The 72,089-nt window shown below is 34.8% G+C and overlaps 2 protein-coding genes across 2 annotated transcripts; both read right to left on the bottom strand.

The window, feature by feature from the left end:
• Positions 1-4,949: 4,949 nt before the first annotated feature.
• Positions 4,950-36,685, bottom strand: LOC123554262 (uncharacterized). The gene is made up of 6 exons (XM_045344275.2): positions 36,380-36,685; positions 34,721-35,248; positions 29,545-29,740; positions 28,601-28,821; positions 8,749-8,853; positions 4,950-6,030 (listed from the first exon to the last, which is right to left on the bottom strand). Exons 1-6 carry the CDS (start codon positions 36,536-36,538, stop codon positions 5,494-5,496), a joined length of 1,746 nt encoding a protein of 581 aa, XP_045200210.2. The 5' UTR covers positions 36,539-36,685; the 3' UTR covers positions 4,950-5,493.
• Positions 36,686-47,063: 10,378 nt separating this feature from the next.
• Positions 47,064-55,855, bottom strand: LOC123555435 (caspase-3-like). The gene is made up of 7 exons (XM_045346058.2): positions 55,228-55,855; positions 54,744-54,800; positions 49,743-49,850; positions 49,186-49,379; positions 48,729-48,822; positions 48,166-48,336; positions 47,064-47,411 (listed from the first exon to the last, which is right to left on the bottom strand). The coding sequence occupies exons 1-7, from the start codon at positions 55,658-55,660 to the stop codon at positions 47,149-47,151; spliced, it is 1,320 nt and encodes a 439-aa protein (XP_045201993.2). The 5' UTR covers positions 55,661-55,855; the 3' UTR covers positions 47,064-47,148.
• Positions 55,856-72,089: the final 16,234 nt, after the last annotated feature.

Below are 72,089 nucleotides of genomic sequence, written 5' to 3' on the forward strand. Positions count from 1 at the left end.
GAAAAATCGTGTGCAAACAAGGCAGTTCACGTGCTTTTAATACATGATTTTTATTTTTGAAATGCTTTGTCAGGGATGTATATATGTATTTCTGCGCAGCCTGATTGACATCTGGTATCTGCGTCTTGATTCTTCCATAATATTCATTTCTTGTAGCATAAAAGATGCAATATAATCCATAGTATATTTTGCTGTATCAGTTAACAAAACCAAACGCATTACCCCCAAGAGTATACGTATTCGCTCCACCCTTGTTTATAAGAACTGCGTGTAACTTGCGCAATAGTTTTTTTTTTTTAGAAATCATTTTAATGATTTTTGTAAGTATCAGTCGGATTGTTTTTATCTAATTTTGCGAAAAATTTGGATAAAACATTTTGAAAGCTTGTCACTATGTTCGTACTCATCCGTACTCTAAATGTGTACGTACTCAAAATAAATTATTATTCTTAAATTTGTGTTCCTGTTAATCAAATGTTTAAATTGTATGCACAATTGTGGGTAATGTAACGTTTGTAATAACTAGAAATAGAAATAAGATCCTCAAAAACTCACGCTTTTTGGTAGTGTTGTTGATATGTGTACCCCGGTTATGGATATTTAAAACATGTTTACCGTTTCCAAGAACAACCGAATGGTAACAAAATATGTACCGGAATCGTAAAGTCATCACATATGAAAACAATGCATTCAGTCGTCGTGTAATGTTTTTTATGCAAGAATAGCGACAATACACGTTTCTTTTGTGTATTAACGCCTGCAGAAGCCCTTGGGATATGTTTGTGACCGAGACCGAAGTTCGAGGACTCCCGCGGACTTCTGCAGATGTTAATACACACAAAAAACGTGTATTATCCTTACAATAAAATTTAAAAAATACCCAAGAGAAATTCTAGCATGTATTAAGTAAACAGTAAACACAAATATGTGTAAATGATTATTTGTAAAACTTTCGACCAAATCCATTACTTGATCAACTTTGATCGCATGCCATTAGCACACGCGTTCTGTGGCGAACGATACTATAAGGCAGGTCTTTAAGGAAATGAACGCTAATCGGTATATATTATTATTTTATATTTTAGACGTTTATGCTAGAAAAATGTTAACGCATGTTTGTTTCCCGTTATTGCATCCACAGAATTCCCCAAGATACGTTGGTACTCTCGCCCGAACGGGTTTTGGCATCCGCCAGTCCTTCTATATTCTGATGATGTTATAACACAGTAGTCCCTACAAGATATACGGGACTTTCTGAATTACTTTTTAGAATTAATTTAGTAGTCAGTTTTCCTAAGGGTTATATTCTATGGCAGAAAATGATAACAAGCGTAAGATTTCTGAAAGTATAAAAAAAAAGCACGATAGATTTCCGATGACAAATCAATGGTGAGGATTCGGTTAGATATATACGACAACTGCATAGCCAACCGCTTTGCTCGCCCTTTATTCAAATCTTTTCTGAGGTAGAGATCTACTAGCGACGTAGGGATTTCCAGTGAAATATCAACCCTAAATCACAGTTTGTACGTTGTCTCCAAAAAATAAGTTAATTGCATTGCAATGTTTGCATAGTTTAAATATCACTCAGATGTTCCAGAATTTGAAAATTCATTGGTTAATAGTTCTAACACATTTTAAAGGGATAGGTAAGTACGTTTGTCATCTTTAATATTGCAGTTCTTTTTTTTTATAACGTTACCAAAGACCATACCCTACCAGTGTAATGTTCATCGAGCTTTTTCGTTACTAGTGCAAACAACTATTTAACTTTCTAGTAAATTCTGATTGTATTACATCTGTGAGTAGGTTAGCGTTTTACCATAAGAAAACAATATCTGTTTGGTATTATCCTTTTTATTTCTGGTAATTTACATTCTTGATAACCAAATATCAGTTCAGCGCCATTTAATGTAGTTTAGCATTTAGAATATATTTTGATACTATCCTTTGATTTTCCAGATCTGTTATTTTCTTTTATATACATGTATATGCAAATGTTTTTAGAGAACCATTTATTTATTTCAACAATTTATGATATATTTTCAATTATTACAATGTTTATTTTCCGGTAGTTTCCTCTTATAATATTCGAATATTCATTTAGCGTTATTTATCGTTTCTACTCTAATAATTTTCGAATATTCATTTAGTGCCATTTAGCTTCTTTAACCATAAAGAACGTAATTATTATTTAAAATCTATTCTATTTCCTTTTCATGATACGGTAGTTTTTTTGTTTTGTTTTTTTTTGACTGGGTTGATTTTAGAAACATATAACAGAGTGAGTGACAGATTCGTCAATTTCAAATTTCAACAAGCGTCGCATGAAGTTTAAAACTCACTAATCTGAATGATATGAGCTCCTACAGCACTTTGATTTGTATAATTGTCGCAAATATAATGTCTGATCATTTACTGTGCGACATTACTGTGTTAATATTTCAATTAATTAAGAAAACCATTAGGGCTTTCCATGAAATGTATTAACTTTGAAAACATTAATACACCGATGCAGCAATGTTCATACCAGATTGTGTTGAATGGGAAGTAACTGTTGACAACATGAGGAGAATCCTGTTGCCGATCGATGATACCCTTAACCTGCTAAATTTCTTAAATGGACTGGTCCATTCGATTTGGGCAATACCATTTATCATCCGAAGGGGCGTTCACCGGATATTTACTGACTGAATAGCGAATTGTGCAGACCATGATCAGACTGCATGGACGTGCAGGCTAATCTTGGTCTGCACTGGTCGCAAAGGCAAATCACTTCGCTAGCAGGTAATTGTCTGCTTGGTCGCAAAGGCAATATCACTTACCGCTAGAGCTAATCTTGGTCTGCATGTCGCAAAGGCAATCACTTACCGTGCAGCTAATCTTGGTCTGCACTGGTCGCAAAGGCAATATCACTTACCGCAGCAGGCTAATCTTGGTCTGCACTGGTCGCAAAGACAGAATCACTTACCGCTAGCAGGCTAATCTTGGTCTGCACTGGTCGCAAAGGCAATATCACTTACCGCCAGCAGGCTAATCTTGGTCTGCACTGGTCGCAAAGGCAGAATCACTTACCGCCAGCAGGCTAATCTTGGTCTGCACTGGTCGCAAAGACAGAATCACTTACCGCCAGCAGGCTAATCTTGGTCTGCATGTACAAGGCAAACACTTACGCTAGGCTAACGTCTCACTGGTCCAAAGGCAGAATCACTTACCGCCACAGGCTAATCTTGTCTGCGTAAAGGAATCTTACCGCCAGAGCTAATGTTAACAAAGTCGTTAATGTCATACATTTTCCATATAAGAATGGATGCAGTCTCTAATCGCAGTATATCTTATAAATGGTTTTGATTTTATGCCATGCGAATTTTAGTCGTGATTGTAAAGACTAACGCTACCTAACGTTCCAAATATAATTGACTGACATCTTGTCAGGTTATATTTTCTTTCTGACGTTCTGGTTTTGACCCATAGCCCGTAATAAAGTCATTATGTTAGAATTTAGATACACGCTGATTATATGCCATTCTCACGTCGTTTTGGTAAAGCTGTTGTATTGTCAAATTTGATATGGCGTAATAAGTTTTATTTAAGATATTTGATATTTTAATACCTCGTTTAGCATTTAATGTTCGTTTTATAGTAACTGTAATACAATATCTTGCCTGTTCTAACTGACAGAATATAACAAGTACATTGTTAGTGAATTTCTAACAATTGAAGGAACTGAAACTGAATAATTTGATTAAACGCCTATTTCTATACAATCACATATTCAATGGCGTTGTACATAATAATAATAATAACAATCATAACAGCCTTATTTAAACAAAATGTCATGGCCGCGCCCTTCCCCCTGAGGTTATTTTAACTCTAAGAAACATGCCTGTAGCCAGCTTAACGTACCATAGTGTTTGCACGCGCTGCCCTTACATACTAACTCCGTTCCATCTTCTTAAGTCCGTTTTGTACCTAAGATTAGATGCGGCGATGAACTGTACCGTCTGGCATCTCTCCACAAGTTCGTCTCGAATGAGATGTCTATAGGCCAAGCTTTCTGACGTGCTTCTTCCAGACTCAAACAGCTCTGCAGGATGTGGAATGGCCTCTGATCCGCACTGACACTTAGCTGTCTCTGCAAGACCCAGCTTCTTTATATGCTTTCCCAGGCCACAGTGTACAGTGCGCAGGCGGAAGATAGCTGTTTGGCTGTGACTGTTAGCTTGTGCAGGCTATCATGACTGGGCAGATAGCTCCGATTCAGCTCTTCCAGTCTGACACAAAGCAGTTCTTCAGCAGAGTCTTAGCTTCTCTGTATGAAGTTGGAAGTTGGGGCTCTATGCTTGGTTGCTTCCTTTGCAAGCTTGTCCTCAGCTTCATTTCCAGCTATGCCGACATGTGCAGGGCTCCACTGGATTGCTACATTGTTGTTCTTAGACAGGAGATTGATGTTTTCCAGCAGCAGTCTGGTTGTTCGATGGACCTGCTGAGAGAGCCTGAAGAGCTGGCTTGGAATCTGTAAGAAATACAATATTTTATCCCTTTTCTCCTCGCTCAAACAGTTGGAGTGTTGCTGATATGAGGTCTTGCATCTCGGCTCTGTAGTTAGAGCATCTCTCGCCGACTGGATGAGAGAACGTGAGAGTGGAGCTGTCTGGAAATTAGATGTAGGCACCACTCCCAGCATTTTAAACTACCTTTTCCGCTGATCCATTGGTTTATGCTTGGATCCAAGCGTATGCTAGATAGCGGTCTTGGATCATTCTAGCGTAAGAGGTTGTTGGTGAGCCTGATGTTGTTTTCCCTGCACTAAGAAGTATGGTTACTCTTAGTGATCCACGAAACGGCAAAGCGAGTGCGCTAGAAAAGAAACCAACAGAAAGTAGGCAAATATTTTATAGATATTTTCAAGGGTGAACTAAAAAATCTAATCGCATCTGAACTCCAGACAACGGCAAATCACAAAATGAGATATATTATTTCTTAAATAGCTATAATGTTAAATGAATGTAATTGCGATAACTTATTAAAAGCACACAGTTCATTCTTGCTTTGTATTACTGATATGCTGCATATGTTTTCTTATATATCCAAAGAAATTCAAGTACAATATATTTAATGGAACGATGCAATACCAAGACAATCTGACAGGCAGACAGCCAGCTAACGAAACTAGATATCCTCTGTGATGAAGACATGCATTTGAGCGACTAATAAGCATGTAAGTTGGTAAAAGTCCAGTTCTAATACAGTAGCAGCAAACTGGACACTTAACAGCATAATTGTGTCTCTTTAAGAAGTTTATTTTATGATACAACAATAGTTAGTCCTGCCGATGGAATTCTCTTAATCTCTTTTCAACTATCAGCAATAACATACTTATCTCATGCACGTCTTGGCACAAAGTATAATAATTTTGTAAGGAAAACTTTAAATTAACCAATTTATTTGATTTACCTAAAACTGCTTGTTATAAAAGTATTTGAATTTTCTTTACAGCTCTTTGTCTTTAATGTCTGTAGGATCTCGGCAAGTTTTCAGTTTTGGTCTATATGAGCTGTCGTAAGGTTTGAAATAGCTATTCCGTCTCGCATATCTAGACATATCAAAGTCAAACCAGTTTTTCAGCAGGATATTTAGAGCTGATTCATCGTATCTATGACAACCAGCTGGTTTTCTTCCGGTAAAATCAAACCTACATGCCCACTTGGCGCCTTCCGGAGCCAAACACGAATCTTCCATTGCACAAGCGGAAAAAACTTTCATAATGTTCTGATGCACTTCCGGTGTATTGTGTATCAAAATGGCACGTATTTCAAAGTGCGGTTCTCGAGATAATTTTTCTACATCTGTTTGAATAAACTTGAACATGTCTGGATGTGTTGCAGCGTATGTGGAATATGCAGCACTCTGGCCAATAGCTAGGACACCTTGATCGTGCGACTCGTGAATCAAGGGGGCAATCTCGTTAGAAGTTATGCGAAACTTTGGGTTTACCCATATCATATGACCGAACTCTGAAAGCGCTGTCTGAAAAATACAGGGAAGGTGTTGTACTTGAAAGTTACAGCAAAACAATACTCGAAAATTACAGCAAAACATGTTTGTAACAATGAAATAATGATCTGATATTAATAAATGTCAACCTCAAATTTGGCATATAATAATTCGAGGAAAGTTCTATAAATCGTAACATCGTACTATACAGAATAAAACAATAATTTCGGTGCTCCTCAAGGCTCAATGCTAGGTTTTCTTTTATTTCTGATATACGTTAATGGCATAGCCGACTCTTTAATGAGTACAACTGGACAATTCACCGAATACAACTCTCCCGCTGTATAATTAAAAAACAACAACTTTAAACAAAATTCACAGAATATCCTGATTTGGTCACAAAAATAACTGGTTAAATTCAATCCTGCGAAAACATTGGTTAAAATATTTCTCTCTGTTCACCTCCGATCGTCCGTTTTCAATTTTTGACAAAAAATGCAAACACCACAAATACTTAGGTGTTACATTCAGTCAAGACGGTTCTTGGCATGAACGAACATAAAATATCGTGTCTTTAGCCAACTTTTTTTGAATATGAATCGCTACTCTGGTATAATTGTAAGGACACCATAGAAAAAGTACAATACGAATGTGCCCAACTTGTTACTGGCTTATCACGCGATATATTTCTTTCGAAAGATTACTCAAAGAAATAGACTGGGCTTTCACATTGAAGAACTATTTAAAAATGCTGATATTTGCTAACAAAGAAAAATCATGGCTATTCGCCATCATGTTTTAACGAGATATTTCCACGCACGGTAAATGAAAATAGCCCATACAACTTGCACAATAGTAATGGTTTTACCACCCACTTAACTGTGCACCGTTATGAATTTATTCTAAATCTACAAAACAATCGTCTATGAAATTGTGTAAAGAACTCGATCAAGACAAGCGAGTAGCCAAATCTTTGTCAAGTTTAAAAAGCAAAGTAGAGTAAGTTTTATTATCCACCGAAAATTCCAAGTTAACTTAACCTGTGGAAGACAGCTTTCTGTAGTTCATGCGCGCTTCAGAAATAACCGCATACAAGTACCTATATAATAATCATTTAATGTTTGCTCTATGACTGTGTAACAGAAGCAGAAAACGCAGCGCATAACATTTTTAAATGCAAATGGTACAATATAGAGAGATACAGTTATTTAGGAGCACTCTAAGTTTCATTGGGTACAGAGAATAGAAATGATGAGTAAATATTATCTGAAAAGTAGATCCCTCGGAAGCACCGAGAACAATGCAAACAGTGAAAATTGCAGACTCGGTTTGATTGAGCCTGTTCATGAGCAGTAATGGAAAATGCAACACTGCCCACGCCCCCTAGCACCGGCTTAAGCAGTATTCAATCTTCAAATCTAAATGAGTTGAAATCAATGATCCCGAAGGACCAGAAAATATAACAACACTGAGATGAAGTCGGGGTGACTTTTACGGCCGCCACACAGCACTTAACACCCGCTGTTGTGAAGTAAATATTATCTGAAAAGTAGATCCCTCGGAAGCACCGAGAACAATGCAAACAGTGAAAATTGCAGACTCGGTTTGATTGAGTCTGTTCATGAGCAGTAATGGAAAATGCAACACTGCCCACGCCCCCTAGCATCGGCTTAAGCAGTATTCAATCTTCAAATCTAAATGAGTTGAAATCAATGATCCCGAAGGACCAGAAAATATAACAACACTGAGATGAAGTCGGGGTGACTTTTACGGCCGCCACACAGCACTTAACACCCGCTGTTGTGAAGTAAATATTATCTGAAAAGTAGATCCCTCGGAAGCACCGAGAACAATTCAAACAGTGAAAATTGCAGACTCGGTTTGATTGAGTCTGTTCATGAGCAGTAATGGAAAATGCAACACTGCCCACGCCCCCTAGCACCGGCTTAAGCAGTATTCAATCTTCAAATCTAAATGAGTTGAAATCAATGATCCCGAAGGACTAGAGAAAATATAACAACACTGAGATGAAGTCGAGGCGACTTCTTACTGCCGCCACACAGCACTTAACACCCGCTGTTGTGTAAAACCTCGAACTATTTAACGCTGTTCAAAAATACACTAAAAAGAGAAAACGATTAAAAAGCGTCTAAAAAGCCAACTTGTAAAACAAACTTAACAATATCGTCATTTTACCATAAGTGTCATTTTACACGTATCTCTTAAGTTCCACTGACGGCACTTTTAATATTAGGTTTTGTTGGGACGACGGCATTGGGCGGGAAATGCGATGGAGTCGGTGATTGGTGGAGGGATATGCATCATTTGATATTGTGTTTGATTTGTTTCTCCTTGTTTTTCACATTTCCACAACCCCGGCTTCTCTGCTTTTCTCTTCATTTTCTCTATACTCTGTACACAATCTTTCAATATTTCAAGTTTGTATATATATGAATATGCCGTAATCCGGACCGTTTACTGTTGTTTAAAATAACTCATGGTCCAATCCATTGTAAAGGTTATCTTATGTATTAGTATATGTTAATTGTGTATACATTTATTAATAATATAATATCAAACTAAGTAATACATTAAGATGCATTTATAGGAACTTAAAAGAATGGATGTAGTTCTTCAAGTAACTGAATAAAAAAGTAGAAATGACTTATATCATAGATTTCATTCATACAACAGTATCTGTTTATCCAAAATGTTTACGAAATAAACTTAATTCATATGAGAATGTCAAACCTGCATGACAAGTGGTTTCCAGTGGAGACTGTCAAGGTCTCTCACGTAACTCGGGAATATCTGTTTCATGAACAGGCGCATCTTTACTCCGCAGTATGCCATTAGCTGCAAAAGAAAGAAAAAGTATTACGCTATTCTGAATACATATTTGTTTTATAGTTGATTATGTATAAATTTTTTTATGAAAGTGACGACTACAATAGATCTCACAGAAAGCAAAAAACAAAAAATAAAATAAATAAATAGTAAAATGTCACGTCACAATTGGCGAAATTGTGCATCTTTACCCGTAGTAAAGCAAAAATGTATATTTCGCATGTCAAAACAAAACAAAAAAATGCAATAAACGATAGGTTAAACGAGTTGGTGGAAAAAGTCGTATATATGTCACATTTCTGATTTGTGATAATTTCTGCTGTAGAGAAACATTACCACGAATTCGTACTTGATTTCGTTTTGAAGTTATCATCAACTTTCAAGACATCTTTGTACAAGTAACAACATGCTCCTGTTAAATATGTGATGTATCCAGAAACTTTTACAAAAATATTCATGCGCGAAATAATGACACTTGGAAAATATATTTCTGTACCATTAAATAAATATTATAAAATATATCTTTAAAACTTAAAGGATTCTATGCATGATTTATTTTACGTGTACTTGGTATTGAGCAATAAACACATCTTTTAATAGATGTGTTTCTTGTTTCAATTGGGTCCAGAAGCATAATGTTTATGACATTAGCTCAAAAATGATGCACAAATGCAAAATAGTGCGGCAAGTGAAATGACACTAGCTACATGATAAGTTTTTGAAAGAAACCCTAGACGAGTATATTAAACTGCGCGGCAAGAATTAACGAAACAAGTTGCATATTCATTTCCCTAGAAATAGTGGCAATTATTTATAATGCACCTGCTCTTAGGATTCTATTACTCAAACAATCTTATGAAAACTGAAGGTTTTACTTTTTTAATTTAGAAGTGTATGCTTTATTGTTGAAATTAATTTCTTAATGTTGTATATGATGAAAATGTAACCAATCATATAAACTATTTGAAATGATACTTGTAAGTTTATACTGATCTCATATAGTCGTTTGCCCAACCTGTTTTACTAGTTGATTTATATTACTTATACACATAAATCGGATCAAGTGACATTTACTGGTTGCTGTGACAATTTATAAAGAGGGCTTAACCATAATTTAACATTAATATAACATGATTTTGATGCACTATTTAATTAGTGTTATAATTAAAAGTGATAATGTGATAGCTGCGTTATTTGAAAACATGTCTTACTTTTTAAAGACAAAAGTTTTAAATAAAATCTAACTTAGGAAAAGAGGGACCTTTCACTCCTGACAAACATTCTATCAGGTAGTTTGAATCTGAAATGTGGAAGTTATGAAAAAAGACATCTTGCATAGGAAAATTGCTTCTAATAAAAAACGCATTTACCATATACCGTCTTGATGATAAATGCACAATAGAAATAACATGCAAACAACAGACGGGGTTTAGGACATTTTCAGTTCATATGAAGTAAAGGTGATATTTCATTGTATAATGAATATCAGATGGTAAGTGTGTATAGACAAAAAGTTATTACCTCTGATTCGGAACATTTTGAACACTCCTCGTATGTCTGATTTATTCATTACACTAAAATTAATCTTTCATATTTTTATAGGTGATTTATAGGAAGAGACCGGCATGCGAAAGGTTTACCGCCGTTAGAAGAAAACAGATTGACTCATACTTTACCGTGATCTTACTGAACAAGACATTTATGACCAATGTTTGTGATAGTAGTATAATGTATTATGGCCGCTATGGGTTTTCAGCAAGAATTATTGTTCCGTACACAGAAGAACATAAAATTCAGTCTGAGCACTTCTGGCCAGATGGAATCACTGTTCGTAAATGGCTTAATAGAGCGGAATAGCAAAAACAGTACGGACGAAACACACATTATGGACGTAAATATCACGGACGAAATGACAGGATGGACACAAACTGGAATACAGGAGCATATAATGTGATCAGTTACGACAACAATGACGTAGCTTACAATTACGAAGACGAGGAATACGAATACGACAGAACTGGACCGCCTCTAACGTAACTGAGGACTGGAATGACAATGTAGAAGACAAAACGGCCAATACCGCCGTTCTTAAACCATTTTAAGATTCATTGAAATTTAACAAATTTATTTTCTGTTAAATGATGTCGAGTTTTGATATTTGAAATCAGATTGATAATGAACACATTTATTTAATTTTCGAATATTTGGATTCAATCATCCAACTCTTCCGAGTTTGCGTTGATAGTAATTATAAATTCGAGATTTGGCTTATAAGTGAGACAGTATTTATATTAAAATTTCGATCATGGATCAATCATCGACATATATACGCATGAAAACGCGTTGATAGTCATTGACATTTGACTACCGATTGCGTGGACAGTACTTCTTTCTGTTTGCCAGCAGATAATACTAACATAGAAACCTCACTGATTTACAAGCTATGAATTCCTTCTATAGTGCAAGAGATACAGTTATCTTAGCTGGCGATTTCAACAGTCTACTCACAGAAATCGCAACCGACCCGAGTCAGTACAACAAAAAGTCAATAGACTTTAGTGACTTTGTAAATGAAAACGACCTTAAGGATGCACTCGAACATGAATATTCAACGGGGCAACACAATACATATATCCACAATAAAACATCACTTGACCATATTCTTGTTGAAAAGAGTTTTATGAAGAGAAATCTTCATGTTATTAGTTTATCCCAAGTACTGTCTGGAATTCTATGTCATGCTAGTCACTATAAACCTGACGAACTAAATGAGAAAATAGAACAGTCAATATATGCTGCGCAAATACATTTACCCCAAAACAAGTTCAATCCACAACTGAAGGAGGTCAAAAAGGTGCACACTGAAGCTATGCGCCTTAGACGGTTTTGGATTTCAGAGGGGCGACCTCATGGTCATCAGCACGCACCCATCATACCATAACTATAAAACTGTAAACATAATATCAGTGAATTCAAAGACAGGAGTCCGAAAAGTACCTAATAAGACCCTTGGTGAAATTGACGAAGCGGCAGAAACTGATTACACGTTATTTTAGAAATTGCTTCGAAAATGAGGAAATAAGCCTAGCTACCTGTGCACTGAGTTACATGTAGATAATGAAATATTTACTAACGCAAATGTAGTATATTGATTTAGAAAGCATTTCTATAATATACATGTATGGGCAAGATCCGTAGACTTAACAGGAAACGTATGTGCCATTCGTTGATTATTCCTCTCACGTTATAAGAAAATGTTCAATATAGTTGTACGACGAGAAATATTTTTCGCTGAATTAGATACAATCCTTACAGATAATTACATTACATGTATCAAATTGCTTAATGAAAAAAATGTTTACTGTAAAATTGTTGAGAGGCATGTCTGAAAACGAGATAGAGTATTCGCATTACGGAAACATCGAATTCTTACGGCATTATAGACTTTTTGATGTTGATATCAGAGAATATAAATATTGAGCGAGTGTTAAAAAAAAGAAAGAAAAAACAATTGATATAGAACAGCAATAGAACACGGAACATGATTCTGGATATTTATCTTTAAATTCTACAGTTATATACATAAAGGCATTTCTGTTGATATGTCATCATAATTGTATATATTACCTTTGTACTTTGATATGCATGTATGTTTGATATTAATTATGATTGTAATATGCACCTGACAATCTCCCGAGTGGAGGAAATAAAGAATCCGAATCAGTCATTATTTAAAGACAAGTAAAGAAGAAGAATCCTTTTGTAATTTAATATCAATAAATCGTGCTCAAAGGTATCTGACGGCGTACAGCTTCAACAAAATATCTTAAATACATCATCTGAACATTCTACAATAAAAATATTATTGCTTTCTTCAACCATTTGAACAATAAATGCAATAAGGTAGAAGCTGTATTATTTATTTCATGACACAATTAGGTAACATACTGACATGGTACGTAATGAAATTATGAGTGGCATCAAAATACGCACATTTGTCAGTTTTATAAGAAAGAATGCGGCGGAAAGAGAATACAAGTTATTTATATCATACCCTAAACAACTTTAATATAACGTCAACCACACGCTCTGAATCTTTCAGTAAAAGAATTTTTACTACGAACAAATGATTTTTGTCATTTAAGATATGATACCACAAACCGAATTTCTTGAAACTTGATACAATTGATAGGATATTCAATAATACAATAATATCTTGAATAATTTAGAATTCTATTCCTTTTGTAATAGTTTTTCTAACACGTTTAATATCTAGCCTTTACCCTGCGAAATTTCTAAAATGAACTGGCCCATCATTCAATTTCAGCAGTTCAAAGAGGTGTTCACTGAAAATTTACTGACTGAATAGCGAGCAGTGCAGACCATGATCAGCCTGCACGGATGTGCAGGCTGATCATGGTCTGCACTGGTCGCAAAGGCAAAACCACTTGCTGCCGGCAGGCTAAAGGTTAAGGCAATATATTTGACTTTACTGGAGGAAATTTAATATAAAACATTTAAAGCAGTTGTTTTACGCAAGCTCCGTTTCAAAAAGGACTTGAGGGTTGGAGAGTTTTGTAGTGGTATGAATCACTTAGTTTATGTTGCGCTGTCCATGAGTCAATCCAGTAAAGTTTCAACAAATGTAAAATACTTCTTAATAAATAAATAAATAAATAAATATCTTGACCGATGGTAAAAACTATTGAAGATTATAACTGAATGTAAATGATGGCGAACATTTATACGGATGTGATTTTGTTGTTCTCCCGACGTTATCAACTTGAATAGTGTTTGATCATGATTTTGTTTTTTGAGGGTTTAGCGCCGTTTTTAATAGTTCTTAACCATATTCCAGTATTTACCCGTTTTCCGCAAGTAAAAGTCAATTTCCCTATATGAATCAGAGGTGGAGGACGAATGATTTCAGACACTGTATTTTTGTCGGGCTATTTCGATAACGACTGCAGGCACCACTATTAGCCAAGATTTATTTCAAGAAAAGAACTTTGTTTTCATTACAATAGCACGTATCAAAATTACGTGCGTAAAATATTTTCTACTGGAGAATGAAAAACATGTATAAAAACTTTCGACCACGTAAAACGAGTTTTCTTTAATGATTTTACCAATCCTCGCGGTGGAAAAACGGACTCCTAAAATTATAATTATGATAATTAAGAAGAAATAGTTGAAATAAAAAAAAACGAAAGAATGTAACAATAACTGTTAATGATCTAAAGACTGAAAATTTAGGTCAGATTAAAAACTAGGTTACTTAAGTTCAAAAATGAGGTCAAAAGGTTGAATTATAAATCCGTAACAATCTGGACTCCCAATTTTCTATTTGATCTTCATAAATCTTTGTCAGAACATCTGTCTCTACGAAATCTATGTCACATTAAAAAGTGATGTTCTATATTGAAAGATAGGCAATATAAACCATAAGTCGCCATAAGGTCCAAGAACATTCCTTGCGAAATAGTGACATCATTTGCTCCCGGAGGCAATTTTGTTCCATTTCCCTTTAAAAATACTTTTATCATTTTACAATAAATGGAAGCCAGTCTGATGTAAAATTTTTGTTTGAAAATGAAATCAGACGCTTCTATATTTTCAGTGACGTGACAACTCTTGTTAAGATAATTAAAGACAAGGAATTTTTTAAACTATCTTAATTAATTGCACATAATCATTTAATTTTCATTAGTTTCATTGCTGGACCAGCTATATGCTGCAAAATATGTTTACAAGTTAAATCGTAGATGAGCTCACAATTCAGATGCCTATATTTAAAAGATGTGCAAAGTGAGAGCCACAATCCCCAACTTCAGTAGGAAAATAACCCCTTCCGTACTTACCAAAGCTCAGTGCTACACCCTTCAACGATAACGCATTCGTCGTTTAATTGTATCCCTTATAAAAACTTCGGCATCAGTGCCTGCGAAATTTCATAATATTTCATGTGTTTTCACGGCTATTACAATTAAGCGATAAAGCCCGTTTAACGCCACCCGTAACATAGTTTCAACGCCACTTGATGATGCCAGCGCAACATTACAAGGTGAGCGTGTTCATGCATATTATTAAAACTGTGCCATTTTCTTTCAAAACGCATTTTTGCATTTCAATTCACAGAAAACCAGTCTTATCATTTTAGAAGAGTAGGCCTATAAATTTTTATTTAATCGAATGTCGTCATGAAACTATATGTAATGTAAACTGCGAAGTAGCAGTCCCGAAAGAAGAGAAATGTGAGTAGAAAACAACAACAGCAAAACGGTGCTTAACATGGTCAAACCTTGTGTATGTTTACTTTGACATACAAACGCGTACAGACGTATATAAACAAAAAATGAAAAGACAACAACAAAAACTGAAATGACGTCATTACGTTCCAAAGACGCATCTTTTGATGAAAGTTCCAATTTACATTTATCACTTTAACTTAAGTTGAGTTCTAATCTTATATTTTTTCTGGAATATACTTTAATTAAAACAACACATTCAATGCATGATTCTATTACATAAATATAGTTTATAAGTTGTCTAAATGACCAACATGAGAGCCACCTAGTACTCGTTTTGTGCTAGATGGTTAATATTACAGCACGAGAAAACCTTGTGCCAGGTGTCAGTATAATGTGTCTAGGCGGGGTATCATGTCCCGTGTCTACGGCGTAAAAGTCCAGTGGGGCAGCACTATAAAGTTGGGCATTGTGCTCACTGCTATAAATAGACACCGTCGTTTATATGAAACATGTTGAAAAAGATGTCAAACCCGAACACACACACACACACACACACACACACACGCAAGGTAAACCCTGTAAGACGTACAGACAAAACTGAACAGTACTTGGATCAGTTAAACCCAGACAGAGATGCCGCTTCTAATTTTCTCTTTGTCATTTCACGGGGAAAAGGACATGGCGATGAGGAAGACAACAGAAGCTGTGTGAAGAGGAATATTTTTTTTTATCACGGAAATACCGTATTCGATAATTCTACATGGCATCACAGCAACCAATAATTGTCTAATACAGTAGCAGTTAGCTGAGATCAGCTCGTTGCTTCCAGCGAAATAACCGTTAAAATTACAAATAGATACTGACTTGTTTTAAAGCAACAAAGACACGACCAAGGAGATTTTATCTAAATATTTTCTATGTTATTTGGGGTAGGTAAACCTTTCTACTTATTGTTTTTCCGGGACTGTTTTATGCGGTTTGAAGATATATATGCATGATGCAGATTTAATATCAATGGAAATTATTTCACATTAGTGTTTTAATGAGTTTTCATGATATATATATAGGGAATGCATTATGATTTAATATTAATGGAAATTATTAGATATTGGCGATTTTAAACTATCTTTGAAGGTATATTAAAGGGTGTAAAGAAAGTTCGTTCCAAATGGAATCGTAAATCAGCATATCAAAAAAATGTGAAGGAAGACATATATAGTTTTATAAATGCTGATTATGTTGACTTAATGCTGCTTTAGAAATTTGGCTAATTTCAGATTTTCTTACTGGAGAAAAAACATTTTATTCTATGTACTAAGTTAATAAATTTTCAACTTTTGAAAAGAAACAAACGCTTTTTCTTTCATCGATTTTGACACAAGCAATTTTAAGTCAGATCTGAATTATTATTTGTACAATACAAATTCATATACCATTACGTAAAAGAAAACAAATAACTTATAAAATATATTGCAATATCTGTGTACTTTTAAGTATGGAAGTGGCCTACCACATTAATATTTGGAGAACAATGCCATTTTCTACAACTAAAATATCAAATAAGAAAATATATTCACCGAATATCATATATTTTCATTTCAACGTACAATTTGTACGGGACATGTATAATATCAAAGTGAAACCTGTATACCGTTAGACCTGTGATTATTTTCAAATTGTAAAACCCAGAAAATGGTAATTGGTAGTCACTTAGTGAATGGTATGAAACTTTCCTGTTTTCGTTTACATCTCAGTAAAATAATATGGGCATTTGCTTAACCGGAACGAGCTTCTTTACACCCTTTAGATCCAAATGTCATATCTTAAACATGAACAATTACTTCATTTTAGTTTATGTACACATGAAGCTAAGAAGTTTAATATGTTTATTAACAGTGCTATTCATTAGATTTAAAATAGTATACACTGTATATATGTATAGGTAAACAGTATAAATGTGTACTACCAGAAAATAATGGCTTTAAAAACTCTCAGCTGTTTAACTTTATTGACATTTATACCGTGTTCACACTAGCAGATCTGTTTTATTTTTATCAGGCACTAATTGGATATAATTGGTATTTGACATTTAAAACCCATCAAAATATTATCTAGTTTGCATCCACACTAGGCAAAGAAATGTGGTTTAAATATATACATGCAATGTTGGAAGTTAACAAATATTTTGCAATAAGCAAAAAAAGGTAACAAAGAAGGAGGCTAACAGAAACAAGAAGGAGTCATCAATGTTTAAACTTCTGTGTTCATCTAAGAATTTGTGTTCATTCCATCTATAGTCCATTTTGAGCATCAGCATGACTCCATATCGCAATTTAATGTTTGTATTTCTTTAACACTCCAATTACTTTTGCCAGCCATAGCATCAATTGCTTGATACAAAAGAGTAACACATGGTATTCTTCTGCCAAAAGGTAAGATCTGTGGATTTGGGATTGTAAAACCAGTTATAACTCACATTTGCGTTCACACTTGTAAAATAATGTAGTATTACTTTTTAATATGGTATTAAAACCACCTCCCGAGGTAGTTTTAATGCTACATTACAGAAAACACTTGACCTTTACATAATTCACGGTTTAAACCACTTGTAGTGTGGACGCAAACGAGTTTAAAAAATAAACCCAAGTTAATATAGGATTAAAAACGTAGTCTGAACACTGTATTAATTATGAAGGCCTGCTATCATATTTTACTTGAAAGGAAAAAGAAGCTGTACTGTAGAACATAAATTTAGTAGTTTGAAGCGTAATTGTAAATAATGGTCAGTAATACCTTTTACCTAATACACTGTTTTACTTTGTTCTAAGGAGTAGCCGCTAATCAAATCACTTGTATCAGGATGTTACAGACAGGCGAAGTCTCAATAAAATAATTTCTTATTAGTGCGCAAGTTACATCATATGTGTTCCCTTTTGTTTTGTTTTAAGATGCATCCTTTTAATCTAATTATATGAGCGATTTGCGACCGTTCCTTAGTCTATGAGAGTAGATAGTAGCAAATGTGACAAGAATAATGTATTTTTATCCTTTGCCAAGTAAGCGTTAAAGCAGAATCATAGCCACGCACCTATATAAATATCCATCTAGAAGCAAATCGTCATTCACTCACGATACTCATTCACTCATTCATGTACACTTGCTCCCAAAAACCCGGCTTCTTTTTCAACCACCAATTTATTCTTTTAGTCTTAAAGTTTGCTTTTAATATTTCATAACCAAGTGTTTAGTTTGTATAGCCTCTGTGATATTCATGTATAATCTCTTATAGCTCATTAATAACTAGCATAATGTGTACAATGTTATGTATTGTGTGCATGATATGATGAGACTGATTTTTTTATCTTATCATATCTTAATTATCTAAGAATGTAGCTCTTTATGAAAACTTAATTTATATATCTAGCAAAATTAAAAACATTTGATCAGGATTTATACATTTGAAGTAATATATCTTGAGATAAAATATTTTAGTGGAAGATGGCCATTGGATATCTTCAATATGATCTTTCCAAAAATATATTCATTGTAGATTTTTCATGTTTATATAGTGCAGAAATGTGTTGACACGTAAATACTATCTGCTCGCAAGGCCGTTCCTGTGCCTAAAGTTTACGGTACATGAAACATCTGCTGATACAAGGACGGCAATCTAGCACAGGTTTCAGTTTTGAAACTAAATCATACATCGTTATTACGATGAGGCGATCATCTGGCAGCACAGAACGAAAAACAGTTGATTTGATTTGATTTGACTTAGTTTTTTTTCTTGAGCTATAATGATAGTGCATTACCCTTCAATTATTCTAATACAGGGTCAATCGAAACTCTAATGAATGTTGAATGACTTCCAAGATTCCAAATGTCCAGAGGGGACTTAGAAGGGAATTTATTCAAACATTATGACTGTGACAAAGAGCAGTTAAAGAAATTGCAGTGTGAACAAACTATCTGCTGTACCTTGTATACATGTATAATACAGTTGCGCTTAAACAACGACGCAATGGTCAGCTCCTCTTACTAATATGTGTGTGTATAATATGCAGTTACACAGACTTCCTCTTGTTGGCCGTCTTTTGAAGAAACATTCGACATGGGAAGGCCATGTTCAGGATGTCTATTGTTTTTACTCTGTATAAGTTCAGTAACATTATTTTCTTCATGAGGTTTGTGTCAGTAAGGGGGAGGGATATAAATGCGTAGGTTTTAACATTTGAAGATAAAATGAATGGACATTTTAATCAGTTGTTGTGATTAAAACAGATATACTGGCTTGTTACAATTTAAACAATTACCTTTTTTATTCAAGATGTGTGTACTTGGAAAATTTAAGACAGACTTTCCTCAAAATGTCGATTAAAATATCAGATAGAAACGCCAGTAAGATATTTCAAATCATAAATCAATACATATATAATGTTTTGAACTCTATATTTAAGAATTGCATTCAGATTGCGTGACTCGCACAATTGTTTGATAGACCGTGCTAATGTACGCCAAGAAGGGAACGTGACATCTGGTAATTTTGGTGATAAACATTTAAAGGCGTGTTGCTGTTGACGTGTTGCTGTTGGATGAATATAAACATTTCTCCAGTTTATCAAAGCCACGTCCTTCCTGCATAATGTTCCCCAGAATCAGTTCGAGCACTATCCATTACGTAGAAGCCCTTCCTACCAATTTGAATAAAATAAAGGCAGCCATTTTGTTTCCATTTGAACAAAAATCAAAATGGCGGATTTATCAAATTTATAGAAACATATTTGAACTGTATTTACTTATTTTTGTAAATTAATTTCTCTACTTTTTCCAGTTTTGAATAAAGGATTTACCGTGTTTTATATCTAACACTCAAGAAACATATGAAATTGATCTATTTAAAAGGTTATTTGCTGAATAAAGAAATCAGCAGTGTGTAAATGACGTCATAAACACATTAAAATGGCTGCCTCCATGATCAGCCATTTTCTTAAATTTCAAAATGCCATATCTTTTTCAATATTGGTCCGATTTTAAAAATTATTTCAACGTTATGAAAGTCTTAAGGGTGGCTTTCATACAAAGTCAACTTATTGTCGGGCATTCCTTGCCCTATAAATTATCTGTTTCTCGGTATTGTATGTAATAAATGCCTGATACACTGTAAGCAAACTGGTACACAGTAAGCTATGAATAAAGCAATTGAAGTAAATTAAGACCTTAATTGTATGCACTTGACTTCAGCTACACACATAACGTTTATTAATATAGCGTTTAAATAATGTTAACATGTTAACAGCATGATATTCCATAAAATTTCCAATTAGTTATTTCTCAATCCATTTTTTGCTAAATACGGAAAATATGTAAGAAGAGGGCATTAAAATTGGAGGAATTACAACACCAAAATGGTCTTCTATAATAGGCAAGGACTGAAAGGTATATTTTTGTCCTGCTGGTATCTAAGTTTCAGCCGTCGCAATGGAAAATTGCAATCATAATATAACGTCCCTTTGTAAAGTAATTAGTGATTGAAGGACGTGACAGACAATAGATAAATCAGCTTAAGTTTTAGTGCTCAAGAAAATTGCCCTTTTAGTTGATTGACAAAAAAGCCTGTGAGGAAATTATGATGAACGATTTTTAATTTACTTCAATTAATTGACACAGGCGTAACTTGCGGTGCAATAACTGAAATTCACACTTTTTATTCCCTTTAGTGCTAGATGTAATACATATCGCACATTTGATAACTTTGCCTTTTTTATTTTTATAATTCCAATATTGCCCCCTGTGTGAAACCAGATTGATATTCAGAATCATCTCTATAATGATAAAGCAATGTAAAATGACCCCTGAATATTGAATTTCCTCACTGGAAAAGTAAATGACATGTAACATCTACTCAGTTTGCAACTGAATGTCATAAGTTTTTAACATGTCAGGAAAATAATAGGATTAACATTGGCGGTGGTCTTTGATAATGTCTCAGCATTTAGTTTTGATAGTCTTTTAATTGATAATTAAAATCTGGAGTGGCAACGTCGAGATTATGAAAAATGAGCACGGTTAATGAATAAGGATATCCGTTTGTTTACTAAGAAAGGCGTGGTAAGAAACATATGAGCCGTGTCATGGGAAAACCAACATAGTGGGTATGCGACCAGCAACGTTCCAGACCAGCCTGTGCATCCGCGCAGTCTGGTCAGGATCCATGCTGTTCGCTTTCAAAGCCTATTACAATTAGAGAAACCGTTAGCGAACAGCATGGATCCTGACCAGACTGCGCGGATGCGCAGGCTGGTATGGATCCTTGCTGGTCGCATACCCACTATGTTGGTTTTCTCATGGCGCGGCTCATATAAAGGTGTTTAAAATGCAAAAGAAAAAAAAAAAACTGTGAGATGTCTATGATAAAATTGTTAGATTATGAGTCAAGACTTAATGCTAAACGAATGAAATAAATTATAAATAATCAAAGTTTATCACCTTATTTACTGAAGAATGAAATGCAGTGCCAATATACGCTGTTTTCTTAATTTTCTGCATATTTCCTTCAAACCGAACTTCCTGCTGACAAAAATTCTTTAAATGGACAAACCCTCTAAACCGTCTGAAGCGTTTCTCTTTGTAGGGGTTTCACTGTATTACCTTTTTTCGTCATTAGTATAAAATAGATGATGAGAACCTGAGTCTCATATCAAACTTCCTTGTATTTTCAGTATAACGATGATATTACGATCGTTTGGAATTACGACCATTTAGAAACAGCAAAAACGCAGTGATAGGGGAAGAATTTAAAAATTGTTGATGAGAACCTGAGTCTCATATCAAACGTTCTTGTTCTATTTTCTGTAACAATATAATTGTTCAATGTAACTTATGTTCATTTCACTTTTTCCATTTCAGGTTTGTCACTAAGGGATGATAGACTCATAACCGTGTAGAATTACAAGTAAGAATAAAAGACTACGAGGAAATACAACAATAGCGCAATTTGAAAAAATGCTGCGATTGTTAAAGTCGCACGGTTAACGTAACTGGAGAAATCCAATAAATTGTCGGAATTTAAGAGGACATGTACGTTGAAGTTGATATTTAAAACAGTTGCCCTTGCGTGACTAGCAGAAAAGCGAAAATGTATTTTGGAAACGCATAATTATCAACACAAAGTGAAGACCAAATTATTTCAAAGACATTTTTATGGAGAGTCCAAATTTGCTGATTTTCTAACTGGAAATGGAAATGAACGTTACAAGTTTGCAAAACAATACCGATTTGTATATAAATGTGAAAATTGGCCTAGTGGCGTTAGTACCTGAGTGGTGCCGGCAAATTCTTACAATTCTAATGATGATTGTTTTCTTTACGGGATTGCCTGGGAATGTTCTTGTAATAGTAGTACAAGCTGGAATCAAAAGAAAAACTTCTACCGACTGGTTTGTTACGTTTCTGGCGATATGTGATGTAATGTCACTAGTGTTGTGTGTTCCCATTTATGTCACAATAACAAAGCAATGGTGGCCTAGTATTGGCTCAAATTTCGGGTGTAGATTTCACAACTTTGTTTTACATATGATATTTTCGGCATCAACAGTAATTATAGCATTTATTGGGCTCGACAGGTTGCGGAAGACGAAGTTACAAAGTCAACAGTTCACTCCAACGCAAGCGTTAAAAAGTGCACTTATAACGTTCGGATTAACTGCGATTTTGGGTATAATGGCAGCTTTTTGTACAGGGAATAATAGTCTAGGGTACTGTATTTATGATCCCTCAAGAATGTTACTTCAAAAAATCTTGTATCTAATCATCATAACTCTTACCACTTTGTGCAGTTTTGTAATTTGTTACTCGTACATTCGAATAATGATTATCTTAAAATCTAGGATGAAAATAAGCCCAGCACCAATTACAACAATCGCTCCTACCGAAACTACAACTACTTCCTTCCAGATGGATCATTACGGAATGGCTGTGAGAACAACGAAATTAATGTTCCTTGTAACAGTGGTGTTTATTGTTTCGACAATCATTCCAGCCTTAGCAGTAATCATTTTAACAACAACAAATAACGCCAGAAACAATGCACATGGTAGAATTATGATATTTTTGTTGACAAGACTGTATTTAATCAACAACTGTACCAATCCATATTTTTATATCTGGCTAAATACCGCATTTCGAAGAAGAACTTTGACTATTTTACAGAGTATATCTTCAATGTGTTAAACATGGTAAGTTTATAAACGTATTGAGCGATACAGGATAAAAAATACATTATTTTATTAATTCTTTTTTTTTTGTTCAACAATATGCCCATGCATATAAACAATACTAAATTCGTTAACATTCCCTTCAATGACATATTATTAACGTATGACATTTTTATACATTAGGGATATGATATTTTGATGTATATTTCTTGTCATGCTCCTGTCATGCATCTCAGTCAATAACTTTTAATCAAGGTTATTGCCAGCATAATTGTGTTAATTTTATTTTTACAAGTTCTTCATTTTATCAAAGAATAAGCCATAACGTCGCCAACTAAATTACATATACAATGTATATAACCCCATTGTCTAAGATGACGCACATGCTGTAATTTATTAATGAATGCTAAAATTCATACGCTTTTTCCAAAAAAAATAGTGCATGAAAGAAACATTTCGTTTTATGTCATATTCTCTTCTTATTGATGAATATGGTATGCAAGAAAACGGTTCTACCACTGGTTGAAGGTGCAGGCGGAAATATCTGGCCGTCGGGTAACTGCTTTGCGGTAACACAGCAGAGTCTCGTTCCGTCTAAACAGTTACCCTCGAGTCAGGTATTCCCATCCGCAATTTCAACCTCCGCACTTTCAACCAGTAAAAGAGACATATGATATAAATACAGGCGGGCTCGACTGTATATGCCAGTCACCACAGGTACAGCGATTTGATTCAGTTTGCACTGATTCTCGTTTCGCGCACATGAATTCGGTACATCGACGGGATAAGCCGGATAACCTGCTATTAAACAGCACGGCAAATTTCGGGATATACATGAAAACGTTTAGTCAAAATTGAATGTTTTTGATGTAAAATAACGCTATTTTTTCACCGAAAATTAACGAAATTGACTGAAAAACGCATTGACAACAATGATAATTCCTAAAATCAGTTAGTTCAAATAATTGTACTTTAATCAATATTGAGTAGCAAAGGGTTCCATTACATATTTATGTTTGTGAATAATTGAAAACAATATTTCACACATAATTATTAAATATGTTTATATCAAATACATATCCATCTGCGTTTGTTACTGATATTGTGTATAGTTATGCTTAAAGCTGTGGTGATGTGTTCTCTTAAGGCTTGTGTCCACCTACTAAGTATAATAGACTGTTCGGAGTAGAATTTCAATACAAGCTGCCTGTCATATGTTTATGAGATAAATCTGGTTGATGCTGCTAATGCATGTGATTTATTATTCGTTTTGAAAAACTATAGTTGAATTATTTTTCAAAAAGCCCTTTTATAGTCAATCAGTGGCCGTCCCTGAAGTCACGTGACTGTTGTTCAGTATTCCGTTTTTAGCCGTTACAAGTTTTTGCTGTATATAGATTAGAAAGCTTTTAATGAGCGCATGTAGTATGTTATGTAAAACTATATGACGATGCTTGAAACACGTAGTAACTTTGCTTGCCTATATATGGATTGTCCAGTTCCATTTGTTTCAATTCTTATTTTGCTATTAAATTTTGACGGATGATATTTGTTCGAGTTTACGCCAATATTTGTGTAATTGTGTTCATTTGATATATTTTTCTTTCTAAGATTAAACATACTGTTTTTGATTATTACGCATGTATGTAAAAGTTTATACTGTATTTATAAGTGTTGCCATTACAAATTAACTGTTGATTATATTTGTTGAAGTCAGTCTTTTTGATTCTGTAACTGAAACATGCAGTTCTTAGAACTACCATTTGTCAAACGTAAGCAAGAGCTTTTTATGACCAAAATACATGATTTTGTTAATGCACGTACCTTACGGCAAAGCAGCTTTTTAATTAACTTAATTAATTTCCAATATAATATCTGTTAGGTTGTGTTGTTTCTTTTCAAAACATGAATCTAAATGATTAACTAAACTGTTGTATAAGAGACACTAGTTGCTAAAAATACAATACTGCTTTTTTTCTGAAATCTGGAAAGAAACGATAATAATAAGTTAATACAAAGTACAATATTCATCTGTATCATAATGAGGTACATAATTAGACATTTTCATTCGCTGATTTATCCAAATGAAACATAATTTTAAACGTTGGTAATTAAAATTTCATCTCGCCGTACGTTCCATTTTCAAATGAAAAGATATTGTTGCTAGAAAATCGCTTATTCAAATTTAGTGCAATTGTAAGGTACTACATAAAAGCAAAAGAGTTTTAAAAAAAAAACATTTTATTTCTGGTCGAAGAAAAAATAAAGGCAGATTTTCAACTTCAATCTCTCCCCTACCAAGAAAGCAACAACAACAAAAAAACACACACAAAAACCTCACTCTCAGGAAATTATACTGTTGTAACAATAACGCGGCGATCCATTTTCTGTATTTGTTCATAGCTCGGGCTAGAATCTACTGCCACCTTTCACACGCGAGGTGCGACAGAAGTGTTTCGTGACCGGTAACGCATTAATGTACAGTATTCACAGGGATATTCATTCAGTGATGATGTCGTTATTTATTAATCAAAATGCATCATTTCTGATGTTGATATATTGTTATTCGATGCTTAAAGATGACAGGTGAATGAATGTTTGTTTAAGAAATTAATCACATCTCTGTTGTTTTCATTTGGGCAAAAATGAAATTACGTGTTTGGATTGTGAGGATGAACAATATTGTATTATTCGTGTCCAAATGAAAATCACTAAAACCACGATTCATATCTCATATTTCCATATCATATAACCTTCATTGTTTTCTCTGTATTACTTTTTCCTGATACAGATTTGTACACTTTTAAAGCGTTTTACTTAAAACGACTAAATTATTATTTTACGGTAGATGTTGTATGACAGGAGATCCATGTTGGCTCTATATCGCTCATTAGAGTTTCACTGCTGAAACGTATAATTATTATATAACAAGAAACGTTTTGCCAAATTATTATGAAAATCTGCCAGCTGATTCAGAGGAGAATACTTTAGAACTAATATGTTAAAATTTGACCTGCCCAATTCAGCCACGACTTTTTTTGACAAATCAAAACGGCTTGTAGTAAGTTTAGTAAAGTTTCGCCCAATGAATTTGTCTGTCACAATATTATGGGATCAATGGTTTAAAAGGAGATGGGCCAGTTGTCTCTAACAAGATGATTTTTAAAGTTTCCATCATATGTATATTGAAAGGTAAAAGTGACAGCGCCCCCGACGATGTTTTCTGACGAATCAGAAAAATTCGAACAATCTCGGGGAGGGTCAACAAAGGATCATTTGTGAGAAATTTATTTTAAAACTTTGCAGCATTTTTCTGAGAAGAAGATGTTTAAAGTTTTCAGTATATCGTATAGGTGGCCAAGTTTTTAGACGAAACAAATTTATTAAACTACTGCTGAGATTTACAAAGAAAGTGTGAAAGTATTTCAAAATCGACATAAGATTAAGGATGTCATTTAGATATTTTTTTCTATACTTTCATCGCGTGGCATTAAACCCGACTTCATTTTGCAAAATGAGATGCCATAATTGTATCTCACCGGATTTTTTTGTTGTTGTAAATTTGACCAAGGATGGTTTCCTCCTATTAACTCACGGACAAATTAGGTCATTTTCAAGTAATAAAATACAAGGAGAATTTGAAAAGTATTGGCAACAGTGCAGTATTTTCAGCATTTGTAGGTGCACCCACAAGTGTGGCATATCAGTGGAACAGTATACCTAAAGACCGCTTCCAAAATGCTTTTTCTGAGTGGCTTTTGCAGCTGGATAAGTGTGTACAGTCAAGCGGACAGTACATTTTAGGTCTCACATGGTCATTTCTTGGAACATGACTGAGGTATGGTTAGCCCGCCACTGTTGCCACTACTTTTCAAAAGCTCCATATATACTGAAGCAGCTCATATTCTCGAATTTAATTTTTAACTTTAAACGTTAAAGCACTCGCACACGACCCTAGAAAAATAACATTTTGTTCTGAGTGTTTTATCTATTCAGAGGAGCAGCTGCTACTTAGTTCATCATTGATCTGATATAGTGTGAAAGCCGATCTTCTAAAACAATTTCTATAGTTTGGTTTCAATTTCAGCTAGCGACTTGATGTATGTGAGGCATGTGATGACTATCTGTGATAATAAGTCTCCTATACTTCAAAACCTGAGATGACATTGTACCTACACTGCATGTATTGCTGTTATGTATTATATATATATGTTATAGATTCGTCGTACAATGATGACACGTAAACAAAAAATAAGATAATATGAAAAACGTTTTAGTTTGGAAGGAGGAGCGGAGGATAGAAGATAATACCCTAAATTTGTCGACCATTATCAACAGACTGCAGATTTCTGTTTTTGTATATGTGAAGCGATACTTCTTCCAAAGTTAAATCAATGTATTTTATAAACAAGACTATATCTCAACATTTCAGATTTAACGAAAATTATTTGTATAAACTATTGTTCTTATCACTAATAAATATTGCATAAGCCTAGTAGTTTTGAATAATAAAAAAACTCCCACAATGTCTACAAAGATGCTAATATCCTCACTCAGTACTATATCAATTAAAATTAATTTGGAATTTCTAATATATTTAGATAATATATTTTCGTCACATGAATATGAAAACAAACTTAAAGGTATTCGATGATTCCATGTAAATACCTTATTCCTATTCTATAACTGACGAACTATCTTTTAAACTAAATCCTAATTTTCATAACATGTAAACTAAGCTATCAAAATTAAAATTCAGGGTCGAACTCAAATGAGTATTACCCAAAGCCAAATCCAACAGCATCTAAATTGATCAGCCATATCAAAACCCGGCTGTCGTCACCTTCAGGACGGTTCCGCATATTCCAGAATACGACTACTCCTTTTTGCCTTCAGGACAGTGTGGTTGTGTTTATTGACTTCGAATTAATTGTCCTTTGTTTAAGCTGGTTTGAAACACCACTTAGGATAAACATGATTTTGTGCTAACGTTAGGAAGGTCTTCTACCAAAGTACCAGCTCGTGTCTTAAACACTGTCCATCGGGGTACCACGGTTCTCATACTTCCACTATTCAAGGTGGAAAGTTGTTAAACATTTATATAAATGTGTCCTTAGAAACAACAAAACAAATCGACAAACATCCGAGTAAAAGAATACAGATGTAGTACATGTATATCAATTAACTTATGTTTACAGAATGCACGAAATAGAAGCAAAGAAACAAAGAGAATAAAAGAAGCAAGCCTGGACATACATCACATTTCAAATATGGGACATTTAGAAAACTCACCTGTCTCTTGGTATCTTTATTCAGGTCTAGATCGTATATATAAATTTTCCTCCCTGGAAAAAATTCTTGAACTGATGCAACAAGTTGTGTAACTTGTTTAACAGTTGTCTCCCTTACTGCTGTTACAAAGGGTGGGAACTCGTGATCATCGTCATGCCGAAGAGCATCACGGCGTGCGTTTTCATTCATCTGTCGAACTTGCATCGGATTTAACCTTTTGCCTGTAATATGCAATTATAAGACATACAAGGCTGGTGCTTACACTAACTTACTTTACTGCGATCGAATGCTCGAAGCTGAGCGGTTAAGACTTCTAATCACTTGCCCCTCACCGATGTGGGTTCGAGTCGCACTCGGGGCGTTGAATTCTTCATGTGAGGAAGCCATCCAGCTGGCTTACGGAAGGTCGGTGGCTCTCCTTAGGTGCTCGCCCGTGATGAAATAATGCACGGAGGGGCACCTGGGGTAGTCCTCCACTATCGAAGCTAGAAAGTCGCCATATGACCTATAATTTTGTCGGTGCGACTTTAAACCCAACAAAACAAAAAAAGATGTGTAGGTCAAATATAATTATTATGTATTCAGTCAGTAAAACAAAGTTTTTATCATTTTAAACTTTCGTTACTGGCTTACAGTGAGAAATGTAACAACGTAGACTGCCAAAGAAATAAAAAGATATTATATATTTAATTAAATAGGAAGATCCATTGAGCATGGAATGCAAAAATGATAGCACACTCAGCTCAATTGTCTCTGTAGCAAAAATGCATTTTAACATGTTTAAGAATCGTTGTTTTATTCATAGGATTATTTCCTAGGAAACATATTCATTTAAATATAAAAACAAAACCGTCTGCTTATTCATTAGGAGTAAATTTGATAGATTTCGTGGTTGCATGTAGGAGTCCGTTGCGAATACTAATGATTTAACAGTATTTACGTACCAACATTATTTACGGCAAACTTAAATTCTTCTTTCTTTTGAAACACTGGTTGTACTTCTGGAACTTTAATATTGCCAGCATTAATTGTGTCACCACCAGCAATGTTAGGTTGATGATTTTGCTGTATATTCATCATTTTATTGTCTTCTTCAACTTTTTTCTTTTCTACTTCTTCTGCAGCTTCGTGAATTGCTTCCTGAAAAAAATTGGTATTTAAAAATGAATCAATACATACTTAATATTATGCGTGTATGCAGGTGTTTTATTTCAAAAGTAGAATTATATTTTGTTGAAGTATTTTAGGTTATGCTTCATGAAACATTTCTTATAAAGAATCTGTCTACAGACGGACTAATCTTGAGTATGTAGATTGTTATTGCAGAAATGAATAAAGTACAAATTAAAAGCCATTATAAATAATTCAATATGTATGCGAAAAGATGAATCTTAGTTAAGGTAATCCTACACGTTTGATAAACCGGAAGTAATGGCGTAATGTCATTTATCCGGATAACGTAGAGTATAGCCTGGATTCATCGTCATTGTAAGAATTTATGGCAACCAGTGAATAAATATATTGCATAGGCAACGTTACTACCTTTATAAAGTTAAAACATATAGCACGTTAAATAATTCCAATAATGTCTTAGAATCAGCTTGAAATGTACGGATCACTTTAATCATGGGCAAATATCTCAAAAACAAGGACACGGACTTTATGTTACCATATAAATGGCCATATCTTTATCAACGAAGAAGTTTTATTTACAATCTGCGTTGAAGAAAAAAGAAATATGCCCGAAAATGTTATGAAAATTGTGGTTTCCCATAGACTTCCATTGTAAAAGCTTACACTGGACCAAACTAGCAAGTAATCAAGCACACGACCCTATCTTTTTTATTTGCTGAATGTTCTAAGTATATTGTGAAGTTTTGAACAATCAGGATTTAATCAAATTCTACATTGTAGAAAACATTTTGATCCGAATGTGCAGAACTACTTTAATGTGATTTAGAAATAATTGGTAAAAGTACTGAAAACGGTGCAAAAAAAAAACAGGGATAAATATCCAACAGGGAAAGCCACGTTCCAAAAACGCAGCCTCTCCAAACGTTAACCCAGCACGCGGTCGCTCACAAGACCAACACAAACACACACACACACACAAACACACTAGAACAAAACGAACAAATAAAGGAACACAATGGGGCACACAATAGAACAAAACGAACAAATAAAGGAACAAATGGGGCACTGCCTTGCAACGGTCAGTGGCAAAACCACCACTGGTGAGTTTAAACCAGTTTATGGTGCGCTTAACCTCACTCTTACCCCAACTATGTTTCAAAGTCACGGGAAAGTGTAAATACAAGTTATCCTCGCCAGGTGAAATCCTAACATACGCGATTGTAACAGAATGCATGTTATGTAAAACATATCTGAATGCTGTTTAAAATCATTCTTAATCTGTCTATAATAATGACAGTGAGAAGAGTATCACTTTTATTTACGAAAATAATAAACGACGAGCAAATAGCTAACAGAAAACGTTATTCTTTAACGTATGAGGGGTGTGCTTAAAGTTTCTTTAAAAAGCCCAATAACTTTGTTAAAGTTAAATAGATATATTACATTTCAAGTCTGAAAAGGAGCTAAAAACTTTAAACGACCAGCAAATGGTAGTCTTAAACTGGTCAATGGTTAAACTATTTCTGATAACCTGAGGAAGACTATTCCACAAGCACACACCTCTGTACAAGAATGACCTTTTACCAAAACTTTGGGCAGTGCATAACGTCCATTGTCATGGATGTAGAAACTAAAAGAGGTATCCGGGACAGGAATAGCAGTCATATTTGACCTGGTACAGCGACTATGAACTACACTAAGTGGAATTAAATTCTCACCAAGATAAACTGGAGCAGTAACCATTTTAATTTTAAAGACATGACAGAGTGTAGTCTGGTCCACTCTTTTTGAGACTGGCAACTAGTTCAAGTATTTGAAGTGGTCCAAAGCAATGTGAGACCTGCTATCTACATTCAAAATAAAACGAATAAGTTTACTCTGGGTAGGCTGGAGTCTGTTTATTTTAATTTTGAGTTAAACTTGGGTACCAAAAAGTCGATCAGATGTGCAAGATGCATTAATAAAAAATCGTGTTTAACCTTTAAAGTTAATATCATATACAGGTTCGTTACATGACTTATTATATAAATTGTCTGTCCATAGTTAGGGCGGTTGAAAAAGTAGGATTAGATAAAAACTTTAAGAAGACAAATATGAACATGATTTTGCTGTTACGAATACAATTAAACACATATAAAATGGCTTAAAGGTCAATAGTCGAATTTATTGACTCTCAGTCCTTGGGACCTCGGATTATAGTTTTGACTTTACATACCATTCAATTAGTGTAAAACTTATCTCAATGCTGTATATAAACTTTCAGAGTAATGTCGAATGTATTTTGCCATCGTAAAGCTGTGAAAAGCACACACTTGGCTTTATCAAAAGCGACACTGTAGTTTCATTATTTCTAAGCAAAATCTGTTCATTATATCCGAATTTTCTTATAAACGTATAACAAAAAATTCCTTATAAACAGTTTTCGTATAACTAACTGATATGCATACCTGTTCAAGATATGATCATGAGTTTAATGATGAAAACCTTATCTTTCTATGAAGTTATGGTGTTTATATCAAAACTTTTAGAATTCCCCTCGTATCATTATTACCTACTTATATATAAATATATATCGGGAAGCTTTACAATCAATATTGCGATGGTAACTTAGTATCATGTATATATATATATAGTGCAGTGATAATAGGTGCCTTGTCTGTAAGATATTTACCATTGACCAAAAACATGAACATTTGATGTCCATTTTGTAATATCAATATTAACAATGAAATGTCAATTTAAGATTTATTTTAGTGCCGGTAGATTCTTGGTCACGTGAGTATTTGCATAATCAACGGTGGATAACATCTGTATAAGATAGATCTTTATATAAGATGGAACTTAGATGATAGAAAAGTCGAAAAAAACAACCTGAAATCGAAAGTTAAATGACACGCTTATTTGGTACCATTTGGTCACAAATATAATTTAATAGAATTTAAGCCATCCAATCTTGTGTATAACATAATTGTCAAGTTATCACCCCATGTCTACTATTTCCGATTAGGCCGTAGATATATTATCTTTGTTTATCCGCTGATTTCTTAACATAGAAATATCAACTTAAGAAATGAAATTCATCATAAGCCATTATTATTGTTAAGCATGAAAAATTTGGAAAACACAAATTAAAATAAATTGCAAGCAGATTTTATTTTACAAAGATTATTTCTATGGGTTTTAGCACGAAAACCAGTAATAATTTCCGCCTAAAATAATGGTTCAAATGTGAGTGTCGGGTAACTCCAACGCGTACTGGCATCAACGTAAGGTGAAATAAATCACATGACAAACCAGTTTGTCTTCCTAACACGTTCTTCAGAGTTTCCGAAATATACCGCGAAAGCGGCTATAGTGCATTTTCGTATTGCCCGACAAAACATCTTTAACTATTACAGAGGTATTTTAACTGTAGAATTGAAAATGGAAGTTCCGTTACAACTGAGACTAATGAAAAATGAGAAGGTAGAAAAGTTCAAATACAGATGGCTGCATTCTTTCCCTTTTTCAAACTCATCCCAAAATGCAGCAAAATGAAGAACAACAGACAACTGAAAAAATACCAGTCTGACCAAAATATCGTCAACTTTAATTTGTGAAGATTTCATAACAGTCGGTTGAAAATCGGCAGGTGGCGCATTTTACCTTACCTGTGACTAAATATTGCAATACTGGTGATATCTACTCAAGTTTTTCACTCGGGGAAAAATATTTTGATCATACACGAAAACATATATATTTTCTGCATGGATGTCGCCGGCAGATTAGTCAGCTGTAAATATCTATGGTAAACAAGTGAACGTTATTATAAATGAAAGGAAATGAAATGTTACTTTTAGAAAAGCACGAATGAATATTAACAATGATAATCTAGTATCAGCAAATACTTGCTTCTCCTAAGTTCATATACATCTATAATAACAAGTTTGCACGATCATTTACAAATGTCTAATTTACTGACTGCATCAATATAGAAATATATTTATTTGTTTAATACTAGATAGTAATGTTTTGTCACCGATAGAAATCCAGATATAACGGTAAACATTTATATATTTCTTTTACATTTCGTTTCGAAAGGGTCATACATTCTACGAATGCAGAGTTCCGAAAACAAAACCCTGCCGCAGTGTAAACATGTATAGTGTATAGAAAATGACTGTCTGGGGCCGTATTCATAAAGCATCTTAAGTATAATTATAAGAAATTGATTATTTACTTAAGTATTACTTAGGTTAGAAATTTATTTTACTTAAGTATATTTGTTATTCATAAAACAACTTAATAAGTAATTCTTGTTTTTTATTGTGGACGAAAACATTAAAAAAAAACAACATTAATTTCAGACAGATACAACATGCACAATTATGTTTAAAGTGTTTTTATCTGAAAACAACACTTTAATCGTACTCACCACGCTATTTTATTTTCTGACTTAAGTCATTTCTTACGTATCTTAAGTTTTAAGCTGTTTTATGACTAGAACTTAAGTTTTTACCTAGACTTAAGTTGAAATCACCACAAACTTAAGTAAAATCTTAAACTTAAGTCAAAACTTATACTTAAGATGCTTTATGAATACGGCCCCAGGTGCGCCTGTGATATGACATTTTTAATGTATATATTTTGCAACCATTATAATCCTAACCCTAACCTTTAGTCAGTATATTATGCATATTATACAATAAATGCGTGCGGACATTTAAAACATGCGTATTTTTGCCGAACGCTCCGATGGTAATGATTTTGTGACATGCAGAGAACGACTGCACTAGAGCTGTAATGAAAAACATCGATAGAAAATAGACTAAGTAAAATAAACACCAAGGACAAAACAATCTCTCTTAGGAACATAGTCGGGCCACGCTTTTTGGAACGGTCTTCAGTCAATAACATGGAATGAAAGGGTACTTATAACGAACCAGACCACGTTACTAAAAATGGGTTAACTAAAATGCTTAAAGTCTACTGTTTCTTATTACAAACCTTAAAGGCTTCTGCGAGGCGTTCTTCTATTTCTTTCTCAACTTCTAGTTCTTCCCTTTCCTTCTCCATGTCTTCTTCTTCTTCAAACATTCCGTAGTCTATTTTCTCATCAGCATCATCTGCAGCAGCGTTTACCTCATTTTGTGAGACCAGATCATCATTTCTTATTTTCTCATCCATATCAAAGTCTCTAAATACTTCGCCGTTGTCGTCTGGAAACAACTGTTGTTTGTCGTTCGTGTTTATATTCTCTTCGTCCTGTTCGACTTTGTTTAAACCTACTTTATAGTCTCTGAAAACATCTACGTTTTCTTTTTTAACTTTGTTCATTTTTTCGTCTTGTTGTTTTTTAAATTCTTCAAATACTTTGTTAATTTCTTGTTTAACACGTTTGTTTATCTCGTCCCTTTGCTCTGCCTCATCAATAGCATCGTTTTTATTGTGTTCATTTGGATTTGAACCGGTTTGTTTGTTTCTTTGTTTCAGCTCGTCAGCCCAGTAATCAGATTCGACATTGGATGTGGATGCCTAAATTTTACATGATAATATCATTTAATAAACGCAGCAGTATACTGACCATCAATACAAAATAACAGCAACTGTTTGAGCGGACAACGGAAGAAGGATTTTATACAATTATCGACTTTTTCATATTTATCAACCCAAAAAAAGTTATATTCACCAAGCCGAAGTCGAGGTGAATATAACTTTTTGAGGGTTGATAAATACTGATATCAACCTATGAAAAAGTCAATAATTGTTTTATTACATGAATAGATGTATAGTCAGGTTTGTTATTACAATTGTATTCTTATTATATTGGACGATGGAAATTGGAAAGATTGCCGCCTATTTTTAAACCAAATTGGGTTGATACTGGCTTTCCAAGCACCTACTTCGATCTATTTTTATATCGTACTATTTATAACCCAAGATAAGTTGATATGATATGTACTCATTACTTTTCGAACCGTTTTCAGCCAATCAGAGAAACAATAGAATGCAGTCATGTAATAAAGCAATATATCACTTAACTCGGAACAACGTCGTCAATCGTCATACTTTTCCAATATATTATTTAAAAGATATGATGCAAAGTAATATTATAACCACTTTGTACACATAAATCCCAATATTCGCAAAATGGCGGAACTTTTATGACTTTATGAATGTTAAAGAAGAGCTGATATTGACATTGTTCCCCAGTCTAAATGTTGTAAGAACGGTACAATCGATCGTTCGATACTGTTCTTTATTTTGACGACAACATGACGTATAATCCGGTATTACTATGTATGCAGCGAGATTTAATATACAAAATACATTGACGTTCTTATTTCCTTGAGAAATGTTGAAGCCAGTCGGCATCTCTGAGAAGTTATTCTAAAATATATTTCTCCTCTGATCATGTCATCATTAGTAGTAGAAAGAAATACCATTGTCTTTCTATAGTATTAACATGTTATCCGCTAATAAGTAACAGAGTACACTGCAAAACTGTGTCCAACTAGTTTACATGGCATGTGTGACAAATTCATTTGACTTTCCTTTTGATATATGGAATATATAATGTACGGATCAAAAGAATTACAACATATTTGACAACATTTGAAACAATTTTACATTTGTGAGTTTTAAATTCCTTTTGAATCGACTTACCTTTTGATATACGGAATATATAATGTACGCGATCACAAGAAATACAGCATATTTGACCACGTTTGACATAGTAAGTTTCCTCATTCGTGCGACTGGTAATATGTGTGTTCCGAGTTCCACTGTATCACTGTAATAACCACGTGTTCGTTTCCTCTGCATTCTTTCCGTGGATAAAAATTATTTTATTCTTATTTCTTTGTAATTATAAAAGACATCGTTGAGCAAAAACTGCGAGAAGTTATGGTATTGGACTTAAGTTCGATTCTGTGTTTGTTTTCTACGTTTGTTCTAAAGATTTAACGTGGCATGATGAAAGGGCAACAGCTGGTTATAATTATTGCTAAGCGGCTAATAATTCCTCTCTATTCTCCCTACCATATTCATCAATTTATAGATAATAATTGAACGGTTTGCATAAAATCGGACATTACAGTGTAACACAAGTGTATAAAATGACAAAAAAATAACATGAAACCTCGTGCGCTGTTATTAACAAACAATTTATACCCCGAATAAATATAAACGAAAGGTCATCTAAAATAAAGAAAATTAAACATGGATCTAACAATGACATAAAATGGCAACATTTTTATTTCTGAAAATGGCTCTTTTAGAAAAGACTAATTAATAGAAACGTACCTCGGGGATTCATGTAAAACCTTGAAAGTATTACAGAAACAGATATATGAAGTGTCAGATTTGTTCCTTTAAACACGATTGATAATGGAAGAAAAATCTTAATGGTAAAAAGCTCATTTGTTAATTACTTTTTGTACAGGTATGTAAGGACATATAGGCAAGTTTTCTTTAACAAAAATTGGTTTAAGCTGTATATGTCTTGGTCAAACTCATGTTCACTGGCGTATACTGCGGTGTTTTGATAACTTAGGTAGTTAGGTAGATGAGTAACGTTCTGTTCGACTATCCATGAACACTGTCACAAAACTGGACATAAGTCTTAACCCGGGAACAGGCGTGCCAAAGCGACGATATCGATCAAACAACCACACCCACGAAAAAGGACTTGAGTTACAGCTAGGGTACAGCAGTCTCTTTGTGGCATAAGTATGACACGGGACAGCATTTTGCTGAAGTAGAAAATACTATATTGACATCAGATTTTTGTAATTTTTTCTACAGGATCATTCGAAAATTTATGAATGTCCTATTACCATACCCAATGGGTATTTTTTAAATTATTTATAACTTGAAAAGTATTACCTTATATTAAAAGTGAATTAAAGAAAAACAATGTTTTGGATTTTGGATCAGTTAACTGTTTAATACTGTATAAAATAAAGTATGAACTTTTGACTGAACAGTGTTATCATGGCTTTGTTAAAAACAGAACTTCTGTAGTCTACAATATATATAGGAAAGGTGGAATTTATAATTCCTTTATATCATGCCTATACTACAACAAGTAGATTAAAAAACTGATTTATGATTTTACACAGGACGTTGTGTAAATTTAATCGTGATATTCTTTGAATATATGCTCCTATTGTGTACCAAGTAATAGATATGCATAATGAGACCCAGTAATATGATAGCAAAGTTAAATCACATCAATGTAGCAGCTGCTGTTATGTCCATCGATTTTGATCTTACCTGCTTCACTCGCAAAATAAGTGCACACCCAATATTTTACGTTATATTGTCAATGAATGCGCTTGATATTGGTATAACGGATTATGTGCTTTAGTACACTTGATCGGTTGAAAGAAAATAAACTATCATAATTTTTGTTTTCGGTTAATTTATTTAAATGAGAAAACCTGTATTTGCGCCATGATATAATTATTGCATAATGAATAGATTAAAATAATGGACATTTTTTCTTGTGTTCATGCAGCATATTGTAACTTAGTTATCTTACGCGAATTATATTCCACAATTCTTTACAAATATATTTTATTTGTGCTGTCTGAAAAAAATCAAGTTCGTTTATGTCGATAAATGTCTTGGTTTTGTAGTCAAGTAAAATATTATCACAGGAAAAGCAAATTAAAATCATCATAAAACAGATAAAAGTGTCTTTTTTAACCGAAATATAAGAGACGGATCATTCCGAAACTCATTGGCCTCAGATTTTAACATTTATACAAACAGTTTCACCATGGAAACAATTATTTCATATTAAAACAGCTAAACAGTATGTAGAAAAACTGTAGAACCCATATAAAAAGTTTTCAAAATGCATGCAAATGCAAATCACACTCCAAAATCTAATGTTTACAACTGCAAAAGTTCAGTTTATGACACAAAAAATCTCATTGTAATCCGACATGAAAAACTCCTTATAAACGCCTATTTTTTTTCAAACAATTACCAAGTTTTTGGTTCCATAGGATTACAGTATCTTTGCACTATGGAAAAAAAAATTCAAACAGTCGAACTATAAAAGATATCTCTTATTTATAGTATAATAATTATAAAAGCCTTCTTTGTTTTAAAATGCTATAACAGACTTTGGTTGTAAATTTTACTACATTTTCATTGATTTAAACTATTATTAACCTGGTTTATAGAGCTGAAGAGATCTTCCATATATTGTATATGAAATGGACACTGTAACATAACATGTTTCTCATCTTCTACTGTGTTAATACAATTAAAACAGTTTCTCTCATTCTCATTTAGGTTTTTATACCTCCCTGTCTCTATCCTATCTGGTGCAACGCAGCATCCAAATATAGTCATTGCACATCTATATTGAGGTGGTATTGCAAATTTCGGTATTAAAATCTGTCTTACACAACTTGTACGATTACACCAAATGTTTAACGTATCAAGAAGTTTTTGTAAACCACATGCATTTTCAGCTATCAGAACTAATTCATCAGCATACAATAACATGCATACTATGTCATCAGCAACTTTTACTCCGATATTTAGCTCTTTGGTGGCAGAAACTTAATCATTTACATGTATATACATGTTGAATAGGATGGGAGATAAAGGGCAGCCATGATTCATGTCGCATTTTACATCAAAACATGAAGAGTCAAAGCCATTTAATCTAATGCAACATTGTACTCCTTAAAGAAGAGGGCCATGATGACCCTAGATCGCTCGCCTGGGTCTACTTAAACCATGTGCCCCGCGTGGCAGGGCCATTTTAAACCCCAGGAGGTTAAATCTTAGTAGAGGACCACTAGGTGATGCTACATACAAAATATCAAAGCTCTAGGCTCTGTGGTTTTGGACAAAACGATTTTCAAAGTTTTTCCCTATATAAGTCAATATGAACAATGTGACTCCCCAGAGCGGGGCCATATTTGACCCTAGTGATATAATTTGAATAATCTTGGTAGAGGATCTCTAGATGATGGTACATACCAAATATCAAAGCCCTAGGCCCTGTGGTTTTAGACAAGAAGATTTTCAAAGTTGTTCCCTATATAAGTCAATATAAACCATGTGACCCCGAGGGCGGGCCATATTTGACCCTAGTGATACAATTTGAACAATCTTGGTAGAGGACCACTAGATGATGCTACATACCAAATATCAAAGCCCTAGGCCCTGTGGTTTTGGACAAGACGATTTTCAAAGTTTTTCCCTACATAAGTCTATATAAACCATGTGACCCCAAGGGCGGGGCCATATTTGACCCTAGTGATATAATTTGAATACCCTTTGTAGAGGACCACTAGATGATGCTACATACCAAATATCAAAGCCCTAGGCCCTGTGGTTTTGGACAAGAAGATTTTCAACGTTTTTCCCTATATAAGTCTAAATCATGTGAACCCCAGGGCGGGGCCATATTTGACCACGGGGGATAATTTGAACAATGTTGGTAGAGGACCACTAGAATATGCTACATACCAAATATCAAAGCCATATGCACTGTGGTTTTGGACAAGAAATTTTCCCTTTATAAGTCTATATAAACCATGTGACCCCCAGGGTGGGGCCATATTTGACTCCAGTGGAATAATTTGAATAATCTTTGTAGAGGACTATTAGATAATGCTACATACCAGGTATCAAAGCCATAGGACTTGTAGTTTTGGACAAAACGATTTTTAAAGTTTTTCCTTTCGGTTGTCATGGCAACCAGTGTTCTGTACGGAATTCAATTCTTTGAAAATATTTTTAAAGCAGACTATCTAGGAAATATTCCTGTGAAGTTTCGTCAAAATTGGCCTGGTGGTTTAGGAGGAGATGTTGTTTAAAGGAAAATGTTGACACACGACGCATGACGGACAACGACTGACCACAATAGCTCTCTTAAAACCTCATCTCTTAATCTTTTCTCATAACTTAAGTCCAGGGATAAGATCATTAAGCTTTTTTTCTGAAATGTGTAAAAGCTATAAATGTACTGTTGTGTTCTTAGTTTTCTAATTTCTATAATACTTAACAAGCTATATACATGATCCTTTAATTAAACCATTCTATTTATCATGTATTATTTGATTTTCAGCACACCGGCATACCTCGGTATGAAAGGAGGTCCACGTGGGTCGGATTAGGAATACAATATGTTGGAACTGTTTCAGTACTGAAACAATAGTTATGAATATATTTCCACCTGAAAATAGCTGTGCCATTTTTAATGTATTTGTTTGCAGCGGCTATGTGACTGAAGATGAGTTATTAATTCAACAGTTTGTATATATTAATATTAAAAATAAAATATCGGTCATCACCTATCTCAAACAGTACAGGTACAAATGGTGTTAAAAACCTCTGATTGATGTAGAGAATTTGGCAGTTACTTGGGTAGAACTGGTTATTACGTGTACAAGAACAATGATTAAGTTAACTACCCGCCGTTACATAACTGACACACTGTTGAAAAGAAACGGTGCTAAACCCCAAACAAAGAAATTTATTTTACTATAAACTTGACCTTGCCCAACCTAACCCGAGGGATTTCGTTTCAGCTCCCCATTGGTGTTTTGCCACTGACTGTCCCATGCGTTCCTTTTTTTCCCTTGCTGAACCATTATAAAGTTAATCAAAGGGATAGATACATGTTATTTGGCTACGTAAGTTTCAACAAAAGTGGCGCTTGCATGGAAAACAACTTGAAACTGGAAAAACGTCCGTAGCAATGCCGTCATATTTGTCTAAACTTGGCTTTTTAGTTTCTTGTATATACACCAATGAATAAAATGAATACAGTAACGGGCCCTAACTTCACTGACTGATTTTCACCTAATTTCATTAACAGTAATAGAATCAAGAAGTATCTTTAAAAAAGATATACGGCCGCATTAGACAATGCACACTATAAGCTACGAAACGTGCACGCAATCTGCACATTTACATACGATCGGGTATTTATACAGCAAAACAGAATGTAGTTTTTTTAAGTAAATTTTCATATTTTTATGTAGAACATATTTTACAGAACACATATTTTACATCATAATTATATTAATCATAATCTAGGAAACTTTGACAAACAAAAACTAAAAAGGAGTGGCCGAAAAGTTGGGGACGAAATGACCGTTTTTGAAATCAAGAGATACGAAATGACCAAAAGGGGAACGAGTCGACTGGGGGACGAGTTAACTAGAGGACGAGTTAACTGTAAATCGTTGACGGGAGATCGATCCGTATAGAGTGGCAGTCGAACTCTGCCACAGTTTCATTACCGATGGGATTCATGTTTATGACGTAAGCTATTTCCACAGGAGTCGTGCAGCAGATTATAATGTCTAACAAATTACAGCTCAGAGCACCTGCACACCCCTTAAGAAAATATCATCTATTCCATTGGAAAGCCTGTGAAATTGTTCATCCACTAATCAAAATCAGCTGTTAAGTAGCCTTCACCCCGGATATTTACAGGAGGTACAGGTAAAATCAATACTGGCCTGAGACTGGGAAAAAGAAGCTCTGCTAAAAATACATTGATGCTCATCTGTGGCATTTAGTGAATTTGACAGCAGGACTTGTGATCTGTTTGGTAAATCACTGAATCAAAATGACACAACAAAATGCAATATGAATTCAAGTAAGTTTATATATAAAAGGGAAACAGTTTACTAGCATGGTGTAAAACTTGAGACATTGCTCTGCAGCAGTTTTTGAGTGTAAGTTTTATTTCTATTTTTAGTTTTATTTGACCCCATGCATAAAATATCTACCCTTATTTCATATAAATATATCAGCATGGTTCAAGAGTTTCAGACATTTACATAACAACTTCTCAAATATATAGTTAATAATCCCACACCCACAAGTGCTTTATATCATCATCACATATGGGGTTGCGTTCTAAGGTACCCGTTGGTATACGACGATGCACTTCACAATATTTCAACTTTCTACCGCCTCCTTGTGGCTATCTATATCATACGAATTATACAACTGCGTTGCATGGCATTCTTTTAGTATGGTAATGCCATCTCTGAAGTACAAATGTAAAAACTGTCACCATTCTAAAAGTTTTTGATTTACATGACTTTATTCAACATCACATCGGCGTTTGAAACACTGTTGATAGAAACAGTCTAATTCATTTGTGTAAAGCACCTAATTCTGTTCGATCGGTGTTTGAGAGGCTGTTCTTAAATCATTTAAAGAAGTGAAAGAATTTTGAAAATCGGGTGAAAAATAAGAAAGTTATGAGAATTTAAATATTTGATCAAAATGGATGTCAAAATAATTTTAGAGATTTATTGAATTTCCATATACATATTTGTACTGTATTTACCTATTTTACCTATTTCTGGTAAAAACCCGCCCGCTTAGCTCAGTAGGTAAGAGCGTTGGTCTACGGATCGCTGGGTCGTGAGTTCGATCCTCGGGCGGGGCGTATGTTCTCCGTGACTATTTGATAAACGACACTGTGTCTGCAATCATTAGTCCTCCACCTCTGATTCATGTGGGGAAGTTGGCAGTTACTTGCGGAGAACAGGTTTGTACTGGTACAGAATCCAGGAACACTGGTTAGGTTAACTGCCCGCCGTTACATGACTGAAATACTGTTGAAAAACGGCGTTAAACCCAAACAAACAAACAAACATATTTCTGGTAAATAAATTCTCTATAATGAAAGAACTCGTGTTTTTACATCTTACACTCAAAAAAAAAAAAATCAGAATGCGCCTAGAGTAACACATAACTTGTGACAGGACAAGTTTTTGTTCTGAAATGTATAATATATTATTTTTCAATATTGACTGCCATTTTGTAGCTATTACACTAAATGAGGCGCACCATGCGAAAACCAACATAGTGCATTTGCGACCAGCATGGATGCACGTATGCGCAGATTGGTCTGGATCCATGATGGTCGCAAATGCACTGTGTTGGTTTTCTCATGGTGCGGCTCAAATATTTAATGTATCAAGACATTTCTGTAAATCACATGCATTTTCAGCAATCAGAACTAATTCATCAGCATACAATAACATGCATACTACGGCATCATCAACTTTTACTCTCAACATTTAGCTTTTTGATGGCAGAAACTAAATAATTTATATACACGCTAAACAGGATGGGAGATAAAGGACAGCCTTGCTTCAGGCAACATTTTACATAAAAACATGAAGAGTCAAAGCCGTTTAATCTAATGCGACGTTGTACATCTTTAAACAATGACACAACTGCATTTAAGATATTACCCTTACAACCACACCTTTTAATCTTTTCCCCTCTAATCTTTTCCCATAACTTATGTCTGGGGATAAGATTATAGGCTTTTTCTGAAACCTTTAAAAGCTGTGAAAGCTGTAAATGTACTCTGTTTTCTTAGTTTTCTAGTTTCTGAAATACTTGACAAGCTATATACTTGATCTGTCGTGCTCTTCCCTTTAATGAAATCATTCTGTTCATCATGTATTATTTGATTTTCAGCACACCATTTACTAATTCTATCCTTCAAAAATACTACAGTAGATTTTGTACGTTGCCATACGCCGCGAGTAAGTTTATGTATAAAAAGGAAAGCAGTTTACTAGCGTGGTGTAAAACTTATTCTGCAGTTGTTTCTCAGTGTAAGTTTTATTTCTATTTTAGTTCTGTTTGACTTCGTCCACACAATATCTACCCTTATTTCATACAAATATATAAGCATAGTTCAAGTGTTTCAAACATTTACGTAAGAACCTCTCAAACATTTAGTTAGTAAGCCCTCACCCACAGATGCTTTATCACATCATAACATGTGAAGTTGCGTTATAAGGCAATATTTCAACTTTCTAACGCCTCCTTGTGTCTATCTATATCCCGTGAATAATACAGCAGCGCTGCTTGGCATTCTTTTAGTAAGGCAATGCCATCTGTGAAGTATAAATTTTAACAAGAGCTGTCGGAGGACAGCAACGCTCGACTATTCAACAGCCTTGTCAATTGAATGAATACAAAAGTCGAAAAAGGGGCATAATTTTGTAAAAATGGGAAAAGGGGTTATGGAAACTTCACAGTGCTTATCAGCTCATAAGGTGAACAAGTGCGTGAAGTTTCAATCCTTTCCCATAAGTGGATAATGAAATACCAGCTTACATACACAAACTTAACCAAAAACTTTAAAGTCGAAAAAGGGGCATAATTTTGAAAAAAAATGCAAAGTATAGTTATGGGACCTATACAGTGCATGTCAGATTTTGACAGTGAACAAGTGTGTGAAGTTTCAATCCATTCCCATTAGTGTGTACTGAGATACCAGCTTACATACAAAACTTTAACCAAGAATTTCTAAGTCGAAAAGGGGGCATAATTTCATAAAAAAAGCAAAATAGAGTTATGGAACCTGTGTAATATAGGTCAGTTTATCACAGTGAATAAGTGTGTGAAGTTTCAATCCATTCCCACAAGTCGTTACTGAGATACGAGCTTACCAAGAATTTCTAAGTCGAAAAGGGGACTTATTTTGTAACAAGAGGGCCATGAAGGCCCTGTATCGCTCACCTGACCTATTGACCTAAAGATCATAAAGATTAACATTCTGACCAAGTTTCATTAAGATATGGTCATAAATGTGGCCTCTATCTTAAATAGCTTTTCCTTCAATTTGACCCAGTGACCTAGTTTTTGACCAAACATGACCCAGATTCGAACTTGACCTAAAGATCACCAAGATTAACATTCTGACTAAGTTTCGTGAAGATACAGTCATAAATGTGGCCTCTAGAGTGTTAACAAGCTTTTCCTTTGATTTGACCTAGTGACCTAGTTTTTGATCCCACCTGACCCAGATTTGAATTTGACTTATAGATCATCAAGATTAACGTTCTGACCAAGTTTCATTAAGATATGGTCACAAATGTGGCCTCTACAGTGTAAACTAGCTTTTCTTTTGATTTGACCTGACCCAGATTCAAACTGGACCTTGAGATCATCAAGATTAACATTCTGACTAAGTTTCGCGAAGATACAGTCATAAATGTGGCCTCTAGAGTGTTAACAAGCTTTTCCTTTGATTTGACCTAGTGACCTAGTTTTTGACCCCACCTGACCCAGATTTGAATCTGACTTATAGATCATCAAGATTAACATTCTGACCAAGTTTCATTAAGATATGGTCAAAAATGTGGCCTCTACAGTGTAAACTAGCTTTTCTTTTGATTTGACCTGGTGACCTAGTTTTTGATCCGACATAACCCAGAATCAAACTGGACCTTGAAATCATCAAGATTAACAATCTGACCAAGTTTCATGAAGATACAGTAATAAATGTGGCCTCTACAGTGTTAACAAGATTTTCCTTTGATTTGACCTGGTGACCTAGCTTTTTACCCTGGATGACCCAATATCGAACTCGTCCAAGACTTTATTGAGGGTAACATTCTGGCCAAGTTTCATTAAGATTGGGCCCGAATTGTGACCTCTAGAGTGTCAACAAGCTTTCCTTTGACTTGACCTGGTGACCCGGTTTTTGACCCCAGATGACCCAATATCAAACTCGTCCAAGATTTTATTGAAGGTAACATTCTGACCAAGTTTCATCAAGATTGGACCAAAAATGTTAAAAAACTTTTCCTTCGATTTCACCTGGTGACCTAGTTTTTGACCCCAGATGATCCAATATCAAACTCGTCCATGATTTTATTAAGAGTAACATTCTGACCAAGTTTCAATAGGATTGGGCCAAAATTGTGACCTCTGAGTGTTAACAAGCTTTTCCTTTGATTTGACCTGGTGACCTAGTTTTTGACCCCAGATGACCCAATATCGAACTCGTCCAAGATTTTATTGAGGGTAACATTCTGACCAAGTTTCAATAGGATTGGGCCAAAATTGTGACCTCTAGAGTGTTAACAGTCAAATTTTTGACGACGGACGGACGACGGACACTAAAGCTCACCTTCGAGCACTTCGTGCTCAAGTGAGCTAAAAAAGCAAACTAGAGTTATGAAACCTGTGCAATATAGGTCAGTTTATCACAGTGAATAAGTGTGTGAAGTTTCAATCCGTTCCTGCAAGTGGTTACTGAGATACCAGCTTACATACAAAACTTTAACCAAGAATTTCTAAGTCGAAAAACGCGCATAATTTTGTAAAATAGCAAAATAGAGTTATGGAACCTGTGCAGTATAGGTCAGTTTATCACAGTGAATAAGTGTGTGAAGTTTCAATCCATTCCCACAAGTGGTTACTGAGATACCAGCTTACATACAAAACCTTAACCAAATCGGGACGCCGACGCATAGGTGAGTCAAATAGCTCTATTATTCTATGAATAGTCGAGCTAAAAATGACACCATTCTAAAGGTTTTCGATTACATGACTTTATTCAACATCGCATCTGCGTTTGAAACACTGTGATGGAAACAAGCTTGTTCATTTATGGACAGCGCCTAGTTCTGCTCCATCGCCGTCTGAAAGGCTGTGAGATAAAGACGCTTAGTTAGCGTGCTCCACGTGCACGGCATTTGTTTTGAATATTTACATTGTCTATGAAAATATTTCTTCTCGCCCAGGGCAAGGCTTTCTCTGACTGAGATTAGCATTTCTTCTACATGATCTCTCCGATAAAATTTCTTGAAAACCATGAGCAAAGCATTTATGAAGAATGTAAACTGTGTGCTGCTATCTAAGGAATCACCTAACGTGGCATATCCTGAAATCAAATTTACACAACACGCATCATTACTTGTAAACATATTACTATCAAATATAATTTGTTTAAATTCTTTAAAAAAATGACACGTGCATTGATGAAAATGATGGATACATCATACATATAATACAGTATTTATTTTCAGTTTGTTAGCATCATTCCGAATTTTATTACAGCACTGAGGCCCGGAAATGCTTGTTTTGATGACCTTAAATAATAGATGAATATTCCGTATAACACCTACAAAATATAAATGAACACATTCTCAAATATCTTAACTATAGAAACACCAACAATGATTGATAGAGTTTGCAATTTACGTAATAGTATAACCAGAATAATTCTACATTCTTCAATTAATTGAATTTCTTCTGAATGACAATCATAGGCTTCACAGACACAATGTAGGGTTATGAAAAAAATCAATAAACCGGCATAGGAAATGCAAACACTAAATAAACAAAAGAAATTTATATAAATCTTACCTGATCAAAACGTATAAAATTAAATCATTAAAGTAGATTGACTGTAAAATCTACAATTCTTACATGATGATCGAAATTACAATCAAATTCCGTTCATTTTTCAATAGTTTAAATAAAATGTTTTGAAAAGACAATATACAGGAGGACATCATTTAAATACACACTTGGCTTTCCTTCCTGCTGTATGATACAGGGGTCGTTTATAAGTTATAACCTAACTGCAGGTAAACTTGTTTGATATGTACACGCATATAATGATATGAATATACCTTGCGTGTTTGCATAAGCAATAAGTGTATCTGCATCTGTAGGAACATTGAAAATTTCATCTGACTCGTCAATAATATCTTCTTTTTCATGGTCGTCTGCCTCATCAACTTGATGTAAACCCTGTACATCATCACCGCGACACGACTGTATGAAGAACAACTTTGGTCGACCTGAAATGAAATGAGCCAAGTCATTGAAACCAACATAGTGTATGCACCAGATGGACCTGACAGCTTACGCAACGCGTATCTGGTCGCTGCCATGCATTCGTAAAACCCAATTCAAGTAGGTTATGCGAACAGCATGGAGCCTGACCAGCTGCGCACGCGCAGGGGCTGGATCCATGCTGTTCGCATACCACTAATTGTGGTTAGTCTGCCTCCATGGCAGGCTGGTCATGACATTTAACTCGAGCTATAATGTTACACCTACACATCTAAAATATTAACAAATCTGAACTTGTACAGCATTAACGTCAAATGTATAAATATTTTTATGACGTAAATGCAGCTTAATTGCATGACACATGCTTAAATAGTAAAGTAAAAAACGACGTTTTTACCTGTAAAGTTGTTCATTGTTTGATCACTGTTTATGAAGTGTTTTCTAATGTCATCAACCGATATTGTTTCCCCATCTTTAAATGCGATTCCGACCTAAAGAAAAAGAACTAATACAAGAAATCTGATTTACGTTTTTGGCTTAAATCGCAAACCTGTATTTTTCTGTGGACAAAAATGTATTGCTTTTGGTTTATTACTCAAACTCAATGTTTTTTATCTCATTTTTCAAGCTACGTTTACTGTTTAGATTATACTAGTATGTCTTTCCAATTGTATGTACTAGATGGATCAATTGTATTAATTGTCAATTGTATTGAATTGTATTTATTTACTTCAGACAAAGAAATTGTTTTGATAACCCGTATTTCCTTAACGGCATTTCGAAAGAAGAAAGACGTAGGAAACAGTGATAAATTGAACATGTACATAGAGAGAAAATGAAAAAGTAAACATTACCTTGTTACCGTGGCTAAGTATGACGCAAATGAAAGCATAATAGGTTCGTTTTGTATCTCCATTCAGTTTTTCCCTGGTTTCATTCAAACCTGTCCATATATCAGATGCTGTTAGGTTGCCCGAAACTGTTTTCACATCAAATCCAAGGTCGTTACCGAAGAAAGATTCCAAGTTTCTAACATCATTTCCCAGTCCTTTAAATTTGTACAAAACACAAAGCACTTCACTTATAAATAGCAACTTTGGATATGTCTATAAACACCATATATTTTATCTGCATTTAAAAGCAAACAACAACAACATGAAAACCTGAGAAACGATTTTACATATGTCAGTATTAAAGCTGGCCACCCTTCACTACTTATGTTGCTCAATCAAATATTCTACCGAAAGAAACAAATAATCTTTACATTATCTGTAGATATTTGTTTTCCGAAAATAAACTTGAAGGATTGCCAGATTATTATGTTAATTAATATTTATACATAAATATGTAAATATACTAAATACATGCGTCTAAAACATTAAATAAACTGCCAAACTTTATATGGGATTACCTGATCTTTCATAGTTGAGAATAAGCAAGAACCCCTTCTTCCCATCAGTATCGTACTTCCCCCTTCCTTGTACATCAACCCCATACAATGGATCCGATTGATCTGTTTCTGAAAACAAAGATTTCACTTGAAATCTCTGCTATGCTTTTTTGAGGTTTTTGTGTTACATATATTCTTTGCATGGAGAAAACTTGACTCGTTCTTTAGCAGAATAATATTGCGTTCCTAAAGTCGCGCAATATTTCCTATGCAGATGGTGTACAGACACTAAACTATGGAAGCCCTGGAGGGACAATTGATTTCCGTACTTCCCACTTCTGACTTCTAACTTTTGCACTTCTCACTTCCAACTTCTTGACTTCCTACTTCCTACTTCTAACTTCCGCACTTCTGACTTCTAACTTCCACACTTCTGACTTCCAACTTCCTGACTTTCGACTTCTGATTTTTCAACTTCCACACTTCATACTTCCGACTTCTTGACTTCTTACTTCCTACTTCTAACTTCCGCACTTCTGACTTCCACACTTCTGACTTCCAACTTCCTGACTTTCGACTTCTGATTTCCAACTTCCACACTTCTTACTTCCGACTTCTTGACTTTTTACTTCCTTCTTCTAACTTCCGCACTTCTGACTTCCAACTTCCTGACTTTCGACTTCTGATTTCCAACTTCCACACTTCTTACTTCCGACTTCTTGACTTCTTACTTCCCTCCTCTAACTTCCTCACTTCTGACTTCTAACTTCCACACTTCTCACTCCAAACTTATTGACTACCTACTTCCTACTTCTAACTTCCACACTCTTGAATTCCAACTTCCTAACTTTCGACTTCTGATTTCCAACTTCCACACTTCTCACTTCCGACTTCTTGACTTATTACTTCTAACTTCCGCACTTCTGACTTCTAACTTCCAACTTCCTGACTTTCGACTTCTGATTTCCAACTTCCCCACTTCTTACTTCTGACTTTTTGATTTCTTACTTCCCTCTTCTAACTTCCGCACTTCTGACTTCTAACTTCCTGACTTTCGACTTCTGATGTCCAACTTCCACACTTCTTTCTTCTTGACTTCTTACTTCCCTCTTCTAACTTCCGCACTTCTGACTTCTAACTTCCACACTTCTGACTTCTAACTTCCTGACTTCCGACTTCCAACTTCCGCACTTCTGACTTCCAACTTTCCCTCTTTGGAAGTCAGAAGTAAGAAGTGTGGAAGTCGGAAGTAAGTTGTCAAGAAGTTGGAAGTCAGTGGCGTGCGTAAGTTAGAAGTCAGAAGTTCAGAAGTAAGAAGAAGGAAGTAAGAAGTGTGAAAGTTGGAAATCAGAAGTCGAAAGTCAGGAAGTTGGAAGTGAGAAGTGTGGAAGTTAGAAGTCAAAAGTGCAGAAGTTAGAAGTAGGAAGTCAAGAAGTTGGAAGTGAGAAGTGAAAAAGTTAGAAGTCAGAAGTGGGAAGTACGGAAATCAATTGTCCCTCCAGGGCTTCCATACTAAATAGGAAAAAAGGTGCGAACAAATGTAGTTTGATGTAATTATCATAAACTTTTTATATGAGGTGAATGATTAAATTAAATGTTTAAATGAACGAATTGTAAAAACAAGCAAATTTAGTGAATTTATATCTCCCACCGAATAAGCTGTAGATATTCAATTTCCAGATATACACAAGTTATTTACTAAAGGCCCGTGCAACGGTTAGTTGGTTCATATTTCTTTTTTTTTTAATCAAGGGAAAAACTGTTCTTTAAGAATCTATAAGTTTCATGAAGATCCATCTATGGATTACTTTGTTTTGTGGGAATTTATGAATTTTAGAACAATTAAAGCGTTATAAATCTGCAGTTACTGAAGAGATTCTGGTGAAATATACGTATGCATCACCACCCTATAGTGATCTATACTTGTATTAAATTTCACGAGGATCCATTAATGGACGCAGTGGTCAAGAGGGCTAAGACGCTTTCCTACGGGGGTGAAGGCCCCTGGTTCGAATCCTGGTTACTCCCATTGCGATGTGTCCTTGGGCAAGGCACTTTATCACGATTGCCTCAGTCGACCCAGCTGTAAATGGGTACCAGCAAATTGCTGGGGGTAAGGTATAATTTGTTTCAACTGTTCTTAAAATAGGGTCGCTCAAAAGCTCTACAGATTTTATGTTGTCAGATTGTTTCACAAAGCGACGGTAAATAAATTTACCTTTAACTTTTTAACTTCACTTTGTTATTTGGGAGTTTATGAATTATAAAACAATTGAAGGACAATAACTCCGGTAAATGAAGGGTTCCTGACGAAATTTCGCGTGTACAACTGCCTTACGGATATCTATATTTGTATAAAGCTTCGTGAAAATTCGTCAATAGGTTACTTAGATTCATCCAAAATTCTTACGTATTTTACCAAATCAAGGGGAAAACTCTGTTTTAACTGGGTCAAGGAGGATATTCCTAAATATGAGAAAAGGTCATGTGCTCATTATTCATAATGTGAGGTTTGGTAATTCTAATTAAATAAACTATTTGAATTATATTCTTTTACATTTGCTCCAAAAATCACTATGTGTGAGCAAAGGCCATGTGCTAATTACTAATTATGTAAGGTTTGGTAATTGTAGCTGAAATATTTTTAATGATATGCATTTTTAATTTCTTTTCAAATAAATCAAGGGGAAAAGTCTGCTTTTACTGAGTCGAGACGGATGATACTGTGTAAAAGCAAAGGTCATATGCTATTTTATGAGGTTTGATGATTCTAGTTTAAATACTTTTGACTTTGAACGGACGAACATACGGACGGACACTGCCAAAACAATATCCCTCCGCCTTCGGCGGGGGTTATTTATTTGTCTGACCATCTACAAATTTGAGTTAGTGCAATTATATCATGGGCATTCCAATGACAAAACCTGTATTAGTGACCAAAACAATCAAAACTGAGATAACAAAAGATTCATAAAGAACATTCTTATATCTTTGAATTCTGAAAATTTGAAGTAATTTTCTTCACTATTTCAAGAGTTACAATGGTTTTAAGTAAGTCATCAAAGGCATTTTGTTTGTTTGATTTGGGCTAACGCCGTTTTTCAACAGTATTTCAGTTATGTAACGACGGGCAGTTAACCTAACCAGTGGTCCTAGATTCTGTACCAGTACAAACCTGTTTTCCGCAAGTAACTGCCAACTTCCCCACATGAATCAGAAGTGGAGGACTTATGATTTCAGACACAACGTCTTTTATCAAATCGCCACGGAGAACATACACCCGACCGGGGATCGGACTCACGACCCCGGGATCCGTAGATCTGCGCTCTCCCTATTGAGCTAAGCGGGCGGACTGAAGGTGTCACGGTATAGAACTTGAATATCAAAACGGGGAGAAAGTGTGTAGGCGGCCGGGCAGCTCAGTCGGTAGAGCATCGGAACGGTATTCCGAGGCCCCGGGTTCGAGTCAGGTCTGGCTGCACATTTTTCTCACCCTGTGACATTTGGCTTTTTTTTTTTAATTTATCAAAGATAATATTTATTTCATATCATGTATGTCCTTATGGAAGGATAAACATATGGCAAGTGCCATATGTTTATCCTTCCATAAGGACATACATGATTCAAAAATTTCAAAATGGTGGGGAAATATGTCACGGTATAGAACTTGAATATTAAAACGGAGAAAAAGTGTGTAAGCGGCCGTGTAGCTCAGTCGGTAGAGCATCGGAACGGTATTCCGAGGCCCCGGGTTCGAATCAGGTCTGGCTGCACATTTTTCTCACCCTGTGACCTTTGGCGCCCAACATGGGACCGTGACGGCATTACACTGGTTTAAAGTCTCCGACGCCTGTAATTGCTTATATATAAAGTGCCCGCTGAAATTTGAGAACTAATTTCAAAATGGTGGGGAAATATGTCACGGTATAGAACTTGAATATTAAAACGGGGGAAAAATGTGCAGCCTGACCTGACTCGAACACGGGGCCTCGGAATACCGTTCCGATGCTCTACCGACTGAGCTACCCGGTCGCCTACACCTTTTCTCCCCGTTTTAATATTCAAGTTCTATACCGTGACAAAGGCATTTTGAGACGTGACGTTAAGAACGCAGTATGACGTCGCCGTGTATGGCGAGTTGTTTTTTTTCCAAGTCATTATAGCAACACATATTGCGTCTCACTTACTAAACATCATACGTTTGAATATTTAATAACAGTTTAAAATGATTGTACTGAAAAATAACTTAATCGTATATTTTTGTTTCATCACGGGCCTTTTATCTATACACATCTATATTTTCATGATGCATGTGTGTTTTGGAGTCCGTTGCAATGACAACACAAATTACATTTACATGTATTTGTAAAATATGATAAAATTTTATTTCCCTTAGATAACTGTATTACAATACTGCATACTTGTTTCTAGTTTCTGCATGAACATAAGAAAAACAATGATTTTCCAGTATTTTAAACATCTTATTATGCAATATTTATATTATATCACTAATACAGGGTTTCTCATGGAACGGCCCATATATGTGTGTATTGTTGTTACGACAGAATCAACTGATACCTAATAAACTCTAAACTCTCTTACTGGCCTTGGAATGAGTATAACCGCAATATTATTGAACCGTATGTGATAATCCCTCTCACGTCTTGTTTAGAAAAAAATGAAAAACACATTACAGTGCGTCCATGTTGCCCTGCCGATGGAATTGTTCCATTTCGTTCAAATCTGGCCATTCTATTTCACATACAGTTGTCACATCAACTGTATGTATTAAATTAAATGGCGAAATGTAAGACGGTTATAAGTTGAATACAGCAGTTTCGAGCTTCGCTAACGCTCGCTCGAAATTAATATTTTGAAACTGCTGTATTCAACTTGTATATTGTAACCGATACATATGTGTAGATAAACCTTTTCAAACTATGACACCTGTAGGATTTAATTTATAAATCTTAAGTAGCTAAAGGTCAGTCGACAGCGACCATTATTCAAAAACAATTATACCTTCTTCGTGTTTTCTCTTCTTCACGTTTTTATCATTTATGTCCACTTTATCTGCACCTGCAAAACAAACACTTTACTCAACATAGATAGTTTTTTATCTAATATCTGCTCATTTGCATTGATAACACTGGCGTTAGTACATATACAAATTATAAGCTCAAGTATTATTGTACACTTTAGCTGGCTACAACGTGTATTTATTTAAAGATACTACACCTAGATAAACTCTCTACAACGAAATATTAAACTCCTCGCAAACTTATAACTAAAGAAAGTTGAAACGGTCTTCCAATATGCAATTAAATACGATGTTTTAAGTATTCAAACACTTGATGTAGTGATAGCAAAATACCTGTATACACATGTATAACATACCATGCAAGAATTCGATAATAATAATATGAAGTGTAATTTAATTATAACCGTACTAAATATCTTTTACAACAAAATGTGATAAAAGCAAGACAAGATCATAAATAGCTACCTGACTTAATCTGGCCGCTCCTGCTACTAGCACTAGGTGTAACTGAGCTTGACTGACCACGATCTTTCTGCGATCCAGTCTGACATACAGACTGACCGCAGTTGGTAGTTAAAGTAGACTGACCACTGGCCTTTCCCAAATTTTCACTCGCCAGTGCTTCGATAATTTCCTGTTCTCTTTCTTGGATCAATTCATCTACGTCATTATTTCCACTGTCCTTTGCAACTTTTTTTAAATTATCGTATTTTCCTATATCAAGTTTCCCTTTACTTTTCATTGCAGCAAACTTTCCCAATAGATTTGGTTTACTGTTAAGTAACCCTTTTGGTACAAACTGAGTCATATTATAAACAAAATTTATGTATTCCGGACTATCTGTTTCCATCATGTCAGAAATATCAGTTAGAAGTTTAATATGCAAAGAAACAGCCATACTTAAAATCCTTTGTTCCGACAAATCGTTCCCAGAACCAAAGAGCAACGTTCCTTGTTGATCGATAACATCTAATTTTAGCCCTCTGGGTTTTCCGTATCGGTGAACACATTTAAAACAAACTTTACTATCATGTACATTGTTTATGCGTACACGGATGAACAGGTTATTAGTTTCTATATAACGTTTCAAAAAAGCTTAAGGTTTAATATAAATCGTATTTTTTATTTCTGTTTTTAAATGAATAGATGACGTATTATTAACATGACTTACGTTAATTCATTGTCTTCTAAATATTTTACTATTATAATCACACTACCTATTACTACAGGAATCCTTATCATAGTGAGTGCTAATATGACTGGTCTATTTTCAAAACACGTGTACTGGGACAATAAGTCAAACAATTGTAGAAATTTCTGATGTTATGTAAATACTACGGCGTAAAAAAATTGTTTGTTTCCGGTATCCCGACCTACCCTAAATTTTTGACCCGACCCTATGTGATTTTATGGCTTTCGAAAATATTTTATTTTTTTTGCAACTTTTTAACAAAAAGATGCCAAACTGCACTTTTTAAGCTTTAGACATGGTCAGTGATGTTAGAAATCAACCCACTGGTGCTCTTAAGGCATAACCCCCTTATTTGTATTTATTTTTTGACACAAAAATAATTTCCGAAAAGCCTCATTTAATAAAAACACACACACACACACACACACACTAAAAAATAATCTGACCTAACTACCCTATTTTTTTTCTACATGTTACCGGAAACAAAGAACTTTTTTGTAACACGGCTCGAATTGATTGCCAGTTAATCAAAGAAGGTGAAACTTTGTATTTTCCGTGTTCAATAAAAGAGCAATATGACGTCAATGACACATTACGTTAACAACATTATCAGTCATAAACATTTGCGGTCATTCCTATGAGGTTAAAACGAGCACTTGACAATACAGATGACATTAGGCAAAGGGGAGCTAACCAAAGCGCGCAAAATGAATCAAGAGATTTACGCGTAACAACCCTTTGAAAGAAATAAAGTTTATAGTGATTCAATGATTCAAAAATGTTTATTATATCTGATAAATATCAAATTATGAAATAAGGATGTTTTATTAAAGAAATGTTCATTCTATCAAAAATATTTTATTGAATAACAAAAACAATATATAAATTTAGTAAAGTATAATGTATGTTCAACGTCATTGCTCTAAAGAGACAAACTATATTCGTTTATTTTTATGGGACAGTACTAACATCTCTTAGAAGGAATGTCAATGCATCATGCAATGGCTTTATACACACTGCAACAGTGTCTTCATCGCGCTAAGAGTGGACGCAGTTGACAGTTGTATGACATAGGACTACGAAACTAAGGGACATAAGTTCGACTTCACGCTCCTTCAACTGCTTTTCTTACATTCCATTAAGAGATCCGGTATAAGATGTAGCTGTTTTATACCTTGCACGCAAAATATTCTTAGAGGTTTTTAGAAATAGACCGTCTTCTGTATCTTGTCCTATCCTCCAATTATAGCACTAATATTCATCTGGAATAGTCACCTATATGGCTTATCCTCGATTATCAGACAAACATACACATAACATGTTATTAGAACGAACGCTGACATGTCGGGCAACATAATATGGAATGGCTGGTTTAAGGCATATCAACTAAAGTCACTAGAAGTCTTTTATATTGGAGTTACATTTATTTTTAAAGTTGGTGCTTCCCGTAAAAGATCCAGTTGGAGCTTCCATTCCCTCAAAATACCTGACACAACTAAAGGTGGGGGGGAGGGTGTCCCAGTTAGGTGTCTGCGCAAAATGTTTTTTGATTTTATTTATACTTTGTGGTAATATACCTACATGTATTAAGTTTCATTAACAAGTGTTACTGTTACCAGTTTTGACTTACATTTATAGATATTCACATTTAAAGTGGGTGGGGTAATCTGACATGTGACCAGCCAGGAACACAGTTTCTGTTATTTTTTTTTAAAATGGTTCTAACTTTTTACCTGAAACTTTCATGATAAAATAACTAAGCAATGGACATTCACACAGCATGTTGCATTTTAAATTGTACTGAATACTTTTTTCATCACAGACCCACAAAGTGGTCTAATCAAATTTACTGACTTTCAATGGACGAACTTTACCAAAAAGCTAAAACATTTTTCATTAGTTGAGATATTAAGGTGTTATTTTCAGCAGATATTGTAAACTAAATAAACATTAAAATGACAGTATATCAGTACACTCTGATTAATATTGAAAGAGTGGTACACTCTCAAACAGGGAAAAAGTGGGTGGGGTAAATAGATATTCAAAGCAACACTACAAAAATTGTGCAGTTGTTACGAAATGGCCTCAGATTGTCTATTACTATCTTAATTTTATCGAATACAGCATTGATTGATAAATTTTAACAAAAAAAATCCCACTTTATTCACTCGTGTCATGGAAAAAGCATGGACCTTGAACATGACATGTAGACAAACCAAATTAACCCTGAAAGCAAAAGGTGTTGCCTGAGGCCTGCTTTCAGGGTTAATTTGGTTTTATATAAAATTATGTCAGTATAATCAGTATACAATGCACGATTGCAAATCATACATGAAAGGAAATAAAAATGATTATTACATACCTAAAAATATTTTCCATTGGGTTTCAATGGACCACGATCGTGCAATATTTTTCCATATCATGACGTTGAACGCTTTGATATCGGACTAGTCCCAATCCGTGACTCTAGGTTCCTCCCCTGACGGTCCGTCCATTTGGTTAGAGGGACACCAACATTAAAGAGGGCGTCACCCATTTCAGAAGGGTAGGGTCACACCGAGTTTCAAGACCGACTTTCTTTGTAAAATGTAAGAATCAAAGGGGGAATTAACCCGCAATGTCCCTCTGCCAGGCTCTGGTTCCGAGCATTTAAAGAATGGAGTTATCCCATACGGCTAACAGGAAACGTCTCTCATCATGATATCATAGATCTGAAATTGTCTGATACTTCAGAAGAATTTTCCGTCTTACTAGTACCATTATATGTTTATAATTAAAACGCAATTGTCGTATTAAGTGTCCGACAGAAACAGATTGTTTTTATTTGGATGTGAAAATGTTCCACCAAATGATAATTGCGCGTAATTATTTATTGTTCAAGTAAAATGACTGTCATGCCATGTGCCTCCATCCAGATTTCAGTCTTTGATGCCGAGTATGTGGACAGAGTAGATGTAAAAAGAATGAAGTTTCGACTTTCGTGATATCACATCTTCGGACGTTCAAAACTTCTATTCATACGACAAAAAGGCCTATCCAGTATAATCGATACCGCCTGGGACACAAATATGCCGAACAAAATCTCAAAGTTTCTCAGTTGATAACTTCATACTTCCAGGTTCAATTCAATGTATTTAGTTAAAATCATTAGCCATACAAAACTTCATTATTCTTATACCTATTGATAGTGTTTCGCATCAAATTTAGTATAATTATATATATGGATAATCAAATAACTTAATAAGCAGAAATCCCGAAACTAAGCTTTTTATTTCGCATAGTAATAAAGAGAAGTCTTAGTCTTACGTGATATTACATGGAAAACTTTAGTAGCAACGTGTGATATAAATAAAATACACGCATATCGGTGACGTTTTACCCAAAATATATATGAGAGACGTTGAAGGGGAAGGCGAAGTTTGAAATCTCAAACTCTCTAGTATAGGCGGAATGACGTACGTAAATATAATGTCGAATTTTTCGACTCATTCTACACAAATCTTTACAACAAATGTGGTTTTATATTAATGTTTTCAGAAGTAGAAAAACAGACATTCATTTTAAATTCCTTCAAATTACATATAACTATTTTAAGAAATGGTATCATGTGAATGTCTTCATCAATAAATGATGTTTAGGGCGGCAATTTTTGCCGTCGATATTTAGCAGGTACTTGTATATCAAGGAGAGGCATCGTTCGAAACGATTAAAATTGCTTTAAATATTAATATTGATCCGTTTTCATAGCTAAAATAATCAGAAAATATGCATTTAGTATGAAGCTGTTCACTGCAAAAGGTTGTATTTCAATAATAAATCAAGTGAATTTCCACCTAGTGTTTAACAGTTTAACAGAGTAGATGAAGTATTTTACTTGGAACAAAAATTCCCCCTTTATGGATATGAACATGTGTAAGGCTTGTGGTAGAATTCAAGCTGATAAAATGAATCCACTCTGTATATTATGAAGTTATTTGTGTTGTAGCTCTACTGAGCACCGAAAATGATCTATTTTGATTAACGATGTTTTATTTATTTTTATGGGTTTTTTTATTTACTTTTATGATATTCATTAACAAAGACTAGTCCATATATCAATATCGTTGGCATATTAGACGAAATCCGTCGAGGTAAGGTTGAAGCTAAATATTTTTTAAATACTTCATTTGAAAATCGTTTGTCCTAAATGGGCATATCAAACATTTTGAGTTGTCCCGGTTGTATGTAACAGTTTTATCATTTTATTATAACCTACGTAAAACGATAGTGACAACCAAAATGACTCGGTAGCTTAGAAAAATAAACAAGAGTGCAAGAATGTCACAATATACGCCCGTCACAGCAAATTTCTTTACTCTAGCACCTGTATTTGCAAATGAAATTTTAACTTTGTGGTTGTTTAGTAATAACTAAGTGTTTTGTTTTTCTAAGTCCACAAAAAAACTCCTTACCAGGTAGAGATATCTTAAAATACACCTAAAATTGGAAAGTAACATCTATGTTGTACCACAGAAAAGTGGTCTTGGTTTTTCCCTACGGTCAATTATAAAAAAGTTACAATATAAGTTATTTATAGTAACAACTAAGGGAAGTTAATCTTAAAAAAAAAAAAAAAAAAAAAAAAAAAAAAAATCAAAAAAAAAATTGTAAGTCCTCACAAAAATCTTTACCAGGTAGAGACTGGTCAAAATTCACCTCAAAATTGGATGTAGCATGCATATTGTACTACAGAAAAGTGGTCTCGATTTTTCCCTATGACTAGTAATGAAAAAGTTACAATATAAGCTATTTATAGTAACAACAAAGGGAAGTAATTCGAAAGAAGGGAACTGCGCATGACACTTCGTCTCATGATGGTGTATAATTGTGTCAAGTTACATCAAAATCCCTCCATGCATGAAGAAGAAATGCTTCGGACAAAGTCATTCTTGTATCTGACCTTTGGCCTCTAAGTGTGACCTTGACCTTAGACCTAGGGACCTGGTTCTTGCGCATGACACTACGTCTCGTGGTGGTGAACATTTGTGCCAAGTTATATCAAAATCCCTCTATGCATGAAGAAGACATGCTCCGGACAAGGTTTTCATTCTTGTATCCTTTGACCTCTAAGTGTGACCTTGACCTTAGACCTAGAGACCTGGTTCTTGCGCATGACACTCCGCCTCATGGTGGTGAACATTTGTGCCAAGTTATATCAAAATCCCTCTATGCATGAAGAAGAAATGCTCCGGACAAAGTTTTCATTCTTGTATCCTTTGACCTCTAAGTGTGACCTTGACCTTAGAACTAGGGACCTGGTTCTTGCGCATGACACTCCTTCTCATGATGATGAACAATTGTGCCAACTTTCATCAAAATCCCTCTATGCATGAAGAAGATATGCTCCGGACAAAGTCATTCTTGAATTTGACCTTTGACCTCTAAGTGTGACCTTGACCTTAGACCTAGGGACCTGGTTCTTGCGCATGACACTCCGTCTCATGATGGTGAACAACTGTGCCAAGTTTCATCAAAATCCCTTCATGCATGTAGAAGATATGCTCGGGACAAGGTCTGTGGACGCCGCCCGCCCGCCCGCCAGGGGCGTTCCCATAATACGTCCCGTTTTTCAAACGGGCGTATAAAAAAAGTTATTGAGCCTTGTGAATAGTGTTCTTTTACATTGTGTATGGATGGACACGAGGGTAGAACCTGTGTATGGATGGACACGAGGGTAGAACCCGTGTATGGATGGACACGAGGGTAGAACCACTATCTTCCGCAAGTCGGTTGCTTGACTTCCTTGCATGATGAAAGTCAAAAGACCATTCAGCAAAGATATGTTGGACGGACAGGTTATTGGTATTACTAAATGTCCATGTTATATCAAACTGTTTAACATTTTATCTATCAACCGATGTGAAAAACAAAGAGAAGGAAAACATCTTATCCAGTTTTATGCTTATGAAAGTCATAAAATAATCGTTTGTTGATCGTAATAAATGCCCGAATGCCAATAAAGTGTCTTATGTTAAAATGCTGCTATCACGCCAAGGTGTGATGTTAACTTGTCCAAATAGTGGCTTATTATGTTAACTAGTCATGATATCATGTAAAAGTGTGGTTCAACTTGTCAAAACATTGTTTTTTTATGTTAATATAAGTTTATGTTATCATGTCAAAGTATGATGTTAACTATTTTGTGTCCAGATAGTGTCTTATTATGTTCACAAGCCCTTATATCATGTCAAAGTGTTGAAACAGTGTCTTATTACGGTAAAAAGCTAATAGTATGTTATCACGTTATCAAAGTACCATGTCTCATTACGCCAAAAAGCTATGATATCTTGTATCATTTGATCGCGCCTAGCTTTTTTAACATAATAGCACCTCTGTAGTGAGACAAGATCACACTGTACCGTGACATGTTAACAAGTACAAGTTAACATCACACTTTGACATGATAGCATGGCTTTTTAACATAATAAGACACTGTTTGACAAGTTAACACCACACTTTGAAATGATAGCACAGTGTTTTAACATAATAAGACACTGTCTTGAAAAGTTAACACCACACTCAGACATAACAACATGAAATTTCCCGACATAAGACAGCTGCGGCATTCCATATTGAGGGGTGTAACACGTTTCATAATAGCATTTGCTATTATTATACTTTGTTACATTCTTTGCTTCCAAACGATCTTTTAATAGATTTAATTAACTATCAAAACAGCAATCATAAAGTGTTGCTTGATTCTTCTTTAGTATACATGTAATGCATCTATATACTTGTGTAACAGAATAAATGATTTGGTACCTATATTTTGTTTAGTAGAAGTAATTTTCCTTTCAAATAAAACATTTGAATTGAGGAATATTTAGCAATACAATGAAATATATTCTGTTTAGTAGAAGTTATTTTCCTTTCAAATAAAACATTTGAATTGAGGAATATTTAGCAATACAATGAAATATATTCTGTTAAGTAGAAGTTATTTTCCTTTCAAATAAATAAAACATTTGAATTGAGGAATATTTAGCAATACAATGAAACAAAAACAATTCTGATACATCGACACTGTCCAAAATCAAAACTGACACCGTGTTGCCAGGGTGCGCGAGGACTGTCGCACTTTTCATTATCTCTCGTGAAAAAAATTAAGATAAGTCTGTTACTATTTTGCTCCATTGTGTGGGTTTTCTTATAGATCTTATTGTAGATGGTGTAAAGCCTAATGGGAAAGCCTTTCTACATAACAGTTTTATTACTTGGACAGTTTGTATTTTAGTATGAAGAGAATACTGTCAAACAAGGTGGAGCCGTGGCTGACAGGTTTTTTCTCCAGGAACAAACTCGTGATATCACTGACAGTAAACACTGTCAAAGCAAGGCACTGGTGTTTTTTGTGCGTTTTGTTTTGCTATTAACAAAAGGAAATACCTGTCCAATGTTGATCAAACCGAGTCTGCTTATTAACTGCTCTGTTGCGCCCTGTGCTTCCATGAGATCTTCTAACAGATTATAAATACTGTGGTTCTTATAAGTTCTTTCTACCTATAATGATTAATGATGCGAACTTTTATCCTCGCGGATCTCAAGTATGGGAAAGTCAACCGTTCTGTATTTAAATAAATCACTTTCAGGGTAAACGCATTGTATCTTTCATAGAGAGAATATGAGCCGCGCCATGAGAAACCCAACATAGTGGGTTTGCGACCAGCATGGATCCAGACCAGCCTGCGCATCCGCGCAGTCTGGTCAGGACCCATGCTGTTCGCTTTCAAAGCCTATTGCAATTAGAGAAACTGGTAGCGAACAGCATGGATCCTGACCAGACTGCGCGGATTCGCAGGCTGGTCTGGATCCATGCTGGTCGCAAAGCCACTATGTTGGTTTTCTCATGGCGCGGCTCATATATAGCTTCTTTGCTCCCAATCAGTTCGAAAGATTAAAAGTCACTGCTGATATGTGATACATGACACAGAGATTTTAGCATATATGCAAATGTTGAACCAGTATGAATGTGTAGTACAATTCGGGTGTGTAGATAAAACGGTATCGATACTAATAACTGGGTTAATGAACTTGTGTATATATCCCTTGTAAAATCCTAATTTCGATACTTGATTGCGTTCATTTAATTACATTTTACATTGGTCTGTTTGTGACTTTGTTAGAACAAAAGTTTCATAACATGTACTAGACCTATCAGAAATGTATGTGTTATTGCCTTAAGTTTTTTGGTAATGTGAAAATATATGAACATCTGTGTATTTTTAGTTTCGAACGAAATTTAAGTTTTATTTATTCATTTGGTACAAGTAGACAAGTCAACATCTGAATCGAAAGGCAAGTTTAAAAACCCGTTTGAAGCTTTTGCTTTTATGGAAAACCCGAATCAAAAAGACGATCCACTGGAAGCACAAAATCAACCTATATAGTAGCGAAAATGGTTTGAGTATGTTTATAAGACTTACAAGAAACGTTATGAACTGTGTAACACCTCTCACGCTCCCTAGCACCGGATCATGAAATACGTTAAATGGATGCAATTATACCAAACGGCTAGAAATAAAAATAAACTTAAGAGTCAAAGTAGAAGCGATATTTTAAAGTTACGCCTCTAGTTTTGTTTGCCATTTAATATTAATCTAGTGGGATGATTAACTAAAGAGCTACCCTCTACTAACCAAACACATAATGACACCACAAGACGTCTCAAAGGGGAAGGACAAAAATATACTAGTGGACTGGCTGCATCACTTTGTTTGTGTCACTAGCTTAATTTAAAGATGTAAATAATGTCTGCTAAGGAAAACGTTTTACTTTTACACCGATTAAATGAAAACAACATACTAGTATTTCATTGCCGCAAATGCGACAATAACAAGATTCTGTGAGACACAGAAGAATTCTTTTGGTAATATCTTGTGTTTGCGATATACTGAATGGTAGATTTACGTGAGTAAGCACAGACAAATAGACTCCCCCCTTGGGGTAATGATTCAAGATAAAGTTTGTCAACTGATTTGCTTTTGTTTGGTTTCCTCAGTGTTGTTATATTTTCTAGTACTTGGAGAACATTGTGTCAATCTTATTTTTCTTAAGTCGGTGCAAGAGGACGTAATAGGTGTTGCATATTTTATTACCTTTTAATGTAAAGACTCAGTTTAGTTATTCCATAGCATACTCATATGCTTTGTGTCGGCTGCAAAAATTCCCCCGTATTTGAAGTCAGTTTTATTATGCCTACCCCACCTCCCCAACCCCTTCGGAGAAGGAGAGGTATATATTGTTTTGCAGATGTCAGTTGGTCGGTCGGTATGTCGGTCGGTCAGTCCGTAGACCAATCGGTTTCCGGATGATAGCTCAAGAACGCTTGGGCCTAGGATCATGAAAGTTGATAGGGAGGTTGGTCATGACCAGCAGATGAACCCTATTGAATTTGAGATTATTAGGTCAAAGGACATGGTCACAGTGATCCGGAACAGTTAAACGGTTTCTGAATGGTAACTCAAGAGCGCTTGGGCCTACGATCAGGAAAGTTGATAGAGAGGTTGGTCATGACCAGCAAATGACCCCTATTGATTTTGAGTCAAGATCACTGTGACCCGGAACAGTTAAATGGTTTCCGGATGATAACACAAGAACACTTGGTTTTAGGATCATGAAAGTTGATAGGAAGATTGGTCAAGACCAGCAGATGACCACTATTGATTTTGCGGACATTAGGTTAAAGGTCAAGATAACAGTGACCCGGAACATTTAAAAGGCTTCTGGATTATAACTTGAAAACTTTTAGGCCGTTAATCACGAAACTTGATAGGAAGGTTGGTCATGACCAGATGAACCCTCTTGATTTTGAGGTCAGTAGGTCAAAGGTTAAGGTCACAGTGACCCAGAACAGTTAAATGGTTTCTGGATGATAATTCAAGACCCCTTGGGCCTAGGATCATGAAAGTTGATAGGGAGGTTGGTCATGACCAGCAGATGACCTCTACTGATTTTATGGTCAGTAGATCAAAGGTCAAGATCACAGTGACCCGGAACTATTAAACAGTTTCTGGACGATAACTTGAGAACGCTTGGGCCAAGGATCTCGAAACTTATAATAAGAAGGTTGATCATCTATTGATTTTGAGGTCAGTAGGTCAGAGGTCAATGTCATAATGACTGGGAACAGTTGAATTGTTTCCGGACTTAAGAACTCTTGGGCCTAGGATCACGAAACGTAATAGGGAGTTTGGTCATGATCAGCTGATGACCCCTATTGATTTGAGGTCAGTAGTCAAGGGTCAAGGTCACATTGACCCAAAACAGTAGAACTCTTTTGCCAAATAACTTGAGAATGCTTTGGTCTAAGATCACATTTGATACGGAGGTCACTTATCACTGTAAAATGACCCACATAATTGATTTCAGGTCTGTATGTCAAATTTCCAATGCACAGTAACCAAATAATTTCTGTTCCTTGTGCAGTTACTGAATGCATCAAAGAGGGGGGCGTATTTTGTGTTCTACGAGCTCTTTTTATATTTGTTTTTCCATACAATATATTTTATAATATGCTGAACAAAACAGCTAACTCGTCATGTGTAATGTTTTTCATATCTGATAAATAACCGAAAATACTTCCTTGAAATTTGGCGAACGCATAGAAAATATATGTTATTGGTAACATTTTAACAAAATCTAATAACGATATTAATATATAAATTTACTCATTCTGTGACTTCCACATACACGTATGAAATGTCACAGAAATACACGTTAATGTCTAGAATTTATGAAATTGATAGCAATCAGTATGAGGGAAAAAATGACAACGAAGCTAAATTAATTTCTCTGTTGTATCTTTTTGGAAAAGATCTTTTGAAATTTGTCTGATATTTTACTACTTTCTAGTAAAACATCAAAACGTGCACCTCCGAATTCTTCTATATACTACTCGTCCGTTCTCTAAAACGCAAGTTTTATGTGTATTCTTATGACTTCTAAACAGATTAGTTAAATGTGTGGAATTATACCTTTACATGATTCAATATCCAATATTTTTCAAATTTTGATATGCTATGAATGGCAAGCTGATCTAAATGAATTGCATGCTTGAGGGCAGTGGATGAATGCCTTCCTTTAACTGACTTTTCTCTGCATCTCCAAATGTAAAAACATGCTATGTAGCACAGCAGAATGAAAGGGTAGGATTAAACCATATATTTGAACTATTTGAATAAGAGTGTATGCATCAATATAATATGTAAAACTCTATAGTCACATTAAATAGATTCAACTCTCTCGTCAATACCTCAAATTAGCCATAATAGGTGTGCGGTATGGGAGTCCCGTATGCGATTAAAGTGTATTGCAAATGTTCCCCAAATTGTCAATAATTTTCGGTATTTATTTGAAAGTGATATAATTCAAGAATGATTCAATTTATTAATAAACTGAGATGCACATATTAGTAACATATAGACCAAGCAACTTACAAGAAACAACCACTTTTTATGCAATTTCCTTCATAAATAAAGGACTTCAAACACTTCACCAAATTATGAATTTCTTTTCTGAAAAATAGGAGAAAAAAATGTTATGTGAACGGTATCCCTAGGCCCCACTTCATCCAAACTGAACTGTCTATTTTGTGCCATTCTCATATACCAGAGATTTACCATGGTTTCCTAGTCGTCTCGGGATTTTGACGAACCTCTTATGAATGAGAATGATCTACAAATATATGTACTGACTGGTTGCAAATTGAACATTTTTACACTTACTTACAAATAATTAAGCCTCTCAAAAGCCGTTAAATATACCTGGTAAAAATTACCAGTATAATTCAGGTTACACCAAACCAATGAAACTCCCATTAATGCTCCCTCTAGAGCCTTGGATGACCACATTGCAAGAATTCAAAATTAATGCTTACCTCTGGTCGAGAAAAACCATGCCTGAATGTTCTTATGACAAAGGTGTTATGGTGAATAATGTTTACCGTTTTACCTGCAAAGTCATCAAATAAATGGTCTATATTTGAACTTTGAAATTGAAGAGATAGGTATGGTAAATTTATAGAAAACAAAAACAGAAAATGTCCAAAAATTGTAAGTTCACTACTTTGTGCGGCTTGATTTTGTATATATACTTCGAGTAAACTGTACGATACTAGCAAAAACGCAACGAGCATGTTAGCTGGTTTTTTTTCTTTTCTTTTTTTAGAATAGAATAAGACTAGAACCGTGGGCAAAATTGGTGTTTTTTTTTTGTTTTTTTTTTTTTTTTTGGGGGAATAGAATAGGACTAGAACCTCATTACCTTTCCGAAACAGACACAAACTCTGTCTGTTATAATTGTTCTAGGTTGGGTTCTATTTCCTAGAATGAAAGAATTCTATTGCGTAAACAAGGAGTCAAACCGATGACGGTTAGAGGCAAGTACTCGATAATTGAGTTATTTTACAAATGACTCTCAATTAAATACTGTCAAAATCTCTTTCGTTCAGGTAAACAAACTTAGACATGCTCCAAAAGCTCTATTTTCAACTGGCTTCTTGACTTTATCTTTTTATATTGTGTGTATTGTCTTGCATGTACATAGTACATACATACGTGCTATTATCACCATCATCTTCCCCAGTTTTAAAAGCGTTTTTCATAATAATATAGTAACATTTCGCTTATGGGTAGAATCAGCCAGTCTACTCTATCTCGCTGCCGTAGTATTTGTTTGTGGGTGACCTGATTTGTCATGCATTTACTGTACTCAATGCTTTACTATTTCTTTTTATTTAAACCATATTTACCATACATGTATATCTTTAGGTGTTTTCATTTGTATTTTAAAGACAGATGCTGTTTTTGACTGAATTCGTCTGTTGTGTTAAAAAAAATCAGATTTAATTGCGAATCGGCATATAAAGGATACGTATGGTTTACACACATTTATTGCATAGATTTATCGCCTATTCTCAGGTCCTATTAACCCTAACCCTGCTAAATTTCTATAATGAACTTGTCAATCTTTCAATCTGGACAATACCATTAACTGTTAAAAGGGGTGCTTACCAAAAAAGATAACTGAATGGCGAACAGTGCAGACCATGGTCAGACTGCACGGATGATCTTGGTCTGCACCGGTCGCAAAGGCTAAAGGATTTGCCGCCAGCAGGCTAAGGGTTAAAGTGATGATATGCTTATGTTAACAGACAAAATTAAAGAACATCAAACAAACCCATAACAGCATAATTGCACGAAGAAACAAAACTATGTCTCTTCCAACTTCGCACATGTTTTGCAAACAACAAAGCAGATGTAATACATTTTGCACTTGTCTAAAATAGTTTTATTATTCTGCGATAATTGTATGGTGCATTTTCACAAGTTGACACGGTACTTCTTCAGCGTGAATTAATTGGAGGACGAAAAGCGAGAAAGTTTGTTTTTGTTTTCTCCTTTTTTACATCAAGGGTAAATCTGTCAGGTCGATGCAAGATTTACGAACAAAAATATGTTTAATTTGTGCTGCATTACGCCTTGACTTCACTTTAATTGCGAAAAGTGTCAATAGATCTACATTAAAGTGAACAAAAAGGTTTTGATTCCATAGTTTATGATTATGATATGTTTAGCACAGATATAAAACAACTTCACTGACGCCGAACTTAAAATAATAGCTTATCTGTATTTCAATGAACGGCCGAAGCATGTCAGCGAGTGTCGCAATATTCATTCATTTCGCTAAAAATTACGCATGCAGTACAAATAACAAAAAGTCCTATATAAGGCTGTAAAAAGAACTCAGGAACCGGTAATAAGAACCTTCATTCTTTGAGATTTTGAAATTTGTGTAGATGTTGACACTTGGTTCGTTTTTGCCTTTCTTCTACACTGTACAACTTTTGCTCTCGCTATATATAAAACAAGCTATTTCATCAAAAATTTGTGAACAGAACTCATCCGTCCGGTAGTTTATCTTAATGCGTTTTTTGCTTTCAAACTGGACACCCGGATAACAAGACGTCAGACTGTTGGTATGCATGTATTCAGTTTGAATGTACTTTCATCGGCCCATTAATATTGTTCTATGTCATTATTATTCATGAAACAAACGTTTTGTTATGTGGCATATTCGAAATATCCAAATATATTGATATTATATTGGGAATAGGGAACTCAACTGAAACATATGATTATATCATATGATATCATCGCGATGAACATATTTTTGTGTGATACTGAAACTTAATACACGGAAAGATGCTTAAATACAAATACCAGTTCTAAGGAAAATGGTGAATGCAACATTATGATTATTGTCTTATTCAATGGGGGATAACTTACACCTTTTCCACATTTAACCTTACCTAACTTTCACTAAAGTAGATACTACGGTCATTAAACTTCTACAAACTAACTGTAAAATTAGAGTTTGTCAAGGCCATTTTAACTAGAGGAATAAAACCACAATACGGTGTCAAAAGTTTCCGAAATTACTAACAAGCTGTTAAAAAAGCAGACCGAAAAACCTTTATACTAACTTTAAATTAGGATCAACGTAACCAACATAGTCCCGTGATTGGCGAAGATTTTATCAATCTCGAGGCCATTGTGATGTTGTCCACAAATAAAAAAGTTGATCAGTTAGAAAACACTGACACTCATCCTAGGAAGGATAGCTAATGCTTTCTGTTTTTATATGCACCGACTTTAAATAAATTTGTATTGTAGGAAGACTGACAGAGGTAGAGCCTACTGTTTTTCTCTTATGGTTCCGAAGCCTTTTTAACCAATACTGATTGGAAACGGAATGGTTAACTGCAAACAAGCCGACTAACGGGTGAACCTTGGAGCAAAAACAATAAACCACTTAGTTTTCAACTTAACGTGAGACTAAAATTCAAAGATAATGTTTTAACATGTTTCGTTTTTGTTCTAACTATACTGAGAACTAATTATTTGATTCAGGTTTTCCATTTATTGACTCACTTTCGTTCATTATTTCGTGAAGCTAAAAGTTGATTGTAACCTGAGGATTTTGGCCAGTTATCATTTGCTGGGGTAACACCTGTAGCTGATCTTTCACACTGTTCATATTGTAACTAGAACTACATGATGTAATATATACCGTCATTGTAATATATATGTATCGATCTACTGAGATGGCTTATTGACACACAAACAGAGCAAGACCCGAAGGATGATTTATATATATTAAATATGTGTTGCATCTAAAGTATAAACTCACACTCTCTATAGAAATATGTATATCTTACATACAGCAACAATAATGAAATATGATAATATAGGCGGAGCTTAATCTGTCTTGTAGACTTGCTTACTACACATGTCAGTTCAACTTCCATTCTATTTTTTAGAAAGTTATGTTTAATGGAGAAAACCCACTGACCATTAAACATGAAATATATTTCGGTTTCGGTCAATGAAACGTATTAAATAAATGATGATATCATATGACATAGGATATCCCAACAGGACAGGTGAAACTGTATGAGCAAAGAATATACCCTTGATGAGTTATGCTGATACAGCTACTGTGTTCTATAAATAAATCTTGCTTCAAAGGTCGCTTATAATATTTTTAAAAACATGCAATGAGTGTTTCCATCTGTAGTAGAGACATTATAACATTATAACTCCGCCTACTTTATTATATATCCAATCAGAGACAGTGTATTGCGTTTCTGTATGTATTTACGTATGTATGTAGAGGATGTTGATATTTTAGGCATTCGGCGCATTTGTTTGTTCAATAATGGTGATATATAGGAAATAGAACTAAAATAAATGAATTCCTCATGAATTATAGAAACACATCACACTCATCAACAAATGTCAGTTCAGCGGAATTGATGTTTGGAAAGAAGTTAAAGACCAAACTTCCATAATTTTCTGTGAGGTAGAAAGACCATAGAATAAGAATAAGAGACAGAGAAACCAAGCTAAGGAACAAACAATAATAATTATCCCCAATTCCTGTATCTTCGTGCCTTCTTGTATCTTCGTGCCCTCGGCATTTTTCACGCGCCGCTAGTTCACGCGAGATTTTTGACGTCACAAAAGTATGTAAACAAACCAAGCACGGTATTTTGTAAACAAAGAAGAAAAAATACGTAAAAAACAGGTATTTTGCT

This window comes from Mercenaria mercenaria, chromosome 7 (assembly GCF_021730395.1).
Source record: "Mercenaria mercenaria strain notata chromosome 7, MADL_Memer_1, whole genome shotgun sequence".
NCBI classification, from domain to species: Eukaryota; Metazoa; Mollusca; class Bivalvia; order Venerida; family Veneridae; genus Mercenaria; species Mercenaria mercenaria.

Bases quoted from the DNA above. Each gene is read 5' to 3' on its own strand.
- LOC123554262 (XM_045344275.2), bottom strand. From the start codon at position 36,538: ATGCAGAGGAAACGAACACGTGGTTATTACAGTGATACAGTGGAACTC. The intron at 35,249-36,379 runs GTAAGTCGATTC...TGTAAAATTTAG, and splicing joins TATATTCCGTATATCAAAAG to GCATCCACATCCAATGTCGA. The intron at 8,854-28,600 runs GTGAGTTTTCTA...TTTCTTTTGCAG, and splicing joins ATAAAGATACCAAGAGACAG to CTAATGGCATACTGCGGAGT.
- LOC123555435 (XM_045346058.2), bottom strand. From the start codon at position 55,660: ATGGCTGTTTCTTTGCATATTAAACTTCTAACTGATATTTCTGACATG. The intron at 49,380-49,742 runs GTAATCCCATAT...ACAAATTTAAAG, and splicing joins TCTCAACTATGAAAGATCAG to GACTGGGAAATGATGTTAGA. The intron at 47,412-48,165 runs GTATATTCATAT...ATTTGATTTCAG, and splicing joins TGCTTATGCAAACACGCAAG to GATATGCCACGTTAGGTGAT.